At 45.4% G+C, this 51,596-nt stretch overlaps 3 protein-coding genes and 1 pseudogene across 5 annotated transcripts; 1 reads left to right on the top strand and 3 right to left on the bottom strand.

Moving 5' to 3' along the window:
• Positions 1 to 262: 262 nt before the first annotated feature.
• NLRP2 (NLR family pyrin domain containing 2) lies at positions 263 to 21,952 on the bottom strand. The gene is made up of 13 exons (XM_065919482.1): positions 21,944 to 21,952; positions 18,273 to 18,494; positions 17,907 to 17,964; positions 15,862 to 15,906; positions 11,232 to 11,306; positions 9,480 to 11,079; positions 7,388 to 7,558; positions 5,842 to 6,006; positions 4,547 to 4,717; positions 4,037 to 4,207; positions 3,642 to 3,812; positions 2,816 to 2,986; positions 263 to 401 (listed from the first exon to the last, which is right to left on the bottom strand). The coding sequence occupies exons 1-13, from the start codon at positions 21,950 to 21,952 to the stop codon at positions 263 to 265; spliced, it is 3,168 nt and encodes a 1,055-aa protein (XP_065775554.1).
• A 5,169-nt stretch (positions 21,953 to 27,121) lies between these two features.
• On the top strand, positions 27,122 to 27,946 carry LOC136158956 (HUWE1-associated protein modifying stress responses 1 pseudogene; annotated as a pseudogene).
• Positions 27,947 to 32,678: 4,732 nt separating this feature from the next.
• LOC136161758 (leukocyte immunoglobulin-like receptor subfamily A member 5) lies at positions 32,679 to 38,946 on the bottom strand. 3 transcript variants are annotated; one of them, XM_065926821.1, is made up of 8 exons: positions 38,710 to 38,946; positions 38,573 to 38,608; positions 38,113 to 38,397; positions 37,566 to 37,859; positions 37,284 to 37,328; positions 34,533 to 34,652; positions 33,208 to 33,248; positions 32,679 to 33,117 (listed from the first exon to the last, which is right to left on the bottom strand). In XM_065926821.1, the coding sequence occupies exons 1-8, from the start codon at positions 38,741 to 38,743 to the stop codon at positions 32,977 to 32,979; spliced, it is 996 nt and encodes a 331-aa protein (XP_065782893.1). In that variant the 5' UTR covers positions 38,744 to 38,946; the 3' UTR covers positions 32,679 to 32,976. The 3 variants fall into 3 exon arrangements, with proteins under 3 accessions (XP_065782893.1, XP_065782892.1, XP_065782894.1); XM_065926820.1 differs by having other exon boundaries at positions 33,196 to 33,248; XM_065926822.1 differs by lacking the exon at positions 38,573 to 38,608 and having other exon boundaries at positions 33,196 to 33,248.
• A 2,765-nt stretch (positions 38,947 to 41,711) lies between these two features.
• On the bottom strand, positions 41,712 to 46,223 carry LOC136157668 (leukocyte immunoglobulin-like receptor subfamily A member 5). Its single transcript, XM_065919483.1, has 7 exons — positions 46,216 to 46,223; positions 45,678 to 45,811; positions 45,541 to 45,576; positions 45,080 to 45,364; positions 44,530 to 44,826; positions 44,246 to 44,290; positions 41,712 to 43,002 (listed from the first exon to the last, which is right to left on the bottom strand). Exons 1-7 carry the CDS (start codon positions 46,221 to 46,223, stop codon positions 42,869 to 42,871), a joined length of 939 nt encoding a protein of 312 aa, XP_065775555.1. The 3' UTR covers positions 41,712 to 42,868.
• Between the last annotated feature and the right edge of the window lie 5,373 nt (positions 46,224 to 51,596).

Raw genomic sequence — 51,596 nt, forward strand, 5'->3', positions numbered from 1 at the left:
TCTTTAAGTTCAGTTGGAATCCATTCATAAATAAGACTCACTCATGAATGCTTTCACCTTTATTTTTCTTGATATACTCAAGATACAGACATTTCATCTACCACAGGGTTAAGTGATGAGTTGTTTTATGTAAACCAGAGGCTCAGTCATGGCTAAACTAACATCTGGCTCAGCAACTAACATCACCGAGAGGATCTTGGTAAGTTCACTGTCACCTTGACGATCTAGGACTTTAATGGAGAATGAATGGCTCCAGCGGGATTCAGAAAATGAAGTCATGAGAAGAAGGTCTGTTATCTTTTGGGTCTCGATGATCACTCTCAATAGTCAGCTGTGGGTTGCTTTCCTTCATTTCTCTCAGCAGCTTCTGAATTTGAGCATCAGATTCATCTATCTTCAACCTAGGAGGCAGAATGCGGGAGAGAGAACGTTTTCTTATTGCGTTAAGGAACTTCATTCCAAATGCCCAAGTGCCTGGCAAAGCTCGTGATTTAGGAATTTATGGAGCAAGGGCCATCTGTATTGGTTATTGTATGCTGCAAAGTAGAGTTCCAGATCGATTTGGTATGGAAAAAAGATGCTATTGGGTTAACATTGGTGGTGGTGGTGTAGTTACTAAGTCATGTCTGACTCTACAGTCATGGACTGTAGCCCACCAGGCTCCTCTGTCCATGGGATTTCTCAGGTGCAAATATTGGAGTGGGCTGCCATTTCCTTCTCCAGGGCATCTTCCCGACCCAGGATCAAACCCAGGTCTCCTGCATTGGCAGGCAGATTCCTTACCACTGAGCCACCAGGGAAGCCCTGGTTAACACTGTAATGGTATAAAGGCACGACATAGCTTTGGGTGCTTGAGTGATCTTGGGTGATTATCATATCATGCTTGGCACTAGAGATGGAGTTGATGAATATCTCTGTGATAGCCGTCTAAAACCTACCTACTCCATAACATTGACAACTTCTACTTGGGGAATCCAGGATGAGGTAGACACACTTGAATCAAGTCATTGGGATTAGCTTTTTATCTTCCTTGGCTACGAGCTTCTAGATAACTACCACTCCGTATGTGATCTGTGATAAGAGCAGTCTCATTTCTTGGATTTGCCTTTTAGTAACCATATTCAGTCATGTGTATGTGGAAATGGGGAGTGGGGAGGGAATAATTAAATTAAAATTACATATAAAAACAGGAGACCAAGGATATTGGCTGCTGTGTTGCTGATTGGCATTATAGTCCCAATTATGCTGGCATATTAATCAAAATCTGTTTTGTTGTTTGAGTTTCACAATATGTCAATGCAACAAACCTTCAGTTAAAGATGAGTAAGTTCAGGGGGTCTCATGTACAACATGGTGACTATAGTTAATAATACTGTATTATATACCTGATATTTGCTAAGAGAGTAGATCTTGTGTGTTCACACCACACACACAAAGATAATGTGGTGTGAGGCAATCGATGTGTTAATTACATTGATCATGATGCTCATTCCACAATATATACATACATCAAAATATTACATTGCATACCTTAACTATATACAATTTTGTTAATTATATCTCAGTAAAGCTGACAGACCACCCCTGCCCCCAAACTCCATGTACCCAGTCAACTTTAAGTTAGCTTGAGCAGAAACCTTGTCAGCAATCAATATAACTTTTGCTAAAATATAGGCCAACTAGCTTCAGGATATTCAAAACATGACCCTTTAAGGTCAAATATAGTCGTGTCTATTCGTGATTGTCAGAGGTTGGTCATAGTCTTTGGTAGAAAAACAAAAAAATTGTCCCACAGATGATCTGTGTGTGGTTGAAAGTGTTGAAGGAACCAGAAATGGGGTGTGAACAACAGGTCAGAAGATACAAATGTGTTAACTCTAAGAATGAGGATGGTGCTGGAGAAGATGCTTGAGAGTCCCTTGGACAGCAAGGAGATCAGTCAATCCTAAAAGAAACCAACAGTGAGTATTCACTGGAAGGACTGATGCTGCAGCTGAAGCTGAAATACTGATGTGAAGAGCCAACTCACTGGAGAAGACCCTGCTGGTGGGAAAGACTGAGGGCAAAAGGAGAAGGGGGTGGCAGAGGATGAGAGGGTTAGATAGCACCACCAACTCAATGGATATGAATTTGATCAAAGTCTGGGAGATTGTGGAGGACAGAGGAGCCTGGTGTACTGCCGTCCACGGGGTTGCAAAGAGTCGGACATGACTTAGTGAATGAACAACAACAGAAGCCATTAATTGTCTAGGTTGCATTTGAGGATTTAAAAGAGTTCCCACACTCTTGGGAAGAGTTTTATGGTTCTTTGTTACCACAGTAGCAAATCAACAATAGAGCAAGAACAGTAGAACAGTGAGCAAGTAGAAGACAACCAGTTGGTGATAGCTTCTACGATCATAGATTACTTTGATTAGACAGCAAACTCACTTCAAAGAACATGCTTCTAAGTCTGACATGGACCCATTGGACCTCTGTAACTAATACAGTCCACAAGCAAACTTTCCAAAAATACCATATGAGAGCTGTGATTCCATTTCCCTAATGAGACAATCGCTGGCTGCCATAACTCCCCCTCAGGTAGACAAACCCTAAGTCCAGCCTCCTGGTTTCCAGGTTGAGTTTTGGTCTTCTTCAACTCATCTTCTCTGTCAAAACAACAGAAGGAGCCTATGGGAAAATTATCTCATAACCAGACATCAATAAATGAAAGTTGAATGTGAGTATTAAATGTTTACAACAAATTCCTGTCGTTTGTGTTCCCCCAAAATCTAGGATCATGGAGCAAACACTCAGGGGAGTAGGAGGATCATACCTGAGTGTCTGGAGGGGACAGATTTGAAGTTTCAAGGCATCACACAGCTTATTTACTCCACTGGACCCCAAGGAATTTTGGCCTAGGTCCAGCGTGATCAGGTTCTGATTACTTCTAAGGGCAGATGAGAGTTCTGTACAACAGAAGGGAGTGATGGCACATCCCCACAACCTGTAGGTGAAACACACACATTCACTGATTTACTCAGCCAGTGCTCGTTGATACCATCCTGCTTGTTGATGCCATCCCATGTGCCAGGCATACACTTGGGAGGCAGTGGTCTTTGTGGTCAGGGTTGATTTGGGGTCTTCTGTGGTTCACTATGAATTTGGGGATTAAATTTTGTGTGTGGGTGTGAAAAATGCCATCCTGGTAGAATTTTTAATTTGTATTTATTTTTTAAAGACTTGCCTATTTTTGGCTGCACGGGGTTTTTTCGATGCGTGTGGGCCTTCTCCAGTTGCCGTGTGTGGGGGCTACTCTCTAGCTACAGCGCACAGGCTTCTCATTGCAGTGGTTTCTCTTGTTGGCAAGCATGGGCTCTAGGGTGTGCAAACTTCAGCAGTTGCAGCTCACAGGCTACAGAGCACAGGCTTTAGTAGCTGTGGCGCATGGGCTTAGGCGTCTTGTGGCACGTGGGATCTTCCCGGATCAGGGATCGAACCCGTGTCCCCTGCATTGGCAGGTGGATTCTTTACCACTGAGACACCAGCAAAGCCCCATCCTGGTTGAATTTTTTAAATGCTCAATGAAAACTGCGGGGGAGGTCTGCTATATCGATAGGACCTTTTAGATACAGACTAAAGTTCACAAAACTGTAACTCACCATAGACATCTTAGTTTACACAGTGGTTTCTTCAAAGCCTCGCACAGAAACTTTAATCCAATAATTCCTATGTGATTCAGTCCCAGATCCAAGTGTGTGAGGTTTGAATTTTGCTGGAGGAGTGTCGAGAGATGAATGCAGCCATCGCTGGTTATGTTGCAACACCATAGCCTAGAAATCAGATCACATGACGAAAAAGTTTTTCTTTTCTCCCACCGATGAGACACACTAAAACCAGGACCATCTATCTCAAACCACGGCTTTTTAGATGAGTTTGAAGACAATGGAGACAGTAACTAGAAACTGCCCTACTTGAATCCAGTATGCACGTATATATATACAACACACACACACACACACACACACACACACACACACAGTGAACACAGACTTACACCAGGGTTTGCAGTTGACACTCAGGGTAAGTCAGGCCCTCACACAGTAGTTTCACCCCACGATCTCCAAGAGCATTCTTGGCCAAACACAGGTGGGTCAGCCTCTGGTTGACAATCAAAGCAGAAGACAGATCTTTGCAATAGGCTTCTGTAAGGTGACAGTTTTCCAACCTGCAAAAGCACCATGCATGTAGCAAGATGGTGAAAACATTTCCAGGACCCAACTTTTTTGGCTGTCTTCAATGACTACAGTCCTCGGTCACACCCCTTTTTGTTAATTCTCTGCCCTCTCTCAATGGTGTGCTAGTGATTGTGGTCATAAAGGGACAGGAATGAGAGAAGGATGAGATACATGAGCCATTTGTCTGGGGCCGAAAGTGGGAGCCAGGTAGCTATGTCAGTGGGGTGTTCCATCCTGGTCACCCAGCAATTCCAGGTGTTATCTCTGCTCTTCTCTGTGACCCTACATCTACCACAAAGACGCTCGATGGAAAAAGAGGAGGGACTTACGACAACCTCTGTAGGGAGCACGTCGGATATCTCAGAGTCATGTACAGCAACTTGGCTCCCTCATCCAGGAACTCATTTGCTGTGAGGTTCAAGCATGTGAGGGACTGATTGGTTTTGAGGCAGCAGGAGAGATCAGCCCATTGCTGAGTGGTGGCAGAACAAGACACCAGCCTGCAGGAGAAATGGCAACAAGTCATTCACGAGGATCAAACACTGGATACACAACTGCCTACAGTTTCGTCTCTCACTCTGTTATGTTAGGGCTTCCCAGGTGGTTCTAGTGGTACAGAACCCACCCGCCAGTGCAGGAGACTAAGAGACGTGGGTTCGATCCCTGGGTCAGGAAGATCCCCTGGAGGTGGTCATAGCAACCCACTCCAGTATTCTTGCCTGGAGAATCTCATGGACAGAAGAGTCTGGTGGGATACGGTTCATGGGGTCATAAAGAGTTGGACCCAGCTGAAGTGACTTAGCATGCCATTATGTTAACCCTGGACTAAATTATCTGGAGCAGAGGTTGTCCAAGTGTGATTCCTGGACCAGTTGCATCAGCAGCATCTGTTAACTGTGTAGAAGTGCAAATTGTCTAAAGACTATAGATGTAGAGGCCAGTGATTTATGTTTTAAGGTATCCTGCAGTCACCTGGAAGATGTCTTTTAACAAATTCCTGCACCATATACCCAGAATTTGATTCTGAAGATCTGGGTGAGACCCAAGAATTTGGATCTTTTTATCAAGTTCCCCGGCGATGGTGCTGCTGCTGGTGGTCTGGAGATGACACATCAAGAACTACTTATTTAGAAATCCAGCCAACCAAGCATATTGTGCAACTATATTCTATCTGGAGATACATATTCTATTCCTGGAGGTACACATTCTTTATCATGAGCAAACAAAACTTTATTGGAACATGATATACAGTATCATGATAAAGAATATGCATTTCCAGGAGTAGAATACAGGTAACATGCTTTTCTTTCTTTGGGGGGCAGGGCCACACTGTCTGGCATGTGGGATCTTTGTTCCCTGACTGGGGATTGAACCCGCACCCCCTGCAAGGGAAGGATGGAGTCTTAACCACTGGACCTCCAGGGGAGTCCCCTCCAGCTCATTTTCTATTCTGGGGCATGTGCCTTAAGTGGTGGTGGTGGTTGTTTAGTCTTTAAGTCGTTCCAACTCTGTCCGGTCAATAAGGGATTCCCGCCCCCCTCCAATTTGCACAGAATTGCCGTGTAGGTTTGTGCCAGCTCTGTTCACAGGCTGAGGGTTTTCAGCGACGGTGAGGCTGATATACCTGAGATACTGCAGATTACATTTGGGGTTCCTCAAGACCTCACACAACGGGGGAAGCATGTCATTCTGGTCGTTTCCTTGAAGGGTCAGATGTGTTAAAGACTTGTGACCACCAAAAGCCATGCAGAAGTTCCGATAAGCGTCAGCTGGGGAAATATTTTTGAGGCTAGGGAAAAGAAACAGGTGTTAGCTTGAGTTTGTATACCTATACTGCATACACATAGAATAAAGAGCTGCCATGTGCTTAAATGTTAGAAGTAATTTTTTTTCATATTTTTACCTTTATTGACATACTGTTGACAGATACAACTGTGTATATTTAAAGCATATGACATCATGTTTTTTTTTTCAGGTGATAACTTCAGATTTTATTATAATTTTACATGATTATTTGTTTTCTTTTTTTTAGGTTTGTCCTTTTTTTTTTTTTTTATTAGTTGGAGGCTAATTACTTCACAACATTTCAGTGGGTTTTGTCACACATTGACATGAATCAGCCATGGAGTTACATGACATCATGTTTTGATGTACCTTGTGAAGTTACCCCTACTATCAAGCCACCACTGCACACAGATCCCCTTCCTTCTTTTCTTCTGTGGCGAGGATACTTATGATGAACTGTCCTAGCAACTTTCAAGTATTCAGAGCAGTACTGCTATCATTGTGAGCAGTCCTCACATTGTTGTCCATCAGGTCACCAGAACTTACCATCTTGCATAGCTGAAACTTTGTGCTGTTTAATGAACAGCTTATTACAATTAGAAGCTCGAGTTTCTTTTTTTTTTTTAAAGCAGGAAAGAATTTTGATTACCCAATTCTTCTCATAGAAGAAAAAGATCTGAGCTGTTAGTAGCTGTCATGTCATAGATGGATAGACAGACAAGATAGATGATAGATCTTATGAAAGTAGAAGCTCCAATTTCTTTAGTTGTTTCAAACTTTTGCCAAAGGGAAGTCAGTCATAGCAGTCATTTTAGACAAAAGTTGTTCTCCTATGGCTTTTTGAGAAATATAAGGCAGCATCTCTTTTTCTTGAAGTGTTACCAATGGATGCATTTCAACAATGCTATGTCCTTGATGACAAAGTTATAACGGAGTAATCACAGTTCAGGTGTTCAAAATTGGAGACAGGTGGCTACTGAGAATCTGGTCTCAGATGCCTCTCTGCATCACTGAGAACTTGAACTTTCTTTTTTTTTTTTTTTTTTTTTTTGAGAACTCGAACTCTTAAAAAGCCCAAGGACACCTCTCTCCAGCCCCACCATTAGGGTCCCTCCAATCTCCCCTTGTAACTATGTAACCATTTCAGACCCCAAGGAATCCTTGCTCAAGGAGTACTCTTACTTCTTGCCAGCTTCAATTATAATTCTTGATAAACAACTCAACCAACTGACTGTAACCCTGCATTTTCTGCTTTATAAACCTTCTCAATTTTGTAGTCAGGTGGAACACAGTTCAAGCATTTCCTGAATCTGTGTCTCTTGGGCTGTGGTCCTAAATGACCCCAAATCAGCTGCTACTTACAGCAGGGACTAGCTGCTACTTACACCACTTTCTGGAGACTAGAGGCCACAGAAGCTATTTTTTCGCCAAGAATTCTCACTGAAGAGGCACTGAGGAAGCTCTGACTGATGTCCAGAAACAGCAGATTCCTGCTTGCGTCAAACACAGAGCAAAGATCCATCCAGAGGGGGAGCACGTGTTGATCATTCTGGGACCTATGGGAAAGAGATGAAGAAGAGGACTTAACAAATACTGCTGGGGAGAAAAGTGACATTTGTCCATCTTCATGAATGTGCTTCAGGTTGCTCTGTGCATTAGAGTTGTTTAGTTGCTCAGTTGTCTTCGACTCTTTGTGATGCTATGGACTGCACCCTGCCCGGCTCCTCTGTCCATGGGATGTTCCAGGCAAGAATATTGGAGGGGGTTGGCACCCCCTTCTCCAGGGGATCTTCCTGACCCAGGGATCGAACCTGCATCTTCTGAACTGGCAGATAGGTTCTTTACTACTGAACCACCTGGGAGGCCCTAATAAGAAATTATAACTCTAAAAGTTGGGTGATTTAGTTATTTAGCACAAGTATAAGACAACCTAATACCTAAGACATGTTACTGGAGAAAGAACTTCTCACATGTCAATTTAACAGAGGCTTAAAATAGTCAAAATTCTAACCATATCATTGATCAAAGATTGAGACCAATATACATCATTGATAAACACTTAAGAGTAGTGTACACATCAATGGAGGTTATTTGAATATTTGATGGTATATCCAAATAAAACATTCAATCTAATTTATAACCATATTTGCTGACCTAAGATGATGCCCATAAAATTTTGAGAAAATACAATCCTTAAATGGTTGCATATTCATGTACAAAGATTTCTCAAAGAATGGTTATTTTGTTCTGGTTATTGCTTTTGAGTGGAAGGATTTTTGCAGAGGAAAGATATAAGTCTGCCTGCAATGCAGGAGACCTACATTCGATCCCTGGGTCAGGAAGATTCCATGGAGTAGGAAATGGCAACCCACTCCAGTATTCTTGCCTGGGAAATCCCATGGACAGAGGAGCCTGGCGGGCTACAGTCCATGGAATCGCAAGAGTCAGACACGACTTAGTGACTAAACAAAGATTTAGATAAATTAGTAGTGAGAGAAGGGGAAAAATTAGAATGTGAATATAAATGGGTCCATAAGGTAGAGAAATGCTGATGTCAAGTTATCATGGTCCTAACACTTTCTGGAAGTAAATCAAGCGTACGACTTTACCAAGTGGTGAAGGAATGTGAGAGAACATTAAGGGAATATGTAAAACAGACACTTCCACCAGGGGGCTAATGAGGGCATTTTATTCTAGTTTAACAAATATCCATGAAGATTTCAGACACAGATAACAACCTAGGAGAGAGGAAGAGGTGAGTTGATAAGATAAATATCAGTATGTTGACAGGTATTACACATCACCTTGAGGCAGTGATTTTAGATTGTGACCACAGGACTTTATAAGCCAATAGACTTGAGCTCTAATCCCAACCAAACATTCTTTTCTGAAGCCAGTATCTTCATCTTAACTTGGAATGTGACCTGGTTCTAGCAGGTGCCAAGTTAGAAGTATTTGGAAACTGCACATGAACTCAGTTGATGTTATTTGTGCCTAAATTGAAAATAACAAAGATTCATAACTGGCCATCTCATTATCTGTCAGGTGAAATTCCTGGGAGAAGAGTCTCCATAATCATGGGTGAGGTGTAGCGTTCAGAAACTTGGCAGATTCAACTCCTGACTCCATCTTTAATGCTTTTCTAGAAGTTATGCCCCAAATGGGACCACCATGTCATATGTCTCCCCAAATCTACACAGCCAACCTGCAGACTGAAATAGGTGGAGACATTTGCAAAAAAATGGTTTGGCTAAAGGAAAATGGAGTGGGTCTTGAAAGAAAGTCTGGTTTCAAAGCTCCCATTTCTAATGACATCATACCTCCTGCCTTGAATGTTAGGTTGGCAGGACACAAGGCCATAAAAGGCCACTTAGTGACCTTAAGCAAGAGGGAACAAGACACACTGACCTTTTCTTAATGAACCATGGACTGAGGCAAACGACAGGAGAACCAGCCGGGGGAAAAATGAGTTCTCACCTTTCAACCTGAGCGCCTGATTCCCGTGCGGTGTCATTATCCACAAATATCCCCTCTTCTACCTGCAGTGAAAGCTTCTGCAAGTTTCCACAGTGCTTGAGGCAGAATGAGGAGTGCACGACATCCGTTTTATTTTTCAAATGCAGGGACATCTCCTTGACGTGGGCCATGGCATCTTTCACGAGCTGCTCCTCCTGAGACTCGTAGAGACAGCGCAGAACCTCCTTCGTGTCCGTCACCGAGAAGGATGTCTTCCCCTGGGGCATCAATGTGTGTTTCAGGAGCTCCCGCTTGATCGCCGTTGACACCAGGCAGCCGAAAGTCTTCTCCAGCTCCACGGCCCTTCTTTCGTTGCAGAGGCCAAACAGGAAGTACCCGACGTGGGTCAGGCTGGGGTTCTCCAGCCTCTCCTCCTGGGACAGCAGTTTCCGCACATCCCCAGCGCGCCCCCGGCGGCCGCCTGGCCCTGCCGCCTCCTGCTCTTCCGGCTCCAAGACGTAGAACGCGGCGGCCAGAAACTGCTGGACGCTGAGATGGATGAAAGAGTAGCAGGCCTCGCCGTCTTCGCTCTTCTGCAGAATATTCCTGTCCAGGAAAGGACAGAGGGCAGACGGGTCCACCCCAAGGCGCCTGAGGTCTTCCCCATCGAACGCAGAGCTCCGCGTCCACACGCCCTCCGCAGCCAGGAGGCACAGCGGCCTGAGCGGAGCCTGCAGGCCCGGGCTGGGGCCGCCGCCGGGCGGCGCGGGGAAGCGGCCGCAGAGGAAGCGCAGGAACAGGCCGGTGGTGGTCCGGCAGGTGGCGGCGGGGTCCGCCCCGCTCTCCATCTGCTGCCTCAGACAGGTGCAGACCAGCCAGCACACGGAGGGCGCCGAGCCCAGCTGGAACAGGGCCGCGTTGTCCCTCATCAAGGCGAAAGCTCGCAGGGCCTGACTCTCCTCCGCAAAGTGTTTCAGGAAATACGCCTTCCGCTCCTCCTCCAAGAACCCCGCGATCTCTATGAAGAGCGGCTGTTCTGTTAAGAGCCGCAGCTCCCGCAGGGCGCCCGGTCGGGTGGTGATGAGTAAGGTGGCCTTGGGCAGCATCTTTCTCTTCAGTAAACTTCCCAGGAGGACGGGCACCGGCTTCTGCTCCTTCCAGTCACCACATAGGTCGTGGATGAGCGCCCCAGAGGGGACCTTCAGCTCGTCAAAGCCGTCGAGGATGAAGAGGACTTTCTGTGCCCCGGCGAGGATTGCCAGTATGTCGTCCTGCGCATGTGGCCAGTTGGCAGATAGCAGCTCTGCAAAGGTGCACGGCCCCCTGTGGCTGAGCTCCTTGCAGCTGAGGTAGAAGGCGGAGTTGGAGGTCTCTGCCAGGTCATCCTGCGTCCAGTCCAGCATCAATTTCTTCGCCAGCGTGGTTTTCCCGACTCCGGCAGGACCGTGCAGCACCACAGTGTGTGGGAATGGCCCGGCCAGCGTTTTAGGATTACAGAATGGGATCAGGGTCTCATATCTTTGGCTGACAGTACAAACATCGTCACTGAGTCTGGGCCAGAAGTTCTTCCAGCGTTGACAGAACTTCTTCTTCAACATATTTCTGTATTTATCTTGTTTACCTTCAGTGATAAGAGGCAGGGGGTAGACAGAATATAGTGGGTTATTCATTAGGGAGATGATGCTTTGTTTTAAGTAGGAAAGGGGAAAAGAAGAAATGAGGTTTATAAAGAACCACCCGACACCAAACTCACTCCAGGTAGAGAGGACAGACCTGGCTTTTCTCCTTCCAAATCTTCTTTTGTTTCTTGTAGGTTTGTGACATCTTCTTCCTGTACTTGGGCCAGCTCTGCAAAATACAAATTAAAGTCAGCTTGACACAAAACCGGTGTACCTTTTTTTTTTTCCACCAGAAATAAGGTGTTAAAGTAGACTCCAAGGAGCCCAGAATCTAAGTTTCTTGTCCACAGTGTGTGCTGGGGTGTGTAAAGTTGGGTTTATAGTGATGAAGATAGCAAATGAATCCATAAACCAAATTGCATGCCTCTACTCTGCAGAACCATAACAAGAAATACTGCCTCTATCACAACTCAGTGTGGTTTATTGAAACTATTTGTCTATCTTTTCCAGGGAACTAGAAGACGTGCCCGGTAAACAGGTAATGGATCTTCCCCATAATAGTCTCAAGTCATTATAGGAGCTCAAGTATTAAAGTACAGGCAATTCGTGACTATTTACCCAAGATAAATGGGCATGTGTCTATACAAAGACTTGCACCCTCTATACAAAGAGTGGTCATGGCAGCGTTATTCAAGACAGTAAACAAATAGATAGGATTCAAACTTCCCTTCCCTGATGAATGAGCAACCCAAATGTTATATATCCACTCAATAAAATATTACTCAGCAGCAGAAAGGAATGGATTGCTGACACATGTAACAACATGGATGAAAGCATTTCAAAAGAATTTTTTTGAAAAGTTGCTCAGTTGTGTCCAGCTCTTTGTGGCCCCATGGACTATACAGTCCATGGAATTCTCCAGGCCAGAATACTGGCATGGGTTGCCATGCCCTCGTCCAGGGGATCTTCCCAACCTAGGGACTGAACCCAGGTCTCACACATTGCAGGTAGATTCTTTACCAGCTGAGCCACAAGGGAAGCCCAAAGATACTGGAGTGGGTAGCCTGTTCCTTCTTCAGCAGATCTTTCTAACCTAGGAATTGAACCGGGGTCTCCTGCATTGCAGGTGTATTCTTTACCAACTGAGCTATCAGGGAAGCCCCCAAAACCTCAAAAATGTTATTGTAAGTAAAATAAAACAGACACAAAAGGCCACACATTTTCAGAAAAGGAGAATCTAGAGAGACAAAAAATTAATGGCTGCCTGGACTTGGGGGATAGAGACCAGGGAACAGGTACATATGGATAAGAAAGATCTTTTTGGAGGTGATGGAAAGATTGTAAAATTGAATAGTGGTGATTTTTGTACAGCTCAGTAAATTGACTAAAAGTTATTAACAGGTACGCTTAAAATGAATGAAATTTATGATACATAAAGTTATACTTCAACAGAGCTGTTGAAGCAGACTTGAGAGTGAGACTAATGTTAAACTGACCTCCACATAAGTTGAGGCAAATCAGCTACCTACAATAGGTCTCAATTTTCTAATCTGTGAGTTGGTACTATCAAAGTTGTCTGAACAATTGGCAAAATCTAAGAAAACTCTATACGACAGACTCCTGATTTTCCATGAACTGAATTCTGGCTTTCCCAAATGTTTATTTCTTCCCTTTATTCTTACATAATAGGAATGAGACAGGGAGGAAGGCATTCTCCATGAGACAACTGGGTACTATGAATCAGTTCAGTCCAGTCACTCAGTCGTGTCTGACTCTTTGCGACCCCATGGACTGCAGCATGCCAGGCTTCCCTGTCCATCACCAACTCCCGGAGCCTATTCAAACTCATGTCCATCGAGTCGGTGATGCCATCCAGCTATCTCATCCTCTGTCGTCCCCTTCTCCTCCTGCCTTCAGGAGGGTCTTTTCCAATGAGTCAGCTCTTCGCATCAGGTGGCCAAAGGATGGAAGTTTCAGCTTCAGCATCAGTCCTGCCAATGAATATTCAGGACTGATTTCCTTTAGGATGGACTGGTTTGATCTTCTTGCAGTCCAAGGGACTCTCAAGAGTCTTCTCCACACCACAGTTCAAAAGCATCCATTCTTTGGTGCTCAGCTTTCTTTATAGTCCAACTCTCACATCCATACATGACTACTGGAAAAACCATATCTTTGACTAGATGGACTTTTGTTGGCAAAGTAATGTCTCTGCTTTTTAATATACTGGCTAGGTTGACTATGAATATGTCTAGGGGACTATGAATAGTGAAGAAATAAAGTTAGAGAGAGATGAGGTTCCCCCGAAGAGTGGGAGAGGACAGCCAGGAAGGGCCTGCTTCATTTAGTTTACTCCAACATTGGATGTCCTAAGATCAACCTGGCTCTTCGTCTTCTTCTTCTAAATGCTGTTGTGTTTGTTCCGGGTTTTCACGTTTTGTTATCCCTGAAGAAAAGGGAGGGTGTTATGGTCTTGCCCCTATGCCAGTATTGAAGCTTCTGTTTATAAGAGAGTGGGATTTCAAGAAGTTTCAAGTTCAACAATTGGGTCTCATTGTCTAAGCCCAGATTACATGAAAAAGGTGTTATTGAGGTTTTGGAGATAAAATTAAAGTGTCAGGCCATGATCTCAGTGTCATTTCTGACAATTGAATTCCTGTGCAGTTCAGAAATGGGCACATACAGAAAATGGCTCTTTCCAAGGGGCATCAGAAAGCCTTCAAGACAAATTCCCTAGTTTCTGACAAGGTACGTAAAGTTACATAGTCCTAGGATGCAACCTAGGAACAGGGAGAAGTCATACAGGAGAAGAAATACTTCAAGTGCAACATGGATAATGAAGAGGTGAGGGAGTTCCCTGGTGGTCCAGTGGTTGGGATTCTGAGCTTTAGTGCTGAGGACCTGAGTTCAATCCCTGGTCAGGAAGCTAGGACCTCAAAGGTAAAACAAAAGAAGAGGTGAGTGTGTGGAACTTCTGAAAAGGTATCCAGGAGGCAACAGGATATGAGTATCTGAAGTTCAGGGACATGCTGAAGATGTCATCTGGAGAGTCCTTGGCATATAAATAGCCAGTAAGACTCCAAGTGAGCCTTCCAGGATAAGTATACAGAGTGAAAAATGGCCAACCAACCATTCATTTTGAAGGTTAAACAGGAGAGCAGGGGCTCTGGGGAAAAAATATTTGTATACAGATGATGTCATGTTGCCAAGAGTTAAGTTTTTTTAAGGATTTTTTTTTTGATGTGGACCACTTTTATGAAGTCTTTAATGAATTTATACAATATTGCTTCTGGGCCATTAAGGTATGTGGGGATCGAACCCTCATCTCCTGTCTTAAGGTAGAGTCTTAACTACTGAACCATCAGGGAAGTCCCCAAGAGAAAGCTTTTTAGACAAGGAACTCTCTGACACTAGTTTAGTTAGAACATTAAATTAAACATCAACTTTGAGGCTGGTACTATTCCTTAAAGCATTGCCAAATGTCAGCTCTAACAGATCATTAGCTTACATTTGAATTTAGGTCATAACTGTAGGACATTTAACATATTTGTGTATCAATAGAAGCAGTTAGATTTTTGGTAGGGGGGTTACGTATGTATGAATGGCTGTCTTCACTTTTCAAACCAGCCCCCAGTCTCCAACTGCCTTGAACCCAAGTTATTTTTAAAGGTACTGGAGGTGTCAAGAGAAGATAATGTTGAAAATCACAAATTCAAAAATCCTTTTTGGCCAGGATTAGCAAACTTGTTTTTAATCCCCTCTGCAAAGGAGCAGATAGTGAAGATTTTCTGTTTTGTGGGCAATATAGTTTGTTGCAATTACTCATCTCTGCCCTTGTGGGGCAGAAGCAGTCATAGATAATATATAAGCAAATGACTATGCTGTTTACAAATAAGTTTATTTACATTAATTTGTAGTTGAATATGAATTTCACATGATTTTCATAGGCCATAAAGTACTTTTTTAAAAAAAATTATTTATTGGCTGTATTGGATTTTGGGGTTTCCCTGGTAGATCAGTTGGTAAAGAATCCACCTGCAATGCAGGAGACCTGGGTTTGATCCCTGGGTTGGGAAGATCCGCTGGAGAAGGGATTGGCTATCCACTCCAGTATTCTTGGGCTTCCCTTGTGGCTCAGCTGGTAAAGAATCCACCTGCAATGCAGGAGACCTGGGTTTGATCCCTGGGTTGGGAAGATCCTCTGGAGAAGGGAAAGGCTATCCACTCCAGTATTCTGGCCTGGAGAATTCCATGGACTGTATAGTCCATGGGGTCACAAAGAGTTGGACATGACTGAGTGACTTTCAATTGGGTCTTAGTTGTGACATGTGGGATCTAGTTCCCAGCCCAGGGATTGAACCCTAGCCCCCTGCATTGAGAGCATGGAGTCTTAAGTATCCTTTTGATCTTCCCAGCCATTTAAAAATGCAAATACCATTCTTAGCTTGTAGGATCTACAAAAGCACACGGTGGGCTGGATTTGCTTTGGGAGCCATGGTTTGCCAACCCTGGCTTTAGGACCATCTAAAATTCAGCCTATTCCGATTCCAAGGGGAAGCTCATTTTCTCTCTCTCATGTTTGTGTGTATTTACTGATTTCTGGCATAAACACTGCCTTATTGTAGCTTTTGATGTCTTACTGTTGCCCACCTGGACGACAGCAGAGGTGAGGTCTTGCATTTCTTCGCATTCCTACTGCTCAGCATGATGTGTTTTCTAATTAAAACAATCCTGAATTCTAAAATCTCACTTTTAGAAAAAGTGAGATTGTGAATGAGGCAACTTACCTAATGACGGAGGCTTATTTTCCTGAAGTGACTTCAAAGCTGTTTCTGAAAAAAAAAAAAGGAAGAAATTAGCACTTTTCAGAGCCCAGACCTTTGTAGTTGTACAGCCGTCTGAGTTTCTTTAAGTGATTTTAAAATTTGCACCCTCCAGATGGTTTTAGGGGCTAAAACCATCACCTGACCTTTGAAGAGGTAACAGTAGGCTAAAAACTGAAGCTGGGACTTCCCTGGTGGTTCAGTGGTTAAGATTTCGTGTTTCTAATGCAGGGGGTGAGGGTTTGATTCCTGGTGGGGGAACTAAGGTCCTACATGCTATGTGGTGTGACCAAAAAATAAAGATAAAATAAAATTTTAAAAAAGTTAAAAACTGAATTTCAATTGGCAACTAAAGAAAATGCACTTTCTCCCCACAAAATTCATCAAAAGATCATTTGAATGCTGAGCAACTTCCACAAAATAACTTCTGAATGCTGGTGGAGAACACCAGTTCAGTTCAAGTCAGTTCATTTCAGTCTCTCAGTCGTGTCCGACTCTTTGCGACCCCATGAATCGCAGCACACCAGGCCTTCCTGTCCATCACCAACTCCCAGAGCTTACTCAAACTCATGTCCATCGAGTCGGTGATGCCATCCAGCCACCTCATCTTCTGTCGTCCCCTTCTCCTCCTGCCCCCAATCCCTCCCAGCATCAGGGTCTTTTCCAATGAATCAACTCTTCGCATGAGGTGTCCAAAATATTGCAGTTTCAGCTTCAGCCTCAGTCCTTCCAATGAACACCCAGGACTGATCTCCTTCAGGATGGACTGGTTGGATCTCCTTGCAGTCCAAGGGACTCTCAAGAGTCTTCTCCAACACCGCAGTTCAAAAGCATCAGTTCTTTACCACTCAGCCTTTTTTATGGTCCAGCTCTCATATCCATACATGACTACTGGAAAAGCCATCGCTTTGCTATATAGACCTTTGTGGGCAAAGTAATGTCTCTCCTTTTTAATATGCTGTCTAGATTTGTCATAGTTTTAATTAATTTAAAAAATGATAGGATAAGAATAAGAGATATGTTAAATGCTCTTGCTGAGGGTGGGGAGAGAGAGAGAGTGTTTATAGTCATATTATATGGGGGAGGGAAACCTGGTGGGACTTGAAGACAAAATGGAGGGTTTGTAATCTTCACATTTTTCTCCTATATTTTTTACACAGAGGCAACTGTTTTATGAGTAATTGGAGTAGGAAATGGCAACCCAGTCCATGGAAAATCCCATGGACAGAGGAGTCTGGTAGACTACAGTCCATAGGGTCACAAAGAGTTGGACACAACTGAGACACTGAGCCTGCATGCACATAGTATTTTTACTTTTTTCTTTGAATTCTTTGAATTTCACTTCTCTTCATGTTTTTATTTTACTTTTTTATATACACAATACTGTATGCATTTAAAAATATACATAATACTATGAATGTTTTATGGAGAGGGAAATGGCAACCCACTCCAGTATTCTTGCCTGAAGAATCCTGTGGACAGAGGAACCTGGTGGGCTGCTGTCCATGGGGTCGCACAGTCGGACACGACTGAAGTGACTTAGCATGCATGTATGCATTGGAGAAGGAAATGGCAACCCACTCCAGTATTCTTGCCTGGAGAATCCCAGGGACAGATGAGCCTGGTGGACTCCCGTCTATGGGGTTGCACAGAGTCGGATATGACTGAAGCGACTTAGCAGCAGCAGCAGCTTGAATGTTTTAAACAGAGGGTTGATAAGATCTTGGAGGACATATGAAAGAGTGAAAAAAATGAATCTACTCCAGAAACAGTCTTAATCAGGAGAAGAGTTGTATAGTGAAGTGGCCAGGGTAGGTATACAATACTTGGAATAAAAATAGCTAGAATACAAGAACCTTGGAAGATACCACCAGACTTGACCAAGGTCTAGCACTTGTGTTCAGGTCAGCTAAGCCTCTCCATGGAGCAATATTATTTCTGTGTTTCTAAAACCACAGAGACTATTACTCCTCCCTCCCAGGATGCAGTGTGGGCTTGTTTCTGCTTACCCCGGGGTTCATCCTTTGCTCTCTCAGACAGATCCATTCGGTTCATCTCATCAGGGACCTGGATACATAATGGAGGAAGGAGAGGGTGGGATGAATTGAGACAGTAGTGTGGAAATATATACACTACTACATATGAAAAGTGGATAGCCAGTGGGAACTTGCTATGTGATGCAGGGAGGTCAACGTGGTGCTCTATGATGACCTAGAGGGGTGGGGTGGAGTGGGAGGTGGGAGGGAGTTTCAAGAGGAAGGGGGTATATGCATACCTATGGCTGATTTATGTTGATGTGTGGCAGAAACCATCACAGTAGGTCAAGTAATTATCGTCTAATTATAAATAAATAAATTAAAAAAAAAAAAAAAGACCTGGATGGTCACCATCTCTACCCAGTAGCTGGGGCAGCAGGCAGTGAGGAGGTCGGCCAGCTGCTTCCTGCTGGCCTCCTCCACCTCCGTCTGCAGGAGGTGCTGTAACTCCTCTTTCACGGAATGGTCCCTCAGAAGAGATTTGAATTTGCTCAACTCATCCTGGCCAAGCTCCTCTAGTAGAGGCTGCAGATGGAAACCCAGCTCAGCAGAAGGTGCCACCTTAATCAACAAACGAGAGCTCAACTTTTGGCATTAACCACATTTTAAGGGGAGGAAGGGAAAGACACAGGGTATTAGTGCTCCCCTCTCAAATGCTGGTTGTTTCTGTGTCAGGAAATAGGCTGTTTATTCTCATTGCCTAACCTGTTGCATTAAGGACAAACTCCCCAGTAGAGGTAAAACCCACATAGAACTCTTTCTTGGCTTTAGAGCTTAGGACCCCTCTGAGAACAGGAGATAGCCACGGAGGGAAGGAAGTCCACACTGCTGGATCTCCTGTATGCAGCTGCTCATCTGGTATTTTTCAGTAAATTGATGTACAAATAAATTAATGAGAATTGTTGACTTTAGCCTTTAGTAGCAACTTGATGTGTAGTTATCTTAGGATGTTTATGGAGCTTGACTACTAAATGAGGATCTTGAGTTGAGACTATCTTAACAGATATTCACTTTGCAGTTGAGTGGAATGCCTTTTCAATTTGCTGTTCTTAAAGAGTCACTTCATGAACTCAACAGACCTGGATTTGAAGCCCTTTTAACAGCTGAGGGTTTGAGCCAAGGGTTCTGAGCTCGGATTTCTAATTGTCAATCAACTACACCATCACCCACCTTATTAAATGGCTAGGGGCATTCATCTATGCCAGTAAAAGGTTCCTCTGGATGCCAGGAATTATTTTATTTTAAATAAAAAATTTTATTGAGGTCCAGTTGATTTATGTTGTATTAATTTCTGCTGTACAGCAAACTGATTCAGTTATACATATATATGTTTTTATATTCGTTTCCATTATAGTTTGTCATAGGATATTGACTATAGTTCTCTGTGCTATGTAGTAGGACCCTGTTGTTTATCCATCCTGTATATAATAGCTTACATCTGCTAATCCCAAATTCCCAATACATCTCCCCCCCAACCCCTCCCCCCAGGAAAAATTTTAGAACTTAAGTGATAGCTGTAAAGATGGGTAAGAACTCTGCCTACTTGGCGTTTATATTCAATTTGAGTACACACACGGAGTGTAGGGGGGAGAAGTAGACATTTCACAGATGAATTCAAACAGAAGCAATGACAAAACTTGAAGACAAGATGACACAGAGAAATAGAATAAGGGTCATGTAACCATGGAATTTTCTCAGAGGAAATTTCATTTCAATTGAGGACCTGAAGAATAGGAGCTGCTGGTTAGGGAAACTGGTGGGAGTTAGAAATTCTAAGCAGTGTGAATGACTAGTATCATTTCAGGGCTGAAATGAATACGGCAGGTTTGAGGCAGAGAATTTAGGTGTGTATGGGCTGGAGCAGACAGACAAAGGCCGTGACTCCTACTCTAGGATCAGACATCCTGTCATGAAGCGGTTCCAGATTAATGAGGATTTACAATTTGATTCCAAGTGCAGTAAGTAAGCTGCTCCAAAATTTCCAGTGGGGAGACCTCACAGACTGCTGTACTCTCAGGAGCACTTTCTCTTACTTCTTGGGGAGAGAGGGGAGTGACACCAAGGAGCTGGTTAAAATTTTTTGTGATGCTTGAAGCTGGCAAGGAAGACTTTGAGAGAGGTTACTGAATCGGGGGTTTTGAAGTAGGGGAGAGAGAGAGAGAACTTAACTCCAACTACAATAAAGACAAGTGGGAATTGAGAGCCAAGGAACAGGATTTACAGGGTGGGAAGGGGTTCTGTGGGAACCCAATTACTAAGAGGAAACGTCAAGGCTAGGAGTATTCTTGCCAGATCGACTCAACAGCATTCTTGCTGAGGGCAGTTCGGGGTGATCAGACATCCCTCTGAGGGGTGAAGAATTTGATCAGATACTGGAGGTGGGGATTTTAGCGCTATACTGTACTTAGCTGCTCAGTCATGCATGACTCTTTGCGACCCAATGAACTGTAGCCCACTGGGCTCTCTTGCTCAAACCAGACTGAAACGGGGGCCAGGGAGAGAGCCCAAGGATGAGGGCTCGTGAAAAGCAACTCAGAGAATCCATGGCTGATTCATGTCAATGTATGGCAAAAACCTCTACAATATTGTAAAGTCACTAGCCTCCAACTAATAAAAATAAATGAAAAAAAAAAAAAAGACTTAACCAGAAAATCAATACAGTTGGAAAAATAGAAAAAAGAGAATCCTGACTCGAGTTGGGTGAAGGAGAGTCTTTGTTGCTGCCTGCTGAGAATTCTGAACTCATCCAGGTGAGGGTGGGGCCAGAGAACACCTGGATAGCACCAGGCATTGCAATCAACCCTGTAGACTTGGCTCATTAATCCTATGATATTCCCAGGTACTATATCGTCCCTATTTCAGATATTGATACTGGGTTACCAGAGATGTTAGATCATCCATGTTTACATGGCCAGAAAGTGTCAGAACTGGGATCTGAACCAGGTACAACAAACAGCTCTAGGGTCCATGCTTTAGTTAATTACTCTACCATGATGGTTCTTTGCTCTTAGATGTAGTTGTAGAGGGGCTTCCCAGGTGGCTCAGATGGTAAAGAACCCACCTGCCAATGCAGGAGACGTGGGTTCCATCCTTGGGTTGGGAAGATCCCCTGGAGGAGGACATGGCAACCTACTCTAGTATTCTTGCCTGGAGAATCCATGGACAGAGGAGCCTGGTGGGCTATAGTCCATAGGGTCGCAAAGAGTCAGACATGACTGAATTGACTTAGCACTCACACCTAGTTGTAGAGAACTAATTGAATTCAGGTTATATCTTTTGAGAGAAATCAATAGGGTTTGACTGGATATGGAAGGAGGGAAAAGAATAATTTTCAAGAACCTAAGCACCCGCATTACAGGCCCTCCTTTGAGCTGGGTTCCTTCCACCTCCAACTGCTTGGGATTCCCATACAGCCTTCCCACTAAGGAAAGGGCTAGGTTTAAGGTTTGGGCCAAGAACTGGCACCTCTGCTGTGCTCCTGAGGCACGTGGAAAGTTAATCCAATCTACATTATGTTCCTTGAGGAGGCTGAGCTTCAACAAGAGAAAAGAACCTGCTTCAAGTTATGGAAGGAGCCCCAGGAAGGGGCTCCCCTCCAGGAGTGATCCATCTTTGAACAAGCAGGAGTTTCACTTGAAACTTCAAGTCCTTCAACAGTTTGACATCCAAACATTCAAAGAAAAGGCGGAGGAATTTTAATTGTAGAGACTTAGCAGTTGAAAGAAGATAGAGAGGCATGAAGTCAAGAAGCAGGATTGTTACTCACCTCTGCTATGCCTAACTCCTGCTCCATGACCTACTCCCTGCCTCTGAGTGCTGAAGCCACGGGAAACCTCCTACAAGACTTCCTCTTTCTGCCCAAGCTCTGTGATTGGCCATTGGGACCCAATCCCATTGCCAAGAACTTCCTGCAGCCACATAATGACTGACAGGTGGAGACCATTTCCTCAGTTTGAGCATCAAGTTCTCCCAGACCAGCGGTTCTCAAACTTGACTGCCTTAAAACTCACCTGGAGCATCGTTTCAAAGTGTTAATGCCCAGAGATTCTGATTTCTAGGTTGGATCAGAGATGCCCAGACACTGAGGTTCTTTAAAGGTGCCCTGTTGTTGAGTCACTCAGTCGTGTCCGACTCTTTGTGACCCCATGGACTGCAGCATGCCAGGCCTCCCTGTCCCTCACCATCTCCCAGAGTCGATGATGCCATCCAACCATCTCATCCTCTGATGCTTTCTTCTCTTTCTGCTCTCAATCTTTCCTAGCATCAGGGACTTTTCCAAAGAGTCATCTATTCACATCAGGTGACCAAAATACTGTAGCTTCAGTTTCAGCATCAGTCCTTCCAATGAATATTCAGGACTGATCTCCCTTAAGATTGACTGCTTTGATCTCCTTGTTGTCCAAGCGACTTTCAGGAGTCTTCTCCAGCACCACAGTTTGAAGTCATCAGTTCTTTGGCATTCTGCTTTCTTATGGCCCAGCTTTCACAACCGTACATGACCACTGGGAATATCATAGCCTTTATTATGTGGACCTTTGTCGGCAAGGTCTCTGCTTTTCAACACGCTGCCTAGGTTTGTCATCACTTTCCTGCCAAGAAGCAATTTTTTTCTGATTTCATGCCTGTAGTCACTGTCCACGGCGATTTTGGAGCCCAGGAAGAGGAAATCTGTCACTATTCCACATTTTCTCCTTCTATTTGCCATGTAGTAACAGGGTCAGATATCACGATCTTAGTTTTTTTTTTTTTTTTTTTTTAATATTTAGTCTTAAGCCAGCTCTTTCACTCCCTTCTTCACCCTTATCAAGAGGCTCTTTAGTTCCTCTTTGCTTTCTGCCATTAGAGTGGTATCGTCCGCATATCTGAGGTTGCTGACGTTTCTCCAGCCTATCTTGATTCCAGCTTGTAACTCACCCACCCGCCATTTCGCATGATGTGCTCAGCGTATAGGTTACACCACAGTGTGACAGAGACAGCGCTGTCCTACTCCTTTCCCGATCTTGAACAAGCCAGCTGTTTCACACAGGGTTCTGACTGCTGCTTCTTGACCTGCATGGAGTTTTCTCAGGAGACAAGACCCGCTAGATGACTGTAATTGCAGTCAAGCTTGAGAACCACTGCTTAGAACCTTCAGCTGTTGATCAGTTGCCTCCTCCCATCAAACCAGATATATTAAAATCCATCCACATTTCACATTCAGTATAAGTAACACAAGAACTGCATCAGGAACCTAGTTCATCAGCTTTACACTATTGCATAAAACGTTAATATTTGCAATATTAATTTCTGTCAATTTATATTAAGACTTCAAAAGTTTGGGTTTTGAAGTCTTCATCTTTTAGAACCAATATATCTATACATCTCTCTCTCCCCACCTCCGCCTATCTGCTCAAAACTGAAGTCTTACGGTGAAAATATACTATACAATAAATTGAATACAATAAAATAGCTTAACATACTAAAGTAATATAGCAAACATGCAATATTGACCATGATTATAATTTAAAATTTTCTAATAGCCGTATAAAACAAGTAAAAAGAACTAAATAAAATTGATTTTTATAATATATTGACTTCAATGTATCCAAAGTATTATTTCAACTTGTAGTCAATATAAAAACAGTTGAGATATTTTCCCTTCAACATTTGGTACTGAGGCTTCAAAATTCGGTATTTCACACTTGGAGGACATTTAAGCTGACCTTAGCCACAGTCCTTGCTTTCAATAGCCACATGTGTCTATTGGCCACCGTACGGGTTAGGTCTGGACTAGAGGACAGGAGAGGGACCTCTGGCTTTAAACATTTTTTTTTATTATTTTTGGATGTGCTGGATCTTCATTGCTGTGCCTGGGCTTTCTCTAGTTAGGGTGAGCAGGGCCTACTCTTTGTTGCAGTGTGTGGGCTTCTCTTTTTGTGGCTCATGGGCTCTAGAACGTGGGCTCAGTACTTGTGGCACATGGGTTTAGTTGCTCTGTGGCATGTGGGATCTTCCTGGACCAGGGATTGAACTCATGTCCCCTGCACTGGCAGGTGGATTCCTAACCACTGGGTCACCGGGGAAGTCCAGGACCTCTGGCTTTTAAAGAAAGGAGGGGTCAAGGGATTCAAAGGTTTGGATATCCTCTGAGCATCAGTTTTGGGAAGCAGGCCTTCCTTTTACCTTAAATCCAGAAAAGGAGAACCTGTACTTTATGCAGACCCTGAAACACTGTAGTCAGAGGCCCTTACACACAGGTCAGGTAAACCATATTATTTAATAATGTGATACATAATAAATCTTTTAATGGCTAAATATTTTAGCTCTTTTAGATACTGTGAACTAGCCATCTTGCAAAAGTATATTTTTTATGTAAGACTTTGTAGACATGAAAAAATGAGGCAATGAATACTTTAAAGCAGATTTATTTTTATAGAAAGGTTACATCCTCCTGATTCCGCATCCTGCTATTTCTCCTTAAAACTATATCCCTAACATGTCCACATCTGCCTCTGTTCATATCTGTATCCATAGATGTGTGTGCTCAGTCACTTTAGTCATGTCTGACTCTTTGTGACCCATGGACTGTAGCCCACCAGTCTCTCCTGTCCATGGAGTTCTCCAGGAAAGTATACTGGAGTGGGTTGCCATTTCCTCTTCCAGGGGATCTTCCAGACCCAGGGATCGAACCTGTGTCTTTTGTGCCTCCTGCACTGACAGGCAGATTCTTTTACCACTAGCACCACCTGGGAATGCCCTCAGACATCTATAGATATCTAAATAAAATGTATGAACATGAGTTATATGTAGAATCATGTGAATGATGAAATGGAAAACTACTCAATCATTTAAATTATGCACATGCACATTAAAAAATACATTATAAACAATAGATTATCATAATATATTACATGTATAATATACTATACACAATATAAATATATAAACATGCATATTCAAATATATGCATAAATAATTCTATGTTTGTATATATAATGTGGATAACATATTAAATACTATATAAATACATAAATCTATGCATGACTTAAGTAACTGAAGAGTTTTCCATTTGGTCATGTACATAACTATCTTTATTATTCCCAAGATCTACCTTTATGTAATTTTTGTGTTTGTGTACATGTTCATGTGTGCATACATATGCTGCTAATTGTGTGTTTGTGAATGCGTGTAAAAAACTGATAAACAGAAACCTCAATTAACTGGAGTTGGAAGAGACCAGAAGGGGGCGCCCCCACACCCTGAGCTGATAGCTCACATGACAGGAAGAAGGAAGACCCCTCTTCTTGGTAACAACTCAACCAATGAAAAGCCACGACTGTTTACTGCAGCCCAGCTTCCTAGGCCCCTCTATAAAAGTGGTCCTCTCCTGCCCTTTGGGAACATGGGTCCCCGTGGCCATAGACCCTAAACTGTAATTCTCTAATTCTGTATAAACACACTTTTGCCATTGAAATAACTGGCAGTCCAATTTTTCAGGTTAATATACATGTATGGTTTTCCTTTTTTCCCCCCCTGTTTTCTTTTTAAAAATTTATTTTTAATTGGAGGGTAATTGCTTATTTAAAGGACCCTGAACTGAGAATTTCCTGAGAAAACAGTTCCATGTTGTGTAATGACCTCTTGAAGTCAAGTTTCTAAAATGGACTTGTTGAGTCAAAAGTGACCCACATCTTCAGTTCTGAGACACGTTGCAAACTGCTCTCCAAAAATTCGGCATCAGTTGATGCTCCCCCAACTTTTTCCTCTGACTCAACCACAGGGACCAGTCAGGTGGTGCAGCTTCTGTTCGCTATCTTCTGGAGAGCTTTGAAATCTACCCCTTCCTTCCTGTGTGGATCAGATCTGACCTCTGACATGGGTTCCCTCGATCTTTAAAGAGCTTGCTTCTCTCAGTTCCTCCCCTCCTGTCCAGTCTCCATGGTAACCTCCAGGGAGCTCTTTCTCACATGCAGTTCTGATCTTGTCACTTCTCTATTCAAACCCCATCCTGATCCCCAATCCCCCTTTCTGTAAAATGCAGACTGAATGTAATTTTCAAGATTTGTTTGAAGCTGGTTTCAGCTGATTCTTTCTCTTTTCACATTTCTATCCACTTGGTGCTCAACCCAAGCAAAGTTTTGTGGTTCCTAACACGTGGGGGCAAGGTTGCAATAACTTTTTATCAAAAGTTACGATGACTTTTTATCAAAGGGATGGTGGGTTTTTACATTTTCATTTAAAAAATAGAAGTTGTATGTATAATATACAAGGTGTACGTAATGATGAGGGTTCCTTTGGCAGCTCAGTGGTGAAGAATCTGCCTGCCAATGCAGGTGACTCGGGCTCCATCCCTGGGTTGGGAAGGTTCTCTGAAGAAGGAAATGGCAACCCACTCCAGTATTCTTGCCTGGGAAATCCCATGATAGATAGAGGAGCCAGGTAGGCTACAGTCCACGGGGTCACAGAAGCGTTGAACATGACTTAGCGAATTAACAAGAACAACCACCTCGTGTTGATGACTGAATCCTGGGATTATATCCTCTGTGCATTTTATGCCCACAGGTCCTTTGCTATGATCCCTGTGACTGATTTCTGTTCATCCTAATTTCCACGACCCCATTTCTAAAAATCACTTCAGATAACCTGACTCAATGCATGTGTTGTTACAGAGTATTCTGTCTACCTAACTTTCTTCACTGTACTAGACCAGGATGTTTTTCAAACGTCCTCTGTAAATGACAAGACAATAAATATTTCAGGCTTTGTGCACTATAGTTCTCTGCCTCAAAGACTCAACTTTGCTATCAAAGTGAAAAAGCAGCCAATATGTAAGCACAGACATGTTCTAATAAAGCTTTATTTAAAAAAAAAAAAAACAAAACGCTGCGCGCAGGGCTAGGCGGCTTGCGGCGGCAGCGGCCCTAGGGAGGCCGCGGCGCCTGGCCGGGCGGCAGACGGGCTCGGGCCGGCGAGGCCAGGGGAAGCGGCCCTGATCCGGTCCGCGGCGACCTTCGGCAGGGCCCGGGGGTGGGGAGGCCCGGGGAGGGGGTCGTCTCGGGCAGCGCGGGGCCACGGGGCGGGGCTCGTAGGCCGTCGGGGTGCAGGAGGCCTGGGCCGCCGCGGGGAGCCGCCGCCGCCGGGCCGCTCGACGACGACGCTCCCGCGGGGGCCCCGCCCGAGGAGGACGCGGCCGCGGGAGGCCGCGGAGGATGGAGGAGCGGAGGGAGGAGGGCGAGGCCGAGATCCAGGAGCGCGGGCCCGAGCACCGGTTCTCCAAGTGGGAGCGGCAGTGCCTGGCCGAGGCGGGCAGGCCGAGCAGCCGCCCCCGGAGCTGCAGGAGGAGGCGGCGGCCGCCGCGCAGCCCGAGCAGAAGCAACAGAGGCTGGGGCACCTCTTCCAGAGCTCGGCCACCGCCGTGGCCCAGCTCTACAAAGACCGGGTGTGTCAGCGGCCAGGACTTTCCCTGTGGGTTCCCCTCCGAAACGCAGCTACCGCTGTCACGAACCTCTACAAAGAAAGAGTGGATACTCATCGGCGAAGTTTTGATATTGGAATTCAGATTGGCTATCAGCGCCGCAATAAGGATGTGTTGGCTTGGGTTAAAAAGCGCAGAAGAACTATTCGTAGAGAAGATTTGATCAGCTTCCTGTGTGGAAAGGTTCCTCCGCCACGAAACTCTAGAGCTCCCCCAAGAGTGACTGTAGTGTCCCCTAACCGAGCTGCTTCAACGGAAACTAGCTCATCTGTAGAGACTGATGTGCAAGCCTTCCGGGAAGCCATAGCTCTGCATGGGCTTCGTGGTGCAATGTCTAGTATAAGCGCGCGTTCGAGTACCCCAGGCTCCTACACATGTAAGCAGTGGATCGAATGCTAGTCGAAGGAGAAGGGGACTCCATGAGGTCGATTTGAACACTTTCATATCAGAAGAAATGGCACTCCACTTGGACAAAGGTGGAACTGGAAAGCATACCTCAGCCCAGTGTGGGGATGTCATTACAGACTCACCAACCCATAAACGCAACAGAATGATGTAAACTGCAGACATTCTCCACACCCACCATGCTGCTTGAAAGCCACTTGATCCTCAACATATTACTATTATTGCAAAGGAAACATATGAGGCCATCTTCCATTGTTCACTGTTTAAGACAAGTGAATCCTATAGTGGTTGCCATAAAAAGAAAGTTCTAGGTATTTATAGTAGATGCCCTTTGTAACTGTGGCTTTCTTAAAACTATAATCCTAGCAGAGGACATCAGATGCCGCGTTGTAGGGTCCTCATAGGCAAACATATATCCGTTTCAAGGCTAAAAGTGACCTTAACTGTATTTATTCTCAAAGGGAAAGGAAATATCAGATGTTTATTTGGGTATAGAATGGTTTTTTGGGGGTGGGGGGGAGGGTCCATTTCCTGCTGTGTTGAGTAGTTTGCTTTAGCAGTATTGCCAGGTTCCTATAATTGTCTAAAACACACGATTTGGCTTCCTCGTCAAATCTCCAGGCTTCCATTTTTGCAGCAGCACTGTACCACGCACCTGGTTTCTCTCTAGTAACAGCGTGCAACTCTGAATTATTATTGAACTGTGCCCTATTTTTTAGTTTTTGAAGCAGTCTATAATTCTGGTGATTGTGTGATGTAAAGAGGTGCTGGGATGGCCATGCAGTTAGTACTTAATACTGAATCAATACACAGAACTTTATTGGATTCACTTTGTGTGTGTTAGTGCTCCAAAAGTAGCAATATTAAATTGCCCCACTCCCCCAATTAACCCTGTAGGCGTAAAATAATTCATTTTTAAGACAAGTACTACTTCCCAAGCAGGGTACTATGCTTATGGTAAATGTAAGCATGTTGACTGCATTCATGGTGACCTGAAGTAGAGAGGTCACGAACTCTTGAGAACGGGCTTCCTTTTTGGTTCAGTATTAGTGAGAGGGAGATGGGTGGTGGGGGACGCTCGGCACTGTAGTCTTTCATATTCTGTTTTACGTTTTTCATGAATGTTCTGCTTTGTGCAGTTTCCGTTGGAATGGGTGAAAGAGAAAGGTCTTTCGTCTGCTAATAATGTGATCCCAATTTAAATAGCAAAACCCAACTCTCCAAATCCCTCTCCTAGAAAGTGCAGTTTGGAATCTCATTCTGGGAGAAGATGGAATCGCATGGAAGTCCTCTAGATGTTAGGTTAGACCTAAATAAAAGTTCTCAATAGATTCCTCTTTTGAGTAAATATAAGACCTCTTGTAGCTACAAATTTTTAGAGCATGTTTCATCTTCATTTTTAATATCTTGAATGGTAGTCTTTTTATAGATGAAGAACTGATGTCAGCCTGCCAGGTACTGTAATTTATTCTATCATACTATTATATCTATTTATCTATCTATCTATCTATCTCAAGTAGGACAGTGAAAATATTTCCTTGCAAACTTACAGTTCCGTATCAGTTACTTCCTGTTTTTTATCCTTTAAAGACTATTGCAAATCAGTGTAAGGGTTTTTCCAGTAATTACTCACAGCACTTTGTTAACTTTTGCAATTTTCTCCAGCCATTTAATAATCTTTGAAGAAATTTTGCTAAGTTCACCATAATATTCATTGATGGGTGGGATGTGAATGGAAATGTGTGAACTGGAGTTCTGTATTCACTATAGATACAGCCCTTATTTAAAGAAAGTCAATTCCATGCTAAACCTAGGAATGAAAGTGAGGTGTTTCCAAATTTTTCAAAAGTGGATTTTTTTTTTAATATGATGGATGGGAAGAATTGTAACAGTTTATCATTATACTGGAAATGGGCAAGCCTATGTATTCTCAATACTTTACACTTCCCTTTGGAATATACCAAGAAATGCATTTGGAGTTATCTTTGTTTTTCTATCTTTGTAAATTTAGATTCTGGAATTGGGTTTGACGGTGTGAAGCTTTGCTCACAAGAGGTCAGAACTCCTTCCTAAAGGTTTTTGAGGCTGAGGAACACATATTTAATCTCCCCTTTATGCCTTGGTTGTAGTTCCTCTCTCAAGGTTAGTGACAAAAATTTTTTTTGGTGGTTTTTGTTTTAGTTGGTGCTCTGAATCTCAGTACCCTTTACTGTGGATTGTCAAATTTTGATAAAATATGTGCCATTTTCTTTGGTAAGAGAAAGCAGGTCTTCACGTCTGCCAGAACACAATTTATATATTGGCTCCATTAAACTTTTGAAAAACTTAAAAAAAAAAAAATTAAAAAAAATAAAAATAAAAAAGGCGATGGGCCAGATTTGGCCCACGAAGCATAGTTTGACAATCCCTGGTCCAATGTAAGTGTTGGTAAAATTGCAGCTTGAGGGTCATTCTCCTGTTTCTGTAAATAAAAATTTACTGGAACACAGTCATGCCATTCCTTTACATATCAACAATCCCCTAACTGCCACATTACATCATGGGTTTGGAGTCTTGGCTGTACATGGGAATAACCTGGGGGACTTAAGGAATTTTATTGCTGAGGTCCCATTCCAAGAGATTTTTCCAGGGGGTGGGAGAGTGGGGAATCTGGTTCCCAGGATTTAAAATAATTTTTTAGTTTATCAGAATATGTAGCCAGTCTTGAAAATCACAGTATCAGCGTCACATCTCTTTAAGTGGGTGCCTCTTAATTGTCTGTATTAGAAATAAGTGGGATTTTTTTATAAATGATAACCATTTCCTGAGTACTGTCCTTGGTTGGCTGAAGAAGCCATAGAACCAACGTTTAATCCTCCTCCTCCATGCCCTCTTCCCATCCCAATAATTCTTATTGAAACTGAAGTTTTAGAACATTTGTAGTAAACCAGAAGCTGGCAGATGTTTTTGTCAAGGGCCAAAGAGTAAATATGTTAGGTTTTGAGAGCCATCTGGTCTCTGCTGCAATTCCTTAATGCTACAGGAATTACAGTGGGGGGATAGCCATAGGTAATACATAAATCAACATGCATGGTTGTGTTCCAATAAACCTTTATTTGTGGAGGTTGAAGTCTGAATTTCAAGTATTTTTTACATGTCATAAAAATATTACTTTTTTCATCCTATTTGGGGTCCTTTGGACTTCACGGATGTGGTTACGTCTAGTTGGCTTCCCCTGTGGCTCAGCTGGTAAAGAATCTGCCTGCAATGTGGGAGACCTGGGTTTGATCCCTGGGCTTGGAAGATTCCCTGGAGAGGGAAAGGCTATCCACTCCAGTATCCTGGCCTGGAGAATTCCATGGACTAGTCCATGCGGTCACAAAGAATTGGACACAACTGAGCGACTTTACTTCAGTGCCTTGATTGTGGTGATGGTATCATGTCATTTGCATTTATCCAACCTCATCACATGGTACCCACAAAATATGTGCAGCTCTTTCTAAATCAGTTACACCTCACCAAAACAATTAAAGTATTCTTCTTTTGGTTTTTTTCAACCATACAAAATGCAGTGGCGGTGACTGTTGTATAACAATGTGAATGTATTTAATGTCATTTAACTTTATACCTAAAAACTTTTTTTTTCTTTTTCATTTAGCCATGCCCTGCAGCCTGCAGGATCTTAGTTCCCCAACCAGGGACTGAACTCATGCCCCCTGTGGTGGAAGTGTGGAATCTTAACCACTGACATCCATTGGGTCCCTAAAAATGGTTAAAAAGGTAAATTTTGTGTCATGTATATTTTAGCTGCTCAGTCATGTCCAACCCTTTGTGACCCCATGACTGTAGCCTGTCAGGCTCCTCTGTCCATGGGATTCTCCAGGCAAGAATACTGGATACTGGAGTGGGTTGCCATGCCTTTCTCCAGGGGATCTTCTCAACCCAGGGATCAAATCCAGGTCTCCAGCATTGCAGGTGGATTCTTTACCGTTTGAGCCACCAGGGAAACCCACAAAAAGCAAAAAAGTATTGAAAAGTGTAAAAATGTGACAGCTATGGTACAAAACAGATGACTTGCCAGATTTGACCTGTGGGTTCTAATTTATTGACCCCTGCCCTAGACAACAAACTCTTCAACAAGAAGGGTGGTTTCAGGATCTTTCCTGTGCTCCTACAAATAGTCAATTTGCAAAATAAAAAGCACCAATCATACAGAAACAATGAGAGTGAGGGTATTTATATCTGAGGACTTATTTGAACAGGAAACCCGATTTCAAAGTTATTTTCATGAATCTTCAGTTAATTGGCGCCCAGTAGCCTCAAAGTGGAGACTTTTAGAGTAAACGTCAAAAAACTATCAGAATTACCTATCAATCACTCAAGACTTCTGATAGATTCCTTAAAAGCCAATGTTCAGCCCTTTCTCATTCCTTTATATAGATACAAATTTTCATCTGGTATATTTTTTTCTTTGCTTAAAGAACTTCCTTTAGTATTTCTTATAGTGGGTTATGAACATTCTCAGCTTTTGTTTTCAGAAGGCTGTAGCATAAAACCTGGTGCCCAAGAGGATTTAAGTACACTTACTTAATTAATCCCCTTCATGGATCACAGCCTTGTCATGGCAAAAGAAAATCAACCCTGAATATTCACTGGAAGGACTGATGCTGAAGCTGAAGCTTCAACAGTTTGGCCACCTGATGGGAAGAGGCAACTCAATGGAAGACTGTGATGCTGGGAAAGATTGAGGACAGGAGGAGAAGGGGACGTCAGAGGATGAGACGGTTGGCTGGCATCACCGACTCAGTGGACATGAATCTGAGCAAACTCTGGGAGACAGTGAAGGACAGGGGAGTCTGGCATGCTGCAGTCCATGGAGTTGCAGAGTCGGACACGACAGAGACTGAACAACATCAACATTTAATTAATGAATGATGAAAACTTACAAAATATTACCCTGTCGCTCTTCTGACGACTTCAGAGGGTCTCAGGAACTCCTGGGCAATTAGAGATTCTGGGACTGATTGGATGATGTTACTGAGGTCTCTCGATTTCTGGGGGGAGGGTAGCAGGATCTTCCAAGGAATGTGGGCTCCCTCAACCAGGCTGATTCTCAGGTTTGGAACCTCAGTTCTAGAGGAGGGAGCTACCAGAGGTAGCTGTGAGTTTTGCCGCCCAGATGAAGTGCTGGCCCTGGTGCCTGGCTTATCTGAAGGCCAGCGTCACATACTCACTCCTCTGGGTCTGTCTGGGCACCCAGGAGGGTGTCCCAGCAGTCCCCTGGTGGGGGACATGGCAGGTCACCTGGGAATAGGTGACCTCCTGCGGGTCCGCAGCTTCAGAGGCCTGAGGAAGGAAGGGAGAATGTGAGATGGGGGTGTGACACGGGGGTCCAAGGGACAGTCTAGAGGAGGAAGCCCTTATCTGTCCATTCACCTGGCCAGCTGCCTCTGGGTGTCTCTCTTTCCTCGCAGCATCTAGAGGGAAAGAGCAGGTTGTTATAGACTGTGTATCTGTGTCCCCACTCCCCCCCAAATTCATCTGCTGAAGTGGGGCCCTGCGCGTGCTGGTGTTTGGAGATGGTGCCCCTGGCGGGAACTGAGGTTTCGATGGGGCCCTGAGGGTGGGGTTCGCATGTTCAGCCAGAGCTCTAGCTCGCTCTTTCCGCCAGGAGAGGTGACCGTCTGCAAGAGAACCCTCACCGGGAACTGAATCCTAGCACCCACATCTCGGACCTCCCAGCCTCCAGAGCTGTCAGAAATGAATGCTGGATGTTTGAAGCACTCGGTCTATGGTGTTCTGTTACAGCAGCTCGAACAAAGAGAGGGTCATTTCTTAAAAAACCGAAGTACTGTTGAATATACAATATAAGTTTACAGGTATACAGTATAAAGATTTACAGTTTTTAAAGGTTAAACTCCATTTACAGTTATTATAAAATATTGCCACATTCCTCATTTTGTTGTTGGGACATTTGGGATCTTTTTTTTTTTATCCCTAGTTGTGGCATGTGGGATCTAGTTCCTTGACCAGGGATCAAACCTGTGCTGCCTGCATTGGAAATGCGGAGTCTTAGCCACTGGACCATCAGAGAAGTCCCATCCTTGTAGATTATTTTATACTTACTAGTTTGTACCTCTCAGCCCCCTACCCCTTAGTTACCCCCCATTAATCACTGCTAGTTGTTCTCTATAGCTGTAATTTTAAACACACAACACTATAGCCTGAACATTTCTCTTTGTCACTAGAGGTGTTTCCTAAACAATATTTTAAATGACTATGTGAGCTGTACCTTTGTGTGTGGTTTATATCCTGTTTTACGACACTGTTTCGGTATATGGGTTATATATTGTTTTATGACATTGTTTTGTAATATTGTAAATAATGCCATAGTCACTATGTTTGTGAATCCACCAGCAGCTTAAGAGAGTGTTTACAGCTCATCTTCCCTGATTGCATTTCCTCATCTTTTCATCTTTGATAATGAAAAATGACATGGCAAAAACAACAACAATCTAATGAACATAACAAAGGGAGGGTCACGTCTTCGGGGCGGGGGGGTGGCTGCAGATTCCCCCCAGCCCTGTCTTCTGGAAGGCAGTTACCACAATCACAGCGTGAACCAGCAAAACAGCCCACCCTCATTGCTTCTAGACCCTTCAGCCCCTCCCCCAGCAAATGCCCCTCCCCGTTTCCCCAGTGGGATATGTGCCCCAGGGTTCTCTGCACAGGCTCGCCCCCTCCTGCTCTCAAGGACCTACTGTTTTTGGCTTTTCGCAGACAGAGGATGAGGACGACTAGGAGCAGGAGACCCGCGGCCACCGGGACGCCGATCCAGATGCCCAGGTGTCTGTCTTGGGAGGATAGGTTGCCAGACGGGGCTGCAAAAGAGGACACGGTGCTGGAGCAGGCACGCTGTGTAAAGAACCTTCACACACACCACGGTTTCTGAGTATTTCCTCAGACCCCACCACAATCCCCAAGCTCAGAATTGTTGACCCATTTTCTTAGAAAAGAGGAATGAGCTTTGACCACCTCGTTTGCTTGCTCCATGAAGTCATAGATAACAAAGCACTTGGAGGGACTTCTTTGGAGGCCCAGTGGTGAAGACTTTGTCTTCCAACGCAGGGGGTGTGGGTCCCATCCCTGATTGAGGAGCTAGGATCCCACAAGCCTTGTGGCCAACCCCGCCACCCCCCCAAAAAAAACATAAAACAGAAGCAACATCTTAACAAATCCAATAAAGATATAAATGAGAAGCTGCTCGGAAATGGAAATTTGTATCCTTATAGAAATCAGCACGTGATGACACATGGCCCAAACCCCCACCCACCTGTGTTTTCTTGTGGCCCGCGAGCTCAGAATAGACTTACATTTTAAAACTGTAATCCAAAAATAAAATAAAAGAAGAATAAAATTTGCGACAAGTGCAAACGAACTGAAATTTAAGCTTCAGTGCCTGTATCTATCCTTTCATCAGAGCTTTACCTTGGCTCACTTGCTCCTGCATATCGTCTGTGGCTGCTTTTGTGCACAGGGTCAGAGTTGAACAGTTGAGAAAGAGACCAGCTATCCACCCACTGAGTAACTGGCCTATTACAGGAAAGATTTACTGACCGCTGGTGCAGAGGAAGCACAGCTCAGAAAAGAGCCAGCGGTGGTGAATCAAGAATGTGGTGTTAGCCAAGCTCAGGGGAGGGCTCCTTCCAAGAACTGACTTGAGCCATCATATGGAAATGTATAGGAAAACTACGCATTTCATTACACCAAAGCAACCACAGACAGCAAAACGAATCCTTTCTGTGTTGGCCAGATTACAATACAGAAAACAATATTTATATATTTTAAAAAACAAATAGGCTGTGAGCTGGATACAGCACACGTTTCACACCCCTATCCCGCCTGCCCCCAGTTTTCCAATCAAGGTTCTATCCATCTCATAGGTTATAGGGCCCACATAGGGTCTCATTGATAAGGTGGCTCATTATGTCGACCTCGCAAACAAAGAATAAAGTCATACAGCGATCTATGAGACTGACCAAATTGTCCAAATGGCATCCTCTTATCTCACTGGCACCTATCTTCTCAAAGCTGCGAGACCAGAGATTCCAGACCTCTGGCTACATGACCATCCCTTCAGAGAATTTTTCATTGGTGGGGTCTAAGAAGGACTCCATCAGAAACGGAGAATGCTGGTTCTCCTTAGGAGCCAGTCACCCCTCTTTTCCCTCTAATAAATTTCCTTTTCTTGCCTGACTGCCCGGCTCCCTCTCTCTTTCTCTGCACTCGCCTCAATTCTGGTGTCAAAACCCAGGAGGGAAGATCAACCACAGCTGGGTGGGCGCCTCTCCTTGCCGGGAAACTGAGACGAGCTCCGGGACAGGACTCTCCACTTGCCTTGCTGGACTGACATCCACACAGCGGCCCGCTTTTCATCCACCGGTCACAAGGGTGAGTGAAACCCCATTCCCTCGCATCCTCTCTCTCTCCCCAGGGCCTTCAGGCCCTCCGCCTTGTGCCCCGTCTGACTTTGAAATAGGGGATGCCCATTTCAAAGCAGACTATTACTACTCTCTGAGAAAGTCCTAGAACAGGGACGCCTTTTCTCCCCAACCTTTCTTTCTCCTCGCTTTCTCTTGCCCTTGCCTAACCTCTAGGAGGGCATGGTCAACTCAAGAGCGAGGAGTCCAAGGGCAAACCCCTCCTCCTGAGGACCCCTCCAGCTTTGCAAGCTCCGTATAGGCATCTGCCTATGAATGGCCCCCCAACACACGCACACACACGCATGCACGCACACATACACACGCACATGCATGCACACATACACACTAATGTGCGTGCACACACACATGCATGCGCGCAGACACATGCGCACACACACACGCGTGTACACCCACCCCCACCCCCACCCCCCCCCGACACACACACAGTACAGACTCTGAGACATGTCTTGGGACAGGAAGCAAGTTCATACTAAATTCTTCTCAAGATGTAAGAAGTGACAGTGGTTACAACCACAGAAGACCTTAACCCCACAGCCCTTAATCCTGTATGGAGTTTGCGTCTACATCCCTGAAGGAAAGAGGAGGGGAAAGACAACAGGGAATTTGTTGGAGGAACAGCTCTCATGACTGGTGTATCCTCAGTGCAGCCTAGGGACGAGCCCCCAGAGACCAAGGCTACCTGGTCGTCTGGATTATTCTGAGCTGTTATTGACAGACTAACCCTTCTGGGAGCAGAACTCAGTGGTGAGGCTACGAATTCTAGAGTATTGTCAATTATAAATCACTGATAACTGGTATCTATGGATCCTGTTGGCTTTACCTGCAATCCGTAGACTTTCTAATCCTCTCCTTTCCCTTAGGGAGAGCAGCCCTACCTGCTATATCTGTGTTCTCCATGCCCCAAGACATCAGAAGTCTTCTTAAAAAGCTGGCCCTGTTCCACTCCAGGTCAGAGAGAAGGGAACACAGAATCTCGTCTCAGTTTTCCACCTAAGCTCAGTCACTCACCAGTTGCACGTCTGGGCTCTGTGCTGCTGGGAGAGTCAGTGGTTCCTGAAAACACAGGTGAAGTGGGAGAGATCTTCCTTATTTCTGCCCAGCCACGCTCTCCCCTCCCAGAGTCCCAGCGACCCGCATGGCCGGTCCCCGGCCCGTCCCTTAGAGATGAGCGTCTAAGCCGATGGCGCTCACACAGCCCCCTCTCTTGGTCCTATCCCCAGCCAGTGCTTAACTTCACAGAGTCAGCGCCCAGGGTGGGGGTCAGGTGGTTGGGCTGGGCTTCCTCCTCACCTTCGACCTGAAGCTGCAGTGGGTCACTCGGCTGAGACCACACATAGGGGTGGTCGAGGAAGGCACCGTAGCATCTGTAGGTCCCCGCCTGTGTGGCAGAGACTGGATTCAAGAGGAAGATGGTCTGGTGTCCTCCGTGCTGGGGGGTGGAGCTTTGGTTCTGGGTGATGTGATCTCCACCTTCTTTGGTGAGGATAAATACAGCATAGTTGATTTTGGAGAAACACTTCACATTCTCCCCTGGAGCCACCGCTGTGCCAGCCACGCTGGAGAGGGATGGCTTGTCATAAACTCCTGAGAAGGAAGGAACTTCAGTGATGAAGGGAAGGGTCACCTGTGCACTGTCCCTTTCTCTCCCCTGGGAGCAGACGTGGCTCTGGTCTCTCTTCCCTCCTTGCCCCACTCCCCCTTGAGGAAGTCTCTCGGCATCATCCCGGAGACCTCCCCAAGGATAAGGCTTGGTCCTCCTGCTTTCTGTCCCCAAAGCCTGGTTCTTCCCTCGGCAGAGGGGTCAGTCCAGGCTCTGCTGCCTCCTTGTCCCACTCACCCATCATCACCAGCTGCAGGGGGTCACTGAACTGGGACCAGTGGCCTCCTCTCTGATAGGAGCAGTGGTACAGCCCTGTCTTGTCTATTGTAATCTCTGCGATACTCAAAGTGTTGGTCTTCCTGGGTGTGATCTGTTCCTCTTTGTCCATCGGCTCAGGACTTCCCACTTTTGATATCCTATACCGCTCAGCTTGTTTAGGTCCTTGACACAGGAGGGTCACAGCACCCTTCCATGGAACTATGGATCCAGGCAGAGCGGTGATACGAGGCGGGGGGAGATTTCCTAGAACACAAGGAACAGGTGATAGACACACAAGTGTTTCTCCCTCCACCCTTCTATTTCTCCCCCTCTTACAGCCCCCAGTCTAGAGTCTGAGTCCCCTCTTTCCAGCTGCCAAGAGAGCTGATATCAGGCTTAAACCCTGCTGGGTCCTCAGGAGTATCACAGAGACACTCACCCTTCTGTGCCCAAGTGTTCTGGCTCAGACACAACCCTAGAAAGAAACACCCGGTGAGAACAGCCCAGCCTTAAAGAACCCGCAGCCCTGCCCTCCTTAGCTGTCTATTTGCACCCAACCCTCTCCCACCGACTGACCAAGACAGAGCAGAGAGGGAGGAACCACGGACATGATCCCGAGTTCAGGCTGCCCACTGCCCCAGCCCTGCTCTCTGATGAAGGACACGCTGCTCCGTCGAGTGACCGACACTGACAGGAAGCTGTGCACTTGCTTTCAGTTCTCAGCCCTGTAGTGAAGCAGTTCACTCCCTCTTCCTCCTGGGTTGGGAGTGGGGCATTCAGACGTAGCTGACACCACGAAGACACTGATCTGAATTCTCCTCTGTGGGCATACTGGGTCACGGCTGGGGGGAGAGAACCATGGTGTCGGAGTTGAAACGTCAGAGGCCCGTGGCTCAGGAGGGCTTCCCTGAAGACTGAGGAGACGACTGAAGGTTCCAACTCAGAGCAAGAGGTTGCTGTTCAGTTGCTCAGTCGTGTCCGACTCTTTGAGACCCCATGGGCTGCAGCATGCCAGGCTTCCCTGTCCATCACTGTCTCCCAGAGTTTGCTCCAACTTGTGTCCATCGAGGTTAGACAGGGCTTTCTTTCCTCTGACACTGTGGAGAATACACATATTCATACCTATTTATCATTATGTGTCATTTCATTGTCTACTTATTTATCATTTATCATGTATCAATCATGCACTTATTATCTATCGATCATTTATTATCATCTACCTACCTACAATTTATTTATCTAATTCTATCATCTATCTATGGAGTTCCGTGGTGGCTCAGTGGTAAAGTATTGCCTGCAATGCAGGAGATGTGGGTTCTGTCCCTGGGTTGGGAAGATCCCCTGGAGGAGGAAATGGTAACCCACTCCAGTGTTCTTGCCTGGAGAATCCCAGAACAGAGAAGCCTGGTGGGCTACAGTCTGTGGACTCACGACTTAGTGAGTAACAGCAACAGCAATCACTTATTTATATCTACATCTAGATATCATTTATGTATTCGTAATCTCTTTGCTATTTATCTGCCATCTGTTCGTTCTCTACTATCTATCAAGCAATCATCCATTATTTCATTTTTATTTTAAATATCCAGTTACTTGTGTGTTTATCTGATGGTACCAGGTCTTAGTTGTGGCCCACGGGATCTTTAGTTGCAGCAGGCGAACTCTTAGCTGCTGCAGGTGGGATCTAGTTCCCTGACCAGAGACCAAACCCAGGTCCCCTGAATTGGGTGCAAGGAGTCTTAGTTACTGGACCACCAAGGAATTCCCTATTTTTATTTTTTAAGACAGCCTGAAAATAGACTATATGTACTTATTTAATTTTGGTCATGCCCTGTGGATGTGGGATCTTAGTTCCCTGGCCAGGGATTGAACCCATGCCCCCTGCATTGGAAGCACAGAGTCTTAGCCACTGGACCAAAGGGAAGTGCCTGTCTATTATTTATATATATCATTTTTTGCTTACCTATCTATCTATCTGTCACTATCTAATGCCCTCTATCTTTGTATCATTTCTCTTCCTCCTCCCCACCTCTTTCCCTCCATCCCAGGGCATTGAAACGGAATCCTGGGAACACCCCCATCACTACTTTCTAGGAGAACCATCTCCAGACACTTTGCTTAGCATATCTTTGCTCTCAAGTTACTTGGACTCAACTGTTTGGAGAAAAGATTGTGAGAGAGGACTACTGAGTTCTAAAACCCACTGTCTGTTTTTGCATGGCCTCAGGAATTTTAAGTGATGAAAAAAAAAACGACAAAGAAAATTAGCATTTTGTAACCCATGAAAATGAGTTAAAATTCACACTTTTGCGTTTTCAAACCAGGTTTTATAGGATTATGGTCTTGCTCATATGGTCATACATCATTGCTACTGCTTTTGTGCTGTATGTGTGCTCATCAGGTCTGACCCTTTGTCTGACCCGTGAACTGTAGCCCACCAGGCTCCTCTCTGTCCATGAGAATTCCCAGGACAGAATACTGGAGTGGGTTGGCAGTTCTTTCTCCAGGGGATCTTCTTGACCTAGGGACTGAATCTGGGTCGTTTCCATCTCCTGCGTGGGCAGGTGGGTTCTTTAGCCCTAGTGCTCCCTGGGAAGCCCTATGAGAGCAGAACTGAGTGACTGCAAAGAGAGCAATTGACTCATGATATATATTTACCACTTTACAGAAATCAGTTGTCATTTAGAACATGACAGACACATAGCCAACTCTGAGAAGGCATTCAGAGAAAACACCCAAGGAATGTTATGCCTATACTGATACAGGAAAAAGTAAGGAACAGGCAGAAGGAGGGGACTTTAGTGAGGGAACAGCAGTCAATGGCAGACAGCTGAGTCGAGTCTTGGGGCAGAGGTGAGGCTGAAGAGCACGTGATTACTTAGTCTCTCTGTCTTTCTGTGCGGTATCCACAGAGGTTTCAGTCTAAGGGTATTTATTATTTATTTAAACAGCCTGGCGGAGAAGTCAATGGCAACCCACTCCAGTATTCTTGTCTGGAAAATCCCTTGGACGGAGGAGCCTGGTGGGCTGCAGTCCATGGGATCGCTGGGAGTCAGACACTCCTGAGCAACTTCACTTTCACTTGTCACTTTCATGCATTGGAGAAGGAAATGGCAACACAATCCAGTGTTCTTGCCTGGAGAATCCCAGGGGCAAGGGAGCCTGGTTGGCTGCTGTCTATGGGGTCCCACAGAGTCGGACACGACTGAAGCGACTTAGCAGCAGCAGCAGCAGCAGCAAAAACAGCTTGGAGCTAAGAAGCCCCCAAACTATTCCATCAGCTCAACTGTAACAGGGGGTGAGTTAGCCTTTCTGTGATTCTGTTGTTTTAGTCTCATGCTTTGAAAGATGTTTTTTCTCAGAAACAAAAAAACAAAACTCTGAACCCCCAAGCCCAAGGAGGAAAATTTGCTAACATCACAACCATCTGTGTAACTTAAATCCCCAAACCAACCAACCAATATAAATGTTCATGCTTTTATACTTGCTTTCTATCATTTTTAATTTCCGCAGAGAGTCAGACACGACTGAGCGCATTTCACTTTCATAAGGGCTATATTGAAGAAAAAAAAAGTCAGCATTTCTGGTTCTAGACCCGTTTCCTACCCTGCAAGAACAACCACTCTAAGGAATTTACACATTACACATAAGCAAAGTTTATTAAGCATCATCGCTGTTTTGAATCATGTCCTCTTCTAAATTGTAAACAGTGTTAAAACATTTGTTCCCAAGTACTTCCCTGGCCGTCCAGTGGTTAAGACTTAACCTCCCAATTCGGGGGCTGTGGGTTCAATCCCTGGTCGGGGACCTAGGATCCAACATGCTTTGTGGCCGAAAAACCAAAACGTAAAACAGAAACACATCTGTAACAAATTCAATAAAGACTTAAATCTTATAGCAAAACAAAAAACCGTGCTTATTTCCGAGTCTCTCCTGTGAGACAGGGCATAAGAGCAAGGATTTCTGGTTCAAAGATCAGACTCAGTGATCTCCAGGAGGTAAGGTGAGTAATAGTCCCCTAATTACAGATTTGCAAAGCTATCCAGAACCTCCACGTCAAAAGGGATACTAGAGATGTGGTGAGATTACGGTTCTTGGGTGGGGGCTTATCGCAGGTTGTCACAGAGGGCCCAATGTAGTCACATGACCTTTTTTAAAATATAATTTTTCTTATTTATTCATTTGGTTGCTGCTCACAGGCTTAGCTGCTCTGCAGCCTGTGGCATCTTAGTTCCCTGACCGGGCATCAAACACATATCCCCTGCATTGCAGGGCAGATTCTGAACCACTGGACCCCCGGCAAGTCCCCACAAGTGTTCGTTAAAAGGGAAGCAGGAGGGTGGGGGTGTGTGAGGCAAGAAGGGAGGAAGGAAGCAGAGGTCAGATAGGAGAAGCGGCGCTCCCTCCTGGGTCTGGAGGAGGGGGCTACACGACAGGGAACGCAGGCCGAGTCTAGAAGCAGGAAAAGGCAAGAACGGCAACGGGAAAGTAGCAAGTAGTGGAGGCTTGGGGACAGATTTAGGCTTCTGCTCTCTAGAACCGAAGGGGAAGTAACACTGGGCTGCCCTCATCCGCGGTGCCCCTAGGGAGCCGTTTCCGTTTCCGGTTCCACAGGAAGCGCGTAGGTGGCTGTACCGGATGTGTGGCCCAGCGCCGTTTCCGCCCCACAGAGGGGCACAGTGCTTTGATGCCAGCGGAGGGTCATCGGCGCTCGTCAGTCCACTGGGGCGGGGGCTCATCGGACACCACAAAGGGACTCCGCCCCGCTGCACCAGGCTTCAGCCAACAGGACGACCATGACCAGGAGAAGCAGGGCAGCCAGGCTCAGGCGGACTTGAGTCTCCATAGAAGGACGCCAAGCGGCAGGCACTGTGGGGAAAGAGGCATAAGGTGCCGATACCCCTGTGTGGTTGTTGGTTAGTCTGTCAGCTGTGTCCTTGTGACCCCATGGGCTGTGGCCCACCAGGATCCTCCATGGGCTCCTTCTCATGGGATTTCCCAGGCAAGAGTAGTGGAGTGGGTTGCCACGCCCTTCTCCAGGGCATCTTCCTGACCCGGGGACTGAACCTGGGTCTCCTGCTTGGCAGGCAGATTCTGTACCACTGAGTCACCTGGGAAGCCGTCCATGCCCCTAAAGGACCCTAAAACCCAAGCTCATTTCTGCAGACCTCTGGACCTGGTGGGAAGCCCGCCCAGCCCACCCCTTCGGGGTAAGCAATTAAGCACCTTTCTTTCCTCCTACATTATGGGCGCTGTGCTGATACCGGCGGGGGCTTCTGGGATCAAGAAAGACAGGACTGGGGCTCTGGAGGCGGCCAGTCCCCGCCCTGAGCCCGGCCTGCTCCTCGCTCGGTGTTCCCCTGTGATTCGACCGTTCCCAGCAGACACCCTGACATCTGTTACCCGTGAGCTCCTGCGTGCCTCTTGACCTCTGGGTCTTGGCCCAGGGCTGGTTCCTCTGCCTGTCCTGCGCTCTCTACAAGGATCAGCCCTCGGATTTCATCCCAGTGTCTGTTGAAAATAGACCCATGAGGGACTTTCTCCTTGAGTTCTCTTCTGAAACACTAGCCCTTTCTGTCAGTTTTATTCTTACACTGTGTGACTCTGTTTTTCCCAACTAGTCATTATGTGACACATTTTTATTCTGACAAAAATGAAAATGCGTATAACACATGTGTTAATATAATCTATATAAATATTTTTCTGCAAAGCATATATGATATTTAATAATAGCTATATATTTATGTATGTATGTATATATATACATATATAAAACACATATATATACATGGAGTTCCCTGTAGCCCAAACAGTAAAGAATCTGCCTGTGATGCAGGAGACCAGGGTTCCATCCCTGTGTCAGGAAGATCCTCTGGAGAAGGGAATGGCAACCCACTCCAGTACTCTTGCCTGGAGAATCCCATGGACAGAGGAGACTGGCGGGCTACAGTTCACGGGGTTGCAGAGTGGGACATGACTGAGCGACAAACTTATACGTACATATGTATAATATATAACAAATACATCTGCATCCATGTGGTTAACACTCTGGGTCAGAGAGAAGGGCACACGGAATCTCGTATCAGTTTTCCACCTAAGCTGAGTCACTCACCAGTTGCACATCTGGGCTGTGTGCTGCTGGGAGAGTCAGTGGTTCCTGAAAACAGAGGTGAAGTGGGAGAGGTCTTCCTTATTTCCACCCAGCCAGGCTCTCCCCTCCCAGAGTCCCAGGGACCCGCATGGCCTGTCCCCGGCCCGTCCCTTAGAGATGCGTGTCTAAGCTGATGGTGTTCCCACACCCTCATCTCGCGGTCCTCTTCCCCAGCCAGTGCTTTAACTGCACAGAGTCAGCGCCCAGGGTGGGGGTCAGGTGGGTGGGCTGGGCTTCCTCCTCACCTTCGACCTGAAGCTGCAGTGGGTCACTCGGCTGAGACCACACATAGGGGTGGTCGAGGAAGGCACCATAGCATCTGTAGGTCCCTGCCTGTGCGAAGGAGACTGGATTCAAGAGGAAGATGGTCTGGTGTCCTCCGTGCTGGGGGGTGGAGCTTTGCTTCTGGGTGATGTGATCTCCATCTTTGGTGAGGATAAATACAGCATGGTTGATTTTGGAGAAACACTGCAACTTCACATTCTCCCCTTGAGCCACCGCTGTGCCAGCCACGCTGGAGAGGGAGGGCTTGTCATAAGCTCCTGAGAAGGAAGGAAGTTCAGTGATGAAGGGAAAGGTCACCTGTGCACTGTCCCTTTTTGTCCCCTGGGAGCTGACATGGCTCTGGTTTCTCTCCCCTCCTTGCCCCCCACCCCCTTGAGGAAGACTCTCGGCATCATCTTGGAGACGTCCCCAAGTACAAGGCTCGGTCCTCCTGCTTCCTGTCCCCAAAGCCTGGTCCTTCCCTCGGCAGAGGGGTCCGTCCCGGCTCTGCTGCCTCCTTGTCTCACTCACCGGTCATCACCAGCTGCAGGGGGTCACTGAACTGGGACCAGTGGCCTCCTCTCTGATAGGAGCAGTGGTACAGCCCTGTCTTGTCTATTGTCATCTCTGTGATACTCATAATGTTGGTCTTCCTGGGTGTGATCTGTTCCTCTTCGTCCATGAGCTCAGGGCTTCCCACTTTTGATATCCTATACCGCTCAGCTTGTTTAGGTCCTTGACACAGGAGGGTCACAAGACTCCTAGGTGGAACTATGGATCCAGGCAGAGCTGTGATACGAGGCGGGGGGAGATTTCCTAGAACACAGGGAACAGGTGATAGACACACAAGTGTTTCTCCCTTCACCCTTCTATTTCTCCCCCTCTTACAGCCCCCAGTCTAGAGTCTGAGTCCCCTCTTTCCAGCTGCCAAGAGAGCTGATGCCTGGCTTAAATCCTGCTGGGTCCTCAGGAGTCTCACACAGAACACTCACCCTTCTGTGTCCAAGTGCTCTGGCTCAGACACAGCCCTAGAAAGAAACACCCGGTGAGAACAGCCCAGCCTTAAAGAACCCCCAGCCCTGCCCTCCTTAGCCGTCTATTTGCACCCAACCCTCTCTCCCCGACTGACCAAGACAGAGCAGCAAGGGAGGAACCACGGACATGATCCCGGGTTCAGGCTGAGCGCTGGACTTGCTAATGCTGAACGGACTTGTCCGGAAGAGAGACAAACCTCCAGGAAGTGAGGTTGTGGCCCTGCTATAGCTGTGAGAACCAAGGCAGTCAGCATCCTCATTCCCCCTAGTTCCTCTGGGTGAGGCTTAAAGTATCTGCCCTTAAGAAGACGTTCATCATCTGTACTTCAGCCTGAGGGATCTTTCTTGTGTCACGTGGCATGTGTGATCTGAGTTCTCGGACCAGGGGTCGAACCGACAACCCCTACACTGCAAGGCGGGTTCTTAACCGCCACACCCTCAGGCAAGTCCAATCAACTCTGCATCAGATTATCATCTGTCTAATCTGATTCCTCTCTTTCTTCCCCAATCCCGTGTCAGCATTTTATTTATTTATTGCAGGAAGTGTCAAAAGCTTTTATTCATTAGTTTTTTTCCCCATTTATTTTTATTAGTTGGAGGCTAATTACAATATTGTAGTGGTTTTTGCCATACAACGACATGTGTCAGCATTTTAATCTTTACATAATGCAAGGGGTAAGAGACAGGAGGTAAAAACAGGAGGGAAATAAATTCCGCTGTGGGGATTGCTCTGAAATCTCCCATGTATTCTGGGCCCTTGCCTCTTAACGCTGCATTCCAGTTCTTTATATGCAAATCTGGGGGCGTGGTGAAGAGTTCCCAAAGCTACAATCACATGGTATGTGGCAATTGTCCAAAACAGACCTTGCTGGAGAGATTGTTGCAGAGTCACTAGGAAAGTAACTCTTCTGCCTTTTCCTGTTTGCCGGTTCTGGTTTCCCCAGCCCTAGAAGGACCTATGAGTAATGACAGAAGTGAGGTCACTGGCCAGTTTAAGCTAACTGCTGATTTACGCTCTACTGAAGGCCCACCTTGTCTTGCCAGCCCTGTATATTCTTTTCCTAGATTGAAAGAATAATGAAGAATTTAGTCCTTAAAGAGTGACTAGCTCTCTACTCCCTTAGGGATCCCTCAGGCTGATCACATGGGCAAGATAACTTCTGAAGAAAGATCTGTGGGAGTCCCTGGCGGTGGAGCGGTTGGGACTCCACCTTCAAGGCAGGGGCTGTGGGTGTGACCTCTGAAGGGGTAGCTAAGATCCCATTTGCCTTATGGGCCCAAAACCACAACATAAAACAGAAACAATATTGTAACAAATTCAGTAAAGACTTTAAAAATGGTCCACATTAAAAAAAAAAATCTTATAAAAGGAAGAAAGATCATGAAGAGTCAGACAGTCAGAGGCGTGCAACAGAAAAGGACGCAGGGACTAACCTGCCTCAATGACTTACTGAGATTCCTTGCCTTTAAAAGCTGTCTCAGCCACACAGAATCTGCGGAGTGGATTCTGGGACATGAGTCCGTCTTCTTCCCAGATGGCTGGCCTTCTGGTTAAAGCAAATTTCCCTTTCTACCAACATTTGCCTCTCCAGTACATTTTTTTTTTAAACATATTGTTTGATATGGACCATTTTAAATGGTCTTTATTGAATTTGTTACAGTGTTGATTGTATGTTTTGGTGGTTGTTTGTTTTTGGCCATGAGGCATGTGGAATCTCAGCTCCCTAACCAGGGATCAAAGTCACACCCTCTGTGTTGGAAAATGAAGTCTTAACCACTGGACCACTGGGAAAATCCCCCCAATACTGGTTTTAGAATGGCGAGCAGTTGAATCCAAGCTTGGTAACAATTATTCCACCATCCCCACCCACTTCTGCAATATTCCCAACATTATGTCAGCATTGATTATCCACTGGTGTCAATTTTGAACCTAAATGAGATACGTACATACCAGGTGGTTCAGTGGTAAAGATTCTGCCTGCCAACGCAGGAGACACAGGAGACGCAGGATCCATCCCTGGGTTGGGAAGATCTCCTGGAGGAGGGAATGGCAACTCACTCCAGTATTCTTGGCTGGAGAAGCCCATGGACAGAGGAGCCTGGCTGGCTGTATAGTCCACGAGGTCACAAAGAGTCAGACAGGACTGAGCAACTGAACACACATACACACACACACACACACACACACACACACACACACACGTAAGGTTAAGTCACGACTTTGTTGTTAAACTTTCATTCTGGCTGAAACTTACTGAATAGTTAAGGCACCTATTCTGGATATACAAGTTCCATTGATTTAAAGTGGTCCCTATCATACTGTGATAATGCTATCTTTGCAAAAATCTAAGATAACTTAAGACACCCTGGGCCTCCCAGGTAGCTCAAACAGTAAGGAGTCTGCCTGCAATTCAGGAGACATGGGTTCAATCCCTGGGTCAGGAAGATCCCCTGGAGGTGGGAATGACAATCCACTCCAGTATTATTGCCTGCAGAATCCCATGGACAGAGGAGCCTGGCGGGCTACAGTCCGTGGGGTCACACAGAGTTGGACCTGACTTAGCACGCATGAACAGATACATGTAGTCACACTGTAGATCTAAAACTTTTCCAGTTAGAATTCCCTCAGGACTTAAGGACTACTGTGACATGGGATACAGGTTTTATTACAGGGATTGGACTTGGTGGGACTGTGACCGTGGAGAAAGAAATTTGTGAAAGGCCACTGGTTGCATCTGTGGTCCTCCTGATGTCATGAAAAGTTAGCCAGACTGGGTGTTGAGAGGTGAACCTGGGTGTGTGTGATGGGGGGTGGGACGGGGGCAGATCAGGGGCAGAACTGGAGCGCTTGAGAGGACCAGTGTCAGCCTGTCCATCTCTGGCTCCCGTCTCAATGAAGCCTAGGGCTCTTCATCGAAGGTCTTCAAAAAGGCAGGTGCAGGTGCTGGCCTCGTTTGAAGGAGCTGGGGGAGTTGGGGGCGCTGGGCTTGGCTGTGAGCTCGCACTGGGCCGGCAAGTCCCATATAAGGTGTGTGGGCTGAACACAGGCCCCCTGAGTGTGAGCACCTTCAGCATCTGGGTGTCAGCAGGCCTGCAGCTTCACTTCCACCTTTGGTGCCTTGTGTCAGTTCCTGTTGCGGTCATCCCTAACCCAGCGCTGGAGGGGGAAGAAAATTCTAGGAAACGTGTTACAAATTTAGCTAAACCGACAGAGGGGAAAGCCACAGTCACTGCTTCTCGTCAACGTGGCTTCCAAAACACATCCTTTAACCACACTCTGGGCTTCCCTGATGGCTCAGTATGTAAAGAATCTGCCTGCAGGGCGGGAGGCACGGAGACGCAGGTTCGATCCCTGGGCCGGGAAGATCTCCTGGGGGAGGAAAATGGCAACCCACTCCATTACTCTCGCAGGAAACATCCCAAGCACAGAGGAGCCTGGCGGGCTACAGTCCCTGTGGGGCGCAAAGGAGCTGGACACAGCTGAATGACTAAGCACAAAAGCACACAGCCGCATTCCCTTTTGGATATCGACCTGGAAAAACCAGGGTTTCAGTTGACACGAGAATGCAGTGTTCCTCATACAGCTGGAAGCATGCCACTCATCTCCCGGTAGAGGGCACGAAGGCTTTTCTCCATCGTGGGGTGAGGCTCAGTCCTTTCCCAGTCGAGTCACGCTCTTAGCTTGACAACCGGTCAGGTATCAGAATCACTGATGTTTGTGCACTTTGACTGGTGTCTCCCTTTTCGCCACCTCCCCAGCCCCTGGCAACCACTGTTCTACTCTCTTGTCTCCGCAAGTTCAGCGTTTTTAGATCCCACATATAGGCGATACCTTTCACCACGTGACTTTCCCTGTCTGGCTGAATTTCACTTAGCAGAATCCCCTCCAGGTTCATCTACGTGTCCACAAATGGCAGCATTTGGAGACCCAAACTAAAAGCGGGCCATCTATTATTTATTTATTTTTCAACTTTTTCTTTTGTTTGGAGGGTTACAGCCGGTGAACAGTCTTGTGATCATTTCAGGTGGACGGTGAAGGGACTCAGCCCTACCTTTACGTGTGTCTGTTCTCCCCCAAACCCCCTCCCATCCAGGCTGCCACATATCAGGGAGCAGAGTCCCCCGTGCTCTACAGAAGGTCCTGGTTGGTTCTCCATTTCAAATACAGCAGTAGGTATATGTTGATCCCAAACTCCCTAACTATCCCTCCCCCAATCCTCTCCCTGGCCACCATAAGTTCATTCTCCAAGCCTGTGAGTTAGAAGCAGGCGGTTCAGATGATGGGTTTTACTTCTCCTTCTCAGGGTTACAGTCCTGCCTTGTCCATGACCATCACCTGCCTGTCTACAGAGACCCATGGTCTGGCTTAAGTCAGTTGTAACGGCACTGGACATGCTGTTGAAGTGTTTTTGAATTGTGGCTTCTTATCAACTCAACCACTGCTATGTTCTGGCCATGGAGTTCCTCTTTTGAATATCCGACCACCTCTGCGGGCTTGGTCTACCCTCCCCAAACTCACTTATTCCAACAGAAGGCTGTTTAATTGCACCCCTCTCCCCTGCCACCCACGAGTTATATGGACTTTGGGGATGTTGGCTGACATTTCAGTCTTAGTTTCTTCACTCATAAATGAGAATGTTGAAAGCACATGTAGGGTTATGGAATGATTAAATATAATCATGTAAAGACTGGTTCACAACACGTATGATTCCAGGGATACATATGAGATTGTATCTTTTGCAGCTGTTTTTCTGAATTCTGAAATATGTGTGTGCATGTATGAGTAACCGGAAAAGACCCTGAGGCTGGGAAAGATGAAGGTGGGAAGAGAAGGGGACGACAGAGGACGAGATGGTTGGATGGCATCACTGACTCAATGGACATGAGTTTAAGCAAGCTCCAGGAGATGGTGAAGGACAGGGAAGACTGGCGTGCTGCCGCTCTTGGGGTTGCAAAGAGTCAGACACGACTGAGCAACTTCAACAACAACAGCAACAAATGTGTGAGTGAACAACTACATACTTGGTGATTTAGCTGGTTAGTTAGCTATCGGCCTTAGCTCATAGTTCAAGGCACTGGCTGGCATGCCTTATTGTCTTGATTTGAATCCTGGATCAGCCAGTTATAATCCTATAGCCAACTGAGCGTTACTTAAAAAAATTTTTTTTTTGGCTGCGATGGGTGGCATGTGGGAGCTTTGTTCCCTGACTAGGGATCAAACCAGTGCCACCTCCATCATTGGAAGTCCAGAGTTTTAACCACTGAACCACCAGGGAATTCCCCTGAACATTACTGTTTAGCATTCAAAATACTGAAATAATATTAGTACCTACTTCATAAACTTTATGAGATTTAAAGGGTGTAATATGTGCAATGTCGTGACAATGGTTCCAAGCAATAGTTTGTTCCATAATTTTACTGTTATTAACAAAATAATAGTTTTATTATTAATAAAATTAACACTACTATTAATTTTCATTTAAAAACCAATCATTGACACGTCCTTTTAATTATACAGGCTGTTAAACCATCCTTTAAAATGCTGAATGGCGCTGGAGCCCATGGCTCTTTTGGTAGCTATTAGTTTTCTTAGGCATTTGTTTAATTTGCACAAGTGTCATCTCTCCCAGGGGTGTATGAACGTGTCCCCATTCTTTATGAGATGGGCTTCCAATAAACACCATTTTTGGTTTAATTTGTACCCACTGTTTATTGGTGAAGTTAATCATCAATACATGGCTGGATTTGTATTTCAATATTTCTGAATCATAAGTGTGAGTGTTGAAAAGAGGATGTGAGATGCGACTTTTTACAGAGTGAAAGAGAAATACATTCTTAGGGTTTGTTTTGTACATGTATGCATAGAAGCATCAAATTGCCAGATACTGTTTATAAATAGTAGGTTGATACATAGCAAGATGGGATTTTGATTCCCATTTGCTTAGGCTTATTGATTGATAAGACTAAACAAAATACTATGTAGTTTATTTTGTGGGGAAACAGAAAGAAAAGTT

This window comes from Muntiacus reevesi, chromosome 2, assembly GCF_963930625.1.
Source record: "Muntiacus reevesi chromosome 2, mMunRee1.1, whole genome shotgun sequence".
Taxonomy (NCBI): Eukaryota; Metazoa; Chordata; class Mammalia; order Artiodactyla; family Cervidae; genus Muntiacus; species Muntiacus reevesi.

Bases quoted from the DNA above. Each gene is read 5' to 3' on its own strand.
- NLRP2 (XM_065919482.1), bottom strand. The intron at 15,907-17,906 runs GTAAGCAGAAAC...TTTTTTTTTCAG, and splicing joins AGCAAAGGATGAACCCCGGG to AAACAGCTTTGAAGTCACTT. The intron at 2,987-3,641 runs GTGAGTTACAGT...TTTCACCTACAG, and splicing joins TGTAAACTAAGATGTCTATG to GTTGTGGGGATGTGCCATCA.
- LOC136161758 (XM_065926820.1), bottom strand. From the start codon at position 38,743: ATGTCCGTGGTTCCTCCCTCTCTGCTCTGTCTTG. The intron at 37,329-37,565 runs GTGAGGAGGAAG...CTGTGTTTTCAG, and splicing joins ACTGCAGCTTCAGGTCGAAG to GAACCACTGACTCTCCCAGC. The intron at 33,249-34,532 runs GTAGGTCCTTGA...CTTTCCCTCTAG, and splicing joins TCTGCGAAAAGCCAAAAACA to ATGCTGCGAGGAAAGAGAGA.
- LOC136157668 (XM_065919483.1), bottom strand. The intron at 45,365-45,540 runs GTGAGTGTTCTG...CCTGTGTTCTAG, and splicing joins GAGCACTTGGACACAGAAGG to GAAATCTCCCCCCGCCTCGT. The intron at 44,291-44,529 runs GTGAGGAGGAAG...CTCTGTTTTCAG, and splicing joins ACTGCAGCTTCAGGTCGAAG to GAACCACTGACTCTCCCAGC.